This window comes from Neolamprologus multifasciatus, chromosome 19, assembly GCF_963576455.1.
Source record: "Neolamprologus multifasciatus chromosome 19, fNeoMul1.2, whole genome shotgun sequence".
Taxonomy (NCBI): Eukaryota; Metazoa; Chordata; class Actinopteri; order Cichliformes; family Cichlidae; genus Neolamprologus; species Neolamprologus multifasciatus.
This window is the reverse complement of record NC_140457.1, coordinates 5323450-5395538: the sequence shown is the minus strand read 5'-3', so window position 1 is coordinate 5395538 and position 72089 is coordinate 5323450. Positions and strand designations below refer to the sequence as shown.

The 72089-nt window shown below is 38.5% G+C and overlaps 1 long non-coding RNA gene across 1 annotated transcript; it reads left to right on the top strand.

The window, feature by feature from the left end:
* The first annotated feature begins 22353 nt into the window (after positions 1 to 22353).
* LOC146495771 (uncharacterized) lies at positions 22354 to 28982 on the top strand. Its single transcript, XR_014871049.1, has 3 exons — positions 22354 to 23685; positions 23851 to 23905; positions 23977 to 28982. It is a non-coding gene; the product is annotated as an uncharacterized LOC146495771 (long non-coding RNA).
* The last annotated feature ends 43107 nt before the right edge of the window (positions 28983 to 72089 follow it).

Here is a 72089-nt window from a genome sequence, read left to right as displayed (position 1 = left end):
AAAATTAAAGATAGTTCACCAGCTCCACAAATTCCTGAGATCAAACTGCAAAAACCAAAATAAATGATTGAAGCTGACACGGTATGTTTAGTTTGAAAACTATATTATGAAACACTGTGCCACCCTTTTACATGCAAAATGTAACATCCATCGATCCACTTTGGGTTATTTAGTTCAGGGTTGCAAGAGGTGCTGAAGCCTATCCCGGCTGTCTTAGAGTTAAGGTAGGATGCTACCTGGAGAGATCACCAGTCTGCAAAAATTAACAGCAAAAGAAACAGAGGGCGAAAAATAGTCGAGTGGATTTAACTCATGATGACCCAAATAACATCAAACGGGAGAATTTCAGAGTTAAAGACTTTTATCCTCTTTGCAGAGTGTGCAAGAGACGAAAAGTTAATTTTTGGCCTACCGTACAGGTAGAATAATCAGTGTTGACAGTCCATCCTGGTAAATTTAAATCCTCCTAACATCAGTAGCTTTCTGCAAAAAGTGACTCAACATCCTTGGCTGAGTTTGTTGTTGAATCAACACACTTCAAAAACCTTGATCAAAGAGAACAAAATGCAGAGCTTTTTTTTATGGGACGCTTCACAGTGTCCACCTGGCACCACAGAGCAACTAAAATCCGCCAAATTTCACGAGACAGAATACCAGCATGATATGGAAGTTAAAAAAGGCATGCTTTTTCAAGTGACTAAACTAGTTTCAGCTAAGCTTATATTGTCCCAACTGATTTTTTTTAATTTCTTTTTTGCGATATTAAATGTCCTTTTTTTACTGGGTAGATTTTCTGCACTAACAAGGTTATAGTAGAAGTCCAGTGAAGAGGCAGGTGGAGTAGATCAGCTCCAATATAACCACCTGATTGCCTGAGCTTATGTGTGCGAGAGAGGGAAAGAGTGAATTTACAATCTGGACATTTAATTGAAATAAATGGTGTTTCATGACAGGTTTAATGCGTATTCTGTGTGTGTGTGTATCCACAATGTGTGGGTGAAACTATTCTCCTCTTAGGCGCTAGTGTAACAGTGAAGGAGCCAGAGCATTTAGCATGTCTGTTCACTCCCCCTCCACATAGGTCTGTGACCACCTGGGTGTAGTTGGACGGTTGAAAAAAGCCATCAGTCACACTGGTGGAGATCTGTGCTTTGTATAAGACAGATTGGATTTACTGTTTTTACAGAGCTGATATTATATACATGTACAGTGATGCACTTTACACATTAAAAACAACAATTTACACAAACTTGTTGTGTAGCATTTACATGGAGCCAGTGTTCAATTGTTGTTTTTTGTAATAAGAAAACATCTTAAATAAATGCAATATCAAGTTATATCAAGTTATCAAAAAGAAATAACTCATTTTTGTCATGCGTAGTTTTATGTGAGGAATCTTGTCATCTTCCCCTCCTGTCTTCAGAAAGAAGCACTGCATGCACACGTTTTCTCAGATGCATACATTCACTCACAGACATGTCTTCCCTGTGGCCTGTTGTGTCTGAATTGATGTTCCATAGAAGATAAAAAAGGGCCCTCTGGGTAGAAACAGCTCCACTTAATTTCGCTGTTCTACCCCCTCCCCCTCAGGTGATGTGAGAGAACGTGTGTGTGTGTGTGTGTAAGTGTAAATGCATGTAGGTGTTAGAGCTATAGACGAGATCCATCAGCTGGAAACCAGCTCAGTGCTTCTTTACTGGCTAATCCACCCCATCTTCGTCTCTTATTTTCTCATTCTGTTTTCTTTCATTAAATCCTCCTTGCCACTTCATCATCTTGTCGTTCCCTCTCCCCTAAACATATCCTTCATCTTATGTATCATCCAAAAAACCCTCCCTTACCTCTAAGCTGAACCTCTGTCCCTCCAGTTATCTTCTCTTAATCCTCCTACCTTTTCATTCCCTCACCTTTTTCATTTCTCATACCATTGAATCTTTTTCTCGACCACCCTGTAGCCATTTCTTCTTCACAGCCTGATAATCTCCATCTCGGCCTGACCACCCTCTTGTCACCTTCCTCCTCACTCTGTCCCTGTCATCTCATTTTGTTCACTTGTCGTTTTCTCCTTAATTACCTTTAAGCAACTACAGCATGTTAAAAAAAGATATCTTGGCTCCTTTAAGTTTCTTGGTCTGCCTTCCCTTATCATTAATCTCCTTTTCTTCCACCACTTGACTGCACTTTGCTGCTGGCAACCGGTAAAATGTTTTCTCATCATTGGCTACAAGCTCTCACAGTCTTTCCCTCCGTCTCTCATGTATCCTCGTCTCACCTGAAGTTACCCTCAGTCCATCTATCAATCACACGTCTCCACCCAGCTTCCTTCCCAACCTAACCTCCTCCTGCTGCTAACGTGCATCTTTTATATCATCTAATATGACGGCGTGAGATCCCCCTTTGGCGCTACAGCTACATGAAGCCAGATTTCTCTTCAAATAGCTATCTTGCCAGCCTAAATCAAAAATTGGGACTAACTTAGATACAAATCAGATTTTTTAAAAAATGAGGGTTTTTGGTGATCTATGTTTGCTGGTAGATTCCTGTTCAATGTGTCCTTCTGTGTATATCAGTAATTAAACATCACTGGTAACCTTCCTCAATATGGAACAAACAGATTTATTTATCTGTCTACAGAAGGTTGTAGGTAAAGAACAATGATATGGTTCGGACTGAATGGTGGTCACCACCTTCTTGCCTCACATCAAGAAGGTCCTGGGTTTTAATCTGAACCATCTTGTTGTGACTCTTGTGTGTTCTCCCTGTGTTGGTTCTCTCCAGGCACTCCAGCCTCCTCCCACAGTCCAGAGAAATGCGTGCTAGGTTAACTGATCGTCCTAAATTGGCCATAGGTGCCTCCCAAGCAGCCAGAACTGGATAAGTGCGAGAAAATGGATGAAACGTGTAACGGAACGAAACAAAATATTTAAAGCAAAAGCACTCTCAACACTGCTTTCTTCTTCTTCTTCTTTTTTTAAACACTTTTCCCTCTTTATAGTGATTTCTGTTGTTGAAGACAGCATTTCTATCAGTCAGAATTCAACTCAGCTGTGGCTCCATTGTACATGGGGAACATGCAGTTTGCTTGTGTGAGAAAGGTTCCCGACTGAGTGCCATAATAAGAGCTGTTTGAATTCTCCAAACACTGTAGATTGCACACTTTAGTCTGGTGTCATGTTAACAAGACTAGTGTAACTTTGTTCAGATTCTCACTTCCTCGCAACCTGCAGTGAGCAGTCCAAATTTTGTATTGTATTGGTCAGATTTAAGTGCAACAAAAAGTAACAAAATGACATTAAATTCTGACAACACTTCAATCTATTGTGCTGCCGTCCTCCTGCCTGGAATGTAATCTGAGTTACTCCACTGTTAATTGAAAGTGTGCAACTAAAATAATAAGCATGTGCATAATTAATCACAAACTGTGCCAAAACATGTATGAAAGGGAGAATTGGTGCTTGTGTGTGCTCATTTCAGGGCACATTTTCAAGGACAGAGTTGGACATCAGCGCAGATTAGAAAAATGATGCCACTTTTACACTCAGTTTTTCAGATGAAATAACGTCTCTTTTCTCTCTTTCTTCATGTATTTAATTGGTGGGTTTAAGCTGCTATATTGGGACTTGAAATGTTGCAGATGAATGAATGATATGATATGTGTGCGTGCTCATTCTTTTGTAAATTATGCTGCATCTGAGAATTGAAGAGTGAAAGTGTCCAAACTGATGACTAGAACAGGTAGTACAAATTTTTGTGTTTTTTAAGGTAATGTTTCATTACACTGTAAAAAATGCTGGCATAGATGAATCCCTCTCATGGACTCTCATCATCAAATTGTTCACTTTCAGCTTTTGGCAGCACAACCATGACGGCAATAACAGCACAGCAATCATCCGACAGCTGGTGTGTCTCTGAACTTTGCTGTGCCACCGGGATGGAAATTTCACACTTTTCTTTTACAAACAAATGGGCTGAAATGTTGAGAAAACAAATTCAGAGTCAAGAAAGACAAAGTTTGACTCTCGTATGAAGAATGTTGTGTCAGTTGTAATTAACTTTATGTGATTTGAATTACAAAACAGATTTAATCCCTTTTTCACAGAGCATGTGACAGAAAAGGTTTAACTACCCCAAAAGCATTTTCAGTGGGAGAAATGTTTCGTCACTCATCCAAGTGACTTCTTCAGTCAGAGACTCGAGTGACGAAACATTTCTCCCACTGAAAACGCTATATGATATGTCCAGATGAACAGAATAAACCTTTTAGGATTTACTTACCTGGATGATTGAGCGTGCATCAAGATAAGGTTTAACTGCCATCTTGCAATAGAAAAACCATAGCTTAAATCTCCGTTAAAGAAAGATGAAAAGCCCTGCAAACGAAATAAGAACCGTGTAGTGAAACAAGCTCGAAAATAAGGAATTAATATTCTAATATCTAAGCTGGAAAGCAGTTTGTTTGCTGGACAGTGAAAACAGTCAGCAGCGCATAGTGATTCAGCAAATATGAGGTGATAAAGTTGATCCAGGTTTTGCGCATGAGTAGATGTTTGCACTCCGCCAGTGGTACACACTAAATGGTGATAATATCCACGAAGTGTGAATCAGTGTTTATTTGGCTTAAACACAACAAAACAAGCAATCTTGTGTTACTGTCATCTTTCCTTGCTGTTTCCTGACTGGCTTGAGTAAGAGCTGAGCTAGTTCTTATCTGCAATACAAGGATTGCAGCTAGTAATTCTTTTGTAACAACAATAGCTGTCAGGAAAAGCAAAACAAGCAAAACAAGAAAACTCCAAAACTTTTGGGCTCTGAATACAAACTCATCAAAAGGGCTTTTTAAGGATTCTTCATCTCCCAGCTTGCCTCCTAGCTATATGTAGAGAGTCAAGTCACTAATTTACAGGAACTAAGGGTATCAGTACAGATTCCCAGGAGAAGTTAAAATTTAGAACAACTTACTTTAAGCCAGCCTAATTGAGTTCATATTTAGGGAGGGAGAAAAAAGGTTCTTCAGCTTCTGAGGAATAGAGATGGGCTTAGCTTTTTACTTTATTATAATTTATTTAATTGCACAAAAGGGCAAAAGGATGATGACGAATTCCAAATGGGATGCAGAGTAGCTGATAACAAGTCATTGACACAACCCAGTCAACGCTATTACAACAGGCACTGCTGCAAAGACACTTACTGCATGACTTTCCTGTTTCACTTATAAGCCAGCCACACTGATAGTGTGCACAGCACGATAAACACAGAATAACTGTTCACTAGCTAGATGCACTGTTAAAAATTCAGTCTTTTCTTGCCATATCTTCTCCTTTTCTGCTTCTGGGTTTATTTATGCAATTGTTGATATGTTTCTTTATATTTCTTTATGCCATTGACAATGAGCAACTAATGTAAATGCAGTTGGTGTCACTTTTAGTGGCTTTTCAATAGATTTTGTAATAAAAGGTTTAAGCAAAAAAAATGTGCTATGTCTCCATACCTCCGTGCATTAACACAAGCATGTGTTGCAAATGCTCAAAGCACACTGGCAATTAGGTCAGTATTTCCAAATAATTTATTTTGACTTAATTAATATTCAGTGTCAGTGTTATGAATGATTTTGCAAAATGTAAAATTTAATGCTGCATAACAGAAAAACTGAATGAAATGGAGGGCGCTCATGCACTTCCTGTCGGTTACGAAATAAAGGAGTCAATTTGCATCCAGCCTTTTATAGCCAATCAATGGCTGTTCTGCTGTGTCAGTTGTAAAAATTTAGTTTTCTGTGGATTCAGCAGATTTTGCAAAGAAGAAGGGCAATATCTCAGAAAAGTCCCTTGGCAGTAGCTCTTACAGTAGCTGTGTAATATATTCATCGCCCAAACACTTCCATTAAATCGTTTGCATGTATTTGGGTCAGTATAAACATTCTAGTAGACTGAAAGCAAAAGCAGGAAAACCTGGGTCACTGATTTCATCTTCTCTATTCCAAAATAACATCCCCAGTTTTGTCCCTTGGGCACTCAGCTCTTCAAGCTTAAGGGCATGGTTTAATAAACAAAGTTACAGCTATCTTTCTGGCATATATTGGAACGTTACTTCAGCCACTTCATATTGAAATAGTTGTGGTAAATACAGCACTCTTTGTTGGAAACTACATTAGTGCAATTTAGATAAGTTCTTAAAGTTTTGAAGGTGATAATTTAGGTATAAAATATGTCTGAGGTTTGCACTAAAAAAATGGCACCCAAACACTTTCAGTAAGTGTTCATCTTCAGATATCAACATGGTGGTTCATACTGGTAGCTGTCATGTTTGTGCACACAATAAAAGATTGCATTGCTTATTCATTATGTAAGCAAATCTTACTTTGAAAGATTTTTGACCATTTGGGGCTAGCATCGTACAGTAATTTGATGTTACGTCTATATATACAAAAACCACTTGTCTACTTTAAACAGTCACTAGATAGAGCAACCTTTGAAGAATTTATTCTTCATCTCATTTAGGCTCTGGTTTGTTCTTTAGTAACTCCTGAGGGAAATATGTTCTTATTTAGTTGTATATTACTGCCATATATTCAGGAGCCAGTTTCCAGCATAATCCTGGAAATCTGCACCTGAATGAGTCAGTTTTCTAAACAAGCTAAAGCCTCCTGTGATGGTTTTCAGAGCTGTTTATTTCAAATCCTCCAGTATCAAAGGCAATTCTGTTCCCTACTAAACCTGTGATCCAGGAGCTACATTCATTATACTGCAACAATATACGTCTTATAATTGTGAAAATCTGTGAGAAAGTACTTGTAGCATGACGTCAAACTGAACATTATAACACAATTTTGAATGACTTTGATCCAGCCCACAGTTTTTTAATAATAAAAACATTTTCAAAATAAAAAAAAAGCAGTATGGATGAACTAGAGCACTAGGCTTAATCCCAATAAACCAACTAAAAAGCACAATACTAAATCAGAATTTCAGAATGGGGTTACCTCATAAGTAACAGGGTATATGGTTTAACCAACGGGATCAGGTTTTACACTCTAAAGCTAGTTTGCCTCTTCTGCACATTTTTTAAAATCACATATTTAAAGGATAATCAATAAATTAAGTTATAAAAAATGTATGTATTATTAGGTGAGTCATCATGTTTAGTGACAGACAGGTGGTTGCTAGGTTGGCTTTAGCATCTGCTACTGGACATTTTTATTATGTGTTAGCATTAGCATCATTTAGACATTTTTCTTTCATTCAGTTATCAAACAAAAATAGCTAATGCATAATTACAATCCTTCCTTTCATATAACTATAGCCCAACATTATTTTTCATAAACTAGTGTTGCAAGTACAAATATTACTTTTGTTATAACAAAAATAATAAAACCCATAAAATACTATGAAGAATAGCTTCTGTATTTTGTCCTTTCAACTATTCAAAACCAAAATATATTCTGTTTATATAAACATCAGGAACCAAATTAATATTACATGATTTTATAACTTTATTAATGTAGTTAATCAGGAGTCTCCTGTTAAAACTCTTACTGTTCATGCTGCAACTTGACTGATTTCCACACTGAACTCAGTTCTGATGTTCCTGCAGTTAAAATACAGCAGACAAGACAAAACATGGTGTCAGGGAGACATAATGTTTATTTCCAATTGTCTTTTAATATAAAAATTAACTTGTGATAAATGTGTGCCTGTAGGCAAAGGGTAAGCGTATTGATGGAGCAGGTGTACTGAAGATCTTTGAAAGTGTAGATGTGAGCTTATGTGTGTTTTGGGTCAGCTTTGATGCTGTGAGAATAGTAGACAGTAAAATATGTGTCTAAAAGCATACATTTCGATATATGCTTTGGTGCATTAGCATAGGGCTTGCTCATATAAATGTGCTGAATATTTAGCGGATCATAAATCAAAGTCAACAAGGTGGCAAACTCCCCAAGCAGAACAAAAAAGAAGAGTGTTCTGCTGGTTCCTACACAAGAGAATAATAACTCTACAAAGAGTCAGTTGTATAAATCAATCAGACTTTTTTGCATTTTGCTGACTTGAACTTTGGTTGAAAGACAACATATCACCTAATCACAGTCTGGAAAGAACAGCATTTCAAATAATTTACTGTGGCCTTATTTTGTTGATATCTTACTTTCTGTTGAACAAATCTGAAAAAAAAAGCAGCATAATGCAGAATACGAGACAGAGCTAAGCATGTTTCACACTGCAAATTATGGATTTACACTTTGTAAAGAGTTTTATACTTGTGTTGCTTAGAGTTGGATGTCTCGAGACCGTCTTGGTCTCGAGACCGGTCTCGAGACCACTTTTACGTGGTCTTGGTCTCGTCTTGGTCTCGACAGACTTTTGTCTTGGTCTCGGTCTTGGTCTCGACGGACTTTTGTCTTGGTCTCGGTCTTGGTCTCGACGGACTTTTGTCTTGGTCTCGGTCTTGGTCTCGCTGTCTCGGTCTTGCGCTCTCAAATCGACATAGTGTTCGGGAGATTTGGAGTCAACCATCAGCGGAGCGGGGGGTGTCTTACTGGGCTTAAGCCCGGGTCATTTTTTCTGAAGCATGGGGTTTTTTGGAGTGTAATTTGTTTGTTAGATGCCTGACTGACAACTGTATAAAACAAAAACAACACACGAAGCACAGAGCGCACCGTCCTAAATTCCCCCTGATTTTGGTATGATCCGAGCTTTGGCACTAGGCGACTGAGCACAGCACCCATGTGAGCGAGGGGGGAGAAGCTGCTGCCTGCGAGTTTGCTGCAGAGGAGAGCTTAAGTTTGACCAGGTACCAACGGAAATCATTCGTACTGAACTAATAATGTAAATATGACGGTGTATCACAAAAGATTGATATCAAACTGATCACTTGGTTGCGTTACTTACTCTTCAAGTGAATCAACAAATGGATAAATAAAAAGCCGAACGACAATGCTGATTTTGTTTAGAGAGTCTTAGCTTACATCTCATATTTTCAGTTGTTACCCTCCACGGCTAAACAAACTCTCTAAATCGGTTTCAGTTGTGTACTGATGAACACAACAATGGACATAAGGAGCTTCTTTCAAAGAAAAATCTCAGGTAGATGTTATTTTATATATTATGCTTTGTATGTTGTTGTTGTATGTTCAGTATATCTATGCAAAACAAGAGGAATTTCAATACACAGCAGTATATTCACAGTTGAAACCAGATATTTACATACTTTAGGGAGAAAACATAAAACCTTTTTTTTTTACTGTTAAACATCAATTTAGAGTAAACTTTTGTTTTAGATAAATAAATGTTGTAATGTCTTTTGAATTAGTTAAATGTCAGAATAAAAAGAGGGAGCTGTCTATTTTAATCACTTTCATCAAATGTAGGAGTACATATACACTAAGTTTATTGTTAATTAAGATTAATTAAGAAAACTCCAGATGATTCCATTCTGAGCTTAAGAAGCTTCTGATTGGTTAGTAGAGTCCATGTGGGTAAATTGGTGGCACAGCTGTGGATGCATATAAGGCAAAACACAGAGCCTGTTTCTTTGAAATGGGAAAGTTTCTTTGAAAAATCAAGAGCTGTCAACCAAAACACCTGGAAAAGAATTCTGGAAAAGAATTGTGGAGCTCCATAAGTGTGGCTCAATTTTGAATACAATTTGGTGCCATTTACAATTAAGAAATACAGACAGTTTCTCTCTTTACTCTTAAAGTTAACAAATATGTTTTTTATATTTATCAATCTAAAAAAAGAAACATTTAGTCTGATTTGATGTTACAATTAAAAAGTGTTTGTGTTTTTATCTGAAGAGTATGTAAATATCTGGTTTCCACTGTATATTTGTGTTTGGCTTGATTGTCAGCACAGAGAGGGAGAGAGACGACGAAAATGACGACAGAACAGAGATGAAACAAGAGCAGGTGAGACACACAAGTTAGTCAAATGGTTGTTTGCCAAAAACTCATCAGAACATGTATCTCGTACCTATTGTATCTTTTTAGATAGCGTTTGTTACTTTTAAAATTCTATATTTATTAAGTTATGCAGGCTTGTTTGCTCAACAAGGCTGAATAATTATATAAACTTTTCAGAATCTAAATAGTGTACTTTGGTAGAATTAAAAAATAAGTGTAGTGCAGGTCTAAGATGATTTTTAGTGCTGCTATCATCTAGTTCTGATTCTGGTTCTGTCTTGGTTACTGTTGTAGTCCTGTTTTAATTCTGGATCAGTTCTGGGTCTGGTTGAATTGGGGTTTAGTCCCTGTGTCTTGATACAGGCCCGACTTTGTTCTGCCTTGCTGCTTAATTAAAAAACTATATATATATATATATATACTGTATATATACATATGAAGTCATTCTTTTTTGAACAAAGCTCAAAACAGAGCCTAATAATCTTTCAGTCATTTCTACCCCCACTTAATTTCCTTTGGCTGCTCAGCTCTCACACAGTGGCTCAGCTACGCTCCAATCCCTCCATATTGTGGCCAATCACATGCGAGGATATAGGATAATATCATTATGTGAAAAACAGAGAGGGTGAGAGACGCAACAGTCAAGTGGAGCATGCGTCAGTCCTTTCAGTGAGTGAGTGAGACAGTAGACAGCGGTGAGGAGGGCTGTGCGAAAGCAAAAACACATAAATATGCCCGAGACCCGTAAACGAAGCAGCATCTGGCTGCAGTTTAAAGACTTTTTTTGTCTCGGTCTTGGTCTTGGTCTTGGTCTCGTCTCGTCTCGTCTCGTCTCGGTCTTGGTCTTGGTCTTGTCTTCGTCTCGGTCTTGGTCTTGTCTTGGTCTCGATACCCTCTGGTCTTGGTCTTGTCTTGGTCTCGATACCCTCTGGTCTTGGTCTTGTCTTGGTCTCGGATTAGGCGGTCTTGACTACAAGTCTAGTGTTGCTGCACAAAATAGTGATGTAATCAAGACCGTATCACTTTTCCCTTGTTAGATTATTAACTTGTTACTGGAAAGAAGGTGTCAAGTTAAAAAGCTTATAATTACATTAGCCCTTAGCAGATATGCTTTTTGTATTTCAGTTTCAGATTTTCTCCTTCCTCTATAGTTATTAAAGGCCTGTTTAGTAGATATAAATTCAGTTCACTTACTTTTATATTTTTTGCTGCACATCCAGAGTTTATATCAACCTACAGTATCCAACTTTACGCTCACAAATAACAAATAATGACAATAAAAGCATTTGCTTTCAGTGAAAGGAGGAAAAATATCCTCCATCCGTTAGTAAGTTAGTATTGTTTATTATTAGTATTGATTGAACACACTATGACAGCTTAGTTCAAACTTCAGAATGTGATTTTGATATTTGTATTCTCTTTCTTTGGTTCCTGAGAGATGTGCACAATTTGTCATGTGGCGTAGGTACGTGACTCACAACACTTCAAATGAATTGTATTGAATTCTATTATAGAACACCAAATTACAGCATTCACTGGTTTTAAAATCTGATCTCAAAGAAGTTCTTCATGCTTTTATTTTCTCTCTGATGTCTTATTGGTTACTTTTTTTTTTTTAATTTTAATTACATTTTAAACTAAATAATTAAAACATAATATCAAGTAAACAGATTGCTTAAGTCTGTCAAAACTTTGGGTCACAGAGATGTCCAGACTTCTCTCTCACATGCCTGAAACCCCTCACCCAGGAGATTTACAGGCGTGCTGAAGTCCAGGGTCTTGTAGCTTTTTCACACTATGCTGAAAACTGCCTTTGTGGAAGCTGGAGGTCACTGCCCAAAATCAAAAGAACAACATGGTCTGCTCAGAGTTGGCTGTGACTGGATATTCTTTTCCACAAAGAGTGGAATAGAACTGATGACAAATGGCAACCCCAATGGAGTCCAGCTCTCATAGAGAACAGGCTAGACATAACAATTATTATAATAATTATAATAATTATACCAGGACCAAATGGCCTGTGACAGTAGGACAGTCATCCCATACTTTAGTTGTACTTTATTCATGCAAATGAATCAGAATTTTAATTAAATTTAAAGAAAAAGGCCATATTCCAAATAATGTACCCAAACTGTACAAGGCTATCCAATGGAAGACTACAGTTATCTTTGCTGGAATGATTAATAAGATTTGAAATCTAAGTATAAAATTACTTACCAAAGGCAGTAAAAATTCTGCTGTGTGTGGTACAAATAACGTGTGATTTTTAAACATCACTGAAACATGAATAGAACGCTTACCAAGCACCATATGAATACAAAGTGTGGCAAACTGGCTGTGTGGGCCTGGGTATTACTGCCTAGTCAGTTTGGTTTAGTTACTCAGTTCTTTGTCTTGTCTTCCTGACTCTAATGACATTATCAATAAATGTTGTGAGACAGTTCTGCAGCACTCGGGAGGCATATGGTTTTGGTAGTGTGTCTTATATATGTGTGTATTTCTGTTATCAGTGTGAATTTTGCAATGTTAACACAGCAGCAGGCAGATAAACTTTCTGACTCTCTAGTTCATTATAGTGACAAATAGCTATATCACGGGTGTGTTTGTGTGTGTGAGAGAGACAGTCTAATATTATAATTCTGTTAAAGTAAACTCATAAACACAGAGATGCAGACAGCACAAAATCAATTGTTGCAAATGCCAGCTGTGGTGTATTTTCAGCCTCCACCAACACAGACTGATATGTTTTGTGTTCCTCCCAATATGTGGGAAATATTGGAGGTTAACTAGTCCTGGCTGATTATAAATGTGAATATAAATAATTATATTACAAAATATGTGAAATGAAAAATAATGGACTTGTGTCTGTCATATGAACATTTATGACATTGCACTAGGTGATGCACCAAGCCAGTGACGAGTGATTTACAAATGCATGTGTTTTAGGACAGACTAATAAGATCATTTTTTGAATATTACCGCTTACGAAAGCAATTAGAAGATCGCCACCATTACAGCAAGCATGTAAACACACAGTTTTTATCATTAGATCTACATGCATATCTTTGACTTTTTGTCTGTGACTGTTTACTGTTTAAGTGTGTTTAATTCAACTCATGTGACAGTTGATGACATCTTTGCTTCCAGTAGCCACTGTGATGTCCCTTTCTGTCACTGAAACATTGTGCAGTGTTTTATGAAATGCGAGTGTGTCTGTGAAAGCATGTATGCTTTGTAGAAACTTAATGAAACCTTTCAAGAAAAACATGCACTAAAAGCTGCTCATTAAATTCTCTCTCTGTCTCTTTAGCAGTAACTGGCTCTACGTTGTTTGGCTAGCTGCACTAAAACGGGGATATCTACCTGTTAGCTGTAATGTTCGGGTTTGTAAAGCATTTTATAATTGTCTACTGCAAATTTCTTTATTCTGTGCATTGATCACTTTAGTAATAGTAATGCCACTTTCTAACTTAGTTATATGCATATAGCACCACAAATGTGTCTTTATGCTCTATCACACCTGCACACCTTCACAGAGGGGCCGTTGTGTGAGGAGGCCAGACATCCAGGCGCTGCATGTGAAGGGGTTGTATCTCTTCTTATCTTGGGAAGCATATTTGTGATGTAAATCTTTAGGTAGTGGCTGAGTGCATAGCACAATCAGAGGTCCCATGTAAGGTTTTGAGGGAAGGTATAGACTCACATGATGTGTTGAGGAATTGTCTTTGTCTGTGAGCTTAGTCAAGGCATATAAGAGCAACCGTGCCCATCTTCAGAGACTGCTCTGATGTTGGACTATAGTGTTTCTCTCCATGTTGCCACGTGTCATTAAACCACTTCAAATCATGCTCACCTGGTGTTTGCAGTTTATTTTAAAACTTCCATGACTCTACTGTGGAGAAAAAAAAACAACCCAAAAGGGATGATCCAGTGTTGTGTCTACACATAGTGGACAACTTGGCAAAGATTCCGTTTTAAATCTACTTTACTTTGTGAGCAGCCAGTTAAAGATATATCATAATTGTCCTCAATCATTTTTTTTAGTTAAATCTACTAAAGTAGCCAAGTTTGACCAACAAAGAGCTATTAGCCAAAACCTTGGCTGAAATGATAATTAATAAAATAAGGTAAGACAAGAATAAATGTAAATACAAATGTTAAGTAAAAATATATTTAATTATAAGGAAAACACTTTAAAATGGCTTAATGAAACACATGAACAAAATTAGATGGCAGTAAGTGGTACAGTATAAAATCCAGACAGCAAAGTACACTTCACATTAAAGTGTTGTGAAAGTGCAGATTTGATACAAACTGCTAACAAATAACTGTCTGCTTGACAGATAGAATGCAATGCAGCCATTCCATGTGTATGTCTGTATAAGTCTGTTAGAGGAAGTGCATACAGCTGCATTTTAGAGTTTGACCTTGAAACTTCTCTTCAGTACATTCTGTTCTGATTTCACAGCTTATATCTTATCAGAAGTATCCAAGTGGCTAGTTGCAGTTATTACAGAAAACATTATATACCCAATACTCACTTGAATCACAGGACATATTTGACCATCCTGCAGGTTACAGTGCATCTTATACTGTAAACTTACTTATGGACTATTCAGGCAAAACATGGCATCTGTTATCTACTGAGAAATAATTCAGTCGCATTAAAAACACAGAAAAACAACTAAAAAAGTGATATCACATTAACCAGAACTGTTATCATCTCAGAGCAATGCTGTTCATGGCAATGCTTCTGATAGCTGTTAAGAATTTTCAGCTCATACCATTGTAACAGGTTTAAAAAAAGTCTTTGATTGAGCATTTTAATTTTAGCCCTTGGATTCCACAAACCCATATGGGACAAATGAAAGTATAATAAAGTTAGAAAAGTTAGAAACGCCATATTTCAAGCAATATCGCTCTCCCTGTCTCTTGTTTAAAAGAGAAATTGGGTCATATTAAAAAAAAGTTTTTGTGCTTCCTGGTTTTTGTATTCTTTTAAATGTGCCTTTGTGGACGGCTTCATCTTTCTGCACTCATTCATGGCCTAACAATTGCAAAATATTATAACATTTATAATTACATAATTACATACAAATATATTGTATTCACAGCAAAAAATACTACTATATAGCATATACTATATTAGTAAAAATGTTCTATTATCTGACACTGATAATTATTTTATATTCCTTTAGCGAGAGGAATGGTGTGGTGGGGTGGGCTGCCCGTTGCCTTTGGTTCTCTGGGGCTCTTTGGCTGTGGGCACTCCAGCTGGGGCCTCCCTTTTGCTTCTGCAGGGGTGAGCACACCATTGTCATCCAGATGTGTGACCTCGGTTGTTCAGTATTCTTGGAGGGCCGTGGAGGGGCCGGGTATCATGGATCGCTGTCCGCCTCTGGCTTCTGGGGGACATTCTTGTGGCTCATTATCAAGTATGCTTCATGATAAGCACACATAGATACACTCATGCTCTCTCACACAGAACACAACAAAATCATTTGTGTAGTTTTTTTTGAGTCTTTCAGGTTGTTTTTGTTTTTTGAGTGTGTTTTATTACAGACTCTGCAGTTAGTGACCCATTGTATGTTACACGTGGTCTGTCCTCTGCTTTTGTCCTTCCCCCTTTTCCCTTGCTGTCCTTCTTCTCCTTTCCTTTTTCTTTTCCTCGACCTTCTTCTCTCTTCATTGTCTTGGTAAAGCTAACATGGCCCTCAACCCTATCAGCTCAGGCATTGTATAACCACACAGATTCTAATATGAATTATAAAATAAAATACAATATTATATAACAAAGAAAAAAACAAAAACAAAAGAAAAATACTTAAAAGAGGAGCCTATAGAGGGTCTATAGTGCTACTCTTGGCAAATCATTCGGGCCATGATTCTGGTTGCTAAAACTGCCAGGACAGGTTTTAAAAAATGAAATCGAAAGAAGCAATAAAATACTCACTACGCATAAAATTATTCTTATACATAAAGTAAAACTAATTATTCTGCAGAAAAATCATCCTCATCAGTCTTATATGGAATAATATTACTGCTGAGCTCAGTTAAAGAGGGAGATTGAAATATAAATGGAAAGTGAAGGTGGTATATTAGCAAAATGGCAGGTTAAATGTTGTACATTCATTCAGTCAAGTGAAATTTCTTCACACTGCACTCTACATCATCTGCATTAAACATGTTGGCCAAGCTGGTCAGGAAGAGAAAACGTATCAGTTGCAATGTTAAATATTATCCAGCACACTAATCTCAAATCGGTCTCCCGTTGCTGGCCTCTCAGTTTGACCAGCTCAAGCACTTAATAACTGAACATACATACGCTCATGTAATTGAGACATGTTATCACAATAGCCAATTGTGGCCACAAGATAACAGGACTGGGACCACATTCACTTTGGTTTTGATGAGTATTTGTAGGTATCACTAGGCAAGCACTGCTAGCTTTGCTTGTCCAGATGGAAAGCCACTGAACTCCACGGCTTTTTTTTTTTTTAAGGCTGGTGGAATATATTTGGTCCTTTTGGACAGTGACAGAATTTTCTGTCTACTGAATGGCTGATTAATGCAAATACTAGGTTTGGTAGGTGAGTGAGAGAGACAAAGAAATGGAACAAAAGAGAGAGAGGGATGTGTGCATATTTTAATTGTCCAAACAGATTTTTAAATTCAAATTCTGATGAATTACATACCTCAGTTAAAATGGATTCTCATTAGTGTGATTAGCGAATGTGTGTTTCAGTATATTCACCTTGTTGTTTCCATCTGTATGAGCTAATCTGTCTGGGTGGTGGGGGTTAAAAATTATGTGTTTTGAGAAAACCAGTGTCTAATGGAGCAACCTCCACTTGAAGGCAAAGCTTATTTTGTAAAGAGTGGATCTTTACATGCAAGTCACTAAGCATTACGTTGCTTTTCAGTAGCACTTATTTAAATGGCTCCAGGTGTTTTGTTTGCAACCTTAAAATGTCTTGTTATATGCCAGCTAATTTGGCAGTCTTTAGATCATGCAATAATCTGACAGCTGCTAACTGAATTAAAAGGTCCTGGGGTTTAGTGTCTTGGTGCAGCTCAGTTATGTCTTTTTTCCCCCTTTGAAAGCAATTTGAAAATACAGATTTGGAAAATGAGTTCAGACCATCAACAAAGATGCTTTCATGTTCTGATGAACTACAGCAATACTAGCACTGAACAATCAGTGAAGTTAGCTACTTGCTCTGCCAGCGTGCTGGTCCAGAAATGATACATCTGTTCAGCTGAGCAAAGCCAAGAAATTGATTTTGATCAGGTATCTGACAAAATGTGCAGCCCTCAAAAGTACCGCAGCCATGCTGTGAGCTGTTGCATCTTTAATCAGTAATTGAATTAAGCTCATTACTTCCTCCAAAGTATCTCCATTATGTTCCTGCATGTAACTTCCAAGTGTAATTTTATTAAATGTAATCAGTTATATGGATATATCATCAATGTATTATTAATGTGTATGTTAGCTGATTAAATTAGAAAATCAAAACCCTTCCTCTGGACTCTCTTGAATGTTCTGTGTGTGTGTTTCTTTATGTGTATGTGCTGTCGTGATTATGGACTGAAGTTATTTCAGAAGTAAGGGGAAGGTTATTTTAACATTGCCCAAGTCTGTAGCACATTTGGATAATTTTCCATATCCTCTTAAAAATATTTACAGCCACAATTACCTGTTTTTCTATGAACTCACTGATGCTTTTGTAAATTCAATCCTGTCAGGAACATTTTCCTTGAATTTTGGGAAGATGCTTTACCTTCTTTTCTGAGCTTTTCATGACAATCGATCAAGTGATATGCTTAACTTAGTCCCACTTTGGAACCAGTCTAAAGTCTTGAGAGTAAAGTAATTATGGTAGAAAGGGCCTCAGGAGTTTTTAAAAAAGGAAGAAATATAATGCCTGTACTTACTTATAATCCAACAGCCTATTTGTTTTTGCATATTGTCTCATTAAAATTATTCCAAATTAGCTACTAGCTCTTCATGTTTGCGCTGTCTCCATGGACGTGCAGACAGCTTCCACTGGATTAATTTGATGTCGAGGGAAACTGAATCTCCTGCAAATTCTTATGTTCAATCATTGAGGAGCATACTGAATATTTTATTCTTCACTTCACGCTTTCATGTTAATTCTGCATGAAGTATGTTTTGAAGTGGCTGTCTCAACTGATGTATTTATAACTAAATACTAGGTTTAATCTGTAGCCATTTCTTTGAATTGCTACCTGCTACTTACCACATATTATGTGAGTCACCTTTGTTGTTCTTATGTTTCAGTTCTGCTTTTAAAAATACGGTTCAATATATGCACAAACCAACAGGTGAATTTACTAAGCTATTAAAACCTTGAAGATTTGTTTTTCATATTATGTCACAAGAATTTATTGCAATAAGTTTCCTCAGGTTGGACTGGAGGGGAAAAAAGAGAAAGAGCAAGCATGTTTGGAAAGATTTAATTCTAAAAGTACTAAAATGCACCATGTTCTGAGCTGCTGTAACATGAATCAGACGGCTGAATTGCCATCTCAGCATGCATTCAAGTTCTATAGTCTTGCTAATGACCTACTAATTGTATTCAGCTGTGTTGCAACAGGGACACTTGGAAAAGTTTCAAGACACCGGCTGGAGTTTGAGACCACTAATCTGAAACAACCCCTGTTGTCAAAAATCTCACTTGTTTTATACAGAATTTTACACACACTTGAACTTCATCAGTCTCTACCATTAAGAAATAGGTTCGATCAAACAATACAATCTAAACAAAGAAACAGGAATAAGATTATTCATCCAATTGTCAAACTCATTTGCACAGCTAAATGGTTTAAAAAGTTAAACAATGCATACAATACAACTCAAAAAGGTTACTTTAAAGAAAATAAACAATGCTATTCAAAAGGAAACTCTTCGTTTGGTTGTACCCAGTGACATCATGACCCTATATAAACAGGAAGTGCTGGGTCGGCCCCTCCCACACACCTGTTTTGGATATAGGACCTGAACAGAGGGACAAACAAAGGTGAGTGTGACCAAAGCAACATAAGCAAACGCGACTTGTGTTTGTAAAATAACATGGGGTAAATGACATGTGGTAAATAAGTTCAAGGCTAACCACTTTCTCACAGTCCTACACATTACCTGCTATATATTGTTCCTAGCAGTGGACTCTTTTGGACAGAGATCTCAGATGTCATTATTAGGATCTGCTTGGAGTCACTCACCTAGTTTGGGTGTTTATCTTTTTTGTATAGATAGATAGCAACATTACATTCAATGCATCTTCATTTTTAGGTCTGTAGATGTAAGGTGTTTTCTGTTGAAGAACCTTTGCTGCTTCTGGGCTACAATTCAAAGTGGAAAAAAAGTAAATGAAATGTGTTGTTTGCCATATCCCACATTCAATCACGCTGAACAGTTTGGTATATAGTGCAAGAGTTGTGTGTTTGAAAAAGAATCCCTGCAGATTCATATAAGTCTGTGAACAGCTTTGTGACAGCTATTAACCACCCAGTTATACTGTATGTGATGCTCTTCACTGATACAGGGCCAGCTAGTTTCAGGGGATAGCTGCTCTGTCAGTCTGTATCTAGGGCAGCCCATTATCAGAACACCAGAGACAGAAACAGTTGAGTTGTATTTGTCTTTCTTTTTATTCCTGATGATAACTATCTAGCTACTTACAGGAGGGAAACCACAGAGAGAGGTGCAGCTGAAATTCAAACATATTTTAAACTCTACATTTTGGATTTTTGCTGAACTAAAACATACACTGGAAAGCTCAGATACTACAGCTAAACTCTACTTGTTCATGTAGTCTTAGTAGAGCCAAAACATCTTGGAACCACCAAAGAAGAGTGTCCATAAAAATATGTATTCCATATATGGTATATATACCATATATATTCCAGTAAGATTTAGCAGTAAGATGTTACAGCACATCCTTTAACTTCTTTTGTAACAGAGCTCGAACAGCAGATCAAATTGTCACTGCAGGTCCCCAGTACCCCTCCAATTCATGCCTGTCCCAACCACAGATAGTTGCCTCTAGCTGCTGACTAGAAGTACTCTCCATGTCTTTTGGCTGTGTTTTGGGGAGTGTACTGTGCAATATTACAGGTATAACACTGCATAAAGTTAAAAAAAAAATCTGAATTAATGAATTACAAATAGACTTAAATTTTCAGCCAACTGGTAAATGGTTTAACTTTTGATCTCCTTCCAGTTGATGCTCATGGTCAGGTAATCCCACTAGAAAGGAACTGAAAAGGTACTGTTGTGGAAGTTTTCCCACTTAAATAAAGTCTGCAGACGAGCGGTGAGCGGTAGCTAACATTCTTTTATTCCCATGCACACAACATATAAACAAGCTTGTGAAGCCCCTGCATGACCACGGGGCAGGGTCAGCAGAGTCTCTCTGAGCCAAAGTCAACCTCTCAGTTAAATACCTTCTCCAGGAACAAAAGGCAGTACACAGCTGTTTCACACCTTAAGGTTCACACTCCCTTGCTACTTCCCAGAGTCCTCAAGAGACAAAAGACTGGTCCTCTGGAGTTCCTGTTTCCCCAACATCCTGACTACACCCCCTACCATTTGTCTTAAGTATGAGTGTCAGACATGTTAAAACAATGAAATAATGTGATTAATACCTTAGTGAAAGAAATTCCTCTACAGTACCCTTGTGAGAAGTGAACCACTGAGACACAGCTTGATCAGGATTACCCCTGAGCAGTTTATTCTGTTGACTAAAGACTAAAGGTGGATTTCTACTCAGTGCAAGGCCTCAGTGTGACGTCAGGCCCCACCTAATGTGTAGATTTTGTGTTAGTGTTTGCTGATTCAGGTGTCAATGCTATGCACTATAGAGGTTCCTGGACACAAGCACAGATGCAGGAATAAAAGTTTAGGCAGTTTATTGAATAACAGATGAAACTGGGATGATTATGACTTTCCTGGAAAGGGTAAGGCAAGGTAGGCAAGGTGGTCTCCAGCTGGCTTTTTTGTCCATTCCCAAAAAAGCTCAATCTTTACTGCCAAACAATGCTCTCTTCAACATCTTTCCAAAACATAGTCTCTTTCTCTCAAGGTAAGGGGCATCAGAACATAAAGATTAAAGTCCAAAAAAATAAAATGAAATCACTCTTTCATAAAACTCATAACGACGAAGAGCTGAGCTCAGATACCGCAATTCAATAATTTGCAATTCAATAATTTGGTGTCAAATGCCTGCTAATGAGCCTCAAAAGGAATTAGGCGTGCATTCAGCAATGTCATCCAGGAGTGAAACAAAAGAGTGGAAGTCAAGTGAGCTCCACAGTAAAACAAACAGTAATTAGCAATAAGTTACTTGTTTCATAGAAAAATAAATATGTTTTTAACCAGACGCAATTAAGATGCACTCAAACTTGATGTGATCCAGGTTTTGTGTCAGAATTGAGACTTCCCATGCCTGCCATTCATGGAGTGTATAAAGGACACTTCATGTCCTTTATACTTCAATTTAACCCCAGAAGCAAGCGAATACAGTTGGATTTACTTTTCTTTAATTCATGTTATGAATTGAAAATAAGTTTGTACTCAACAATGACAGAGCTCACTTTCCTGGTATTTTTTTCTGCTTAATATCCCTTCTTATCTTTGCCTTTTAAGACACTAAAAAACTCCTAGAAAATAAAGCTCTCATTTCCACAGATCACAATCTGTTTCCATCACACGAAGAGCATAGCAGAGTGTCTTACACGTTTACATTTTTTTTTACCTTTAGATGCTGCAGTGTGAAAATACTTTTGGAGTCACATAACTTGTACTTTTCAGTCATCCAGTTCAACAAGGCTGTTGTTTGATAACTATTTGTTCAAAGATTTACACAGAATAGTGAATCAGGACTGTCTGAGAACCACACTGGATAACTCTTCACACTTGTTGTCCCCATTCATTATTTTGCAGTAAATTACCAAGACCATTAATTCGACTTACAAAAGTCCTATTTTAGTGCTACAATCAGAATATTACACATTTAAAATGATGGACAGTGCCCTAGTTCTCCCTGCAGTTAGTAAAGGAACAATAAAGCATCGCATGGAGATCAAAAGCATGTTGGCCTCACATCACAGTTATGAGTATGATTCTTTGCTTCCCTTTGTATAGACTCAGCTTTATAGCTGTTGGGTCTCCAGGCATTTTATCAGCCTGTTGATTTCACTAATGAGTTTGTGAAGACTGCTTGTCTTGCATGCAGAGTTAAAAGCAAGAGAAAGGCATGTAATTTTCTTTTATATATCTTTAAAGACTTTGATAGAATTAAGCAAGTCTCTATAATTGAAGCATAGAAAAATGGTGAGAAAATAATTGAAATGCTTTAGGTTCACAGAGCAGTTTTGTACCGTTGTACCTAATAACAGCTTTAATCCCAAATTTATTTTTTGGAAATATACTGTATTATATATGTGTACGTATATGTCATCACATTAGGTACTTGCTCAGAAAAAATGCAATATTTTTGAAAATTTGGGAAAATTTTGCATAAAAATTAGATGATAAAGAATTGCAAGCAAACGGCACCAATTTTATGGCCGTTCAGTATTTGTTAATGAATTAGTTAATCTCATTGTGGCTGGATTAAGAAAAATAACGCAAATAAAGGAATCCAGTTAATAATTTTTGATATATTTTTGTCTGAACTAGTTGGACAGAGGCCCAATAAGCCATAAGCATACAAACAAAAGTAAATAAATCAATAAACACAAAGCAAATAAAAAATACTAACAGAAAGATTTACTACATTAAAAATATTACAAAATATGCACATAGTATTGGAATTACTTTTCTTAAAAGTAATGCAGTAGATTACCTAAATAGTAACAAGAGAAAGTACGCTGTTAAACTACTCGTATCATTACTTTCACCTTAGTCTTCAAATGTCAATGTTAACAATGTAAAACTTGGCTGCAGCGTCGCACAACAAAACAAATCCCTGTCTTAACGAGGACAAGTATGCAATTTGTTAACATCACTCTGGGCTCTTGGATTCTTGGCTAGCTTTGCGTTAGCATGCTGTCTGTGTAGAGAGGAAAGAGACAAAGTTGTAGTATAAAATTGCAGTATAATGCAGTTTTTTTTTCTGTCCTTTAGGTATTTTGCAGATGAACTTCACTCTCTTATCCTTTTGTGCAATTAAAATAAATGTCCATATTGCCTGCCTCCGCCACATGACATCAAATCAGATGATTATAGTGCAAAAGGAAACCTTTGTAATGCAAGTAATGGCACAATTGCAACTGTAATGCCATTACTGACTTGCATTGAAAGCATTGCATTGCTGGTTCAATGAAAATTCTAGTCTGATTTTACTAATGCTTTACTTTGGGACTGATGATCACCTGCAGACTATAATAACAAAGCACTGCTTCATATCCAGTTGTATGTGTGAATCATGTCTTTGGTGTAAAGTTTTAACCAAAAGGCATCATCTGACTTTTGTTTCCAACAAAACTTTTTCTTGAACTAAACTTTAGGTGGTGTATGACACAAAGGGAGACAAAGTAGAAGAGACAGAGATTGAAAGTGACAGTGACAGTGACAGTGAAAGGGAGGAGGAGACTGACTCAGAGATATCTTTAGTTTGGACAGAATGCACTCAGTTTCACTTGTCTCCTTCATCCTGAATCTCTTTCCCTCTGATTCCTCCTGAGAGCTGACAAGTGGAAACAAAGAAGAGACAGACAGTGACAGGAAAACAGCAGGGGTCCGGATGTGAGACCATGCAATGACTGTATGGGGATCTTCATTTGCTAAGCCCTTTTAGCATGTCATACTGTAACATGATTGACTTTTAACTATTTCAGCTATAAATGAAAGATAGTGTTGTGTATGCCTTTTTTTTGTGTATCAAAATAAAGGCAGTCACACAAACTACAAAAACTCTTTTGTACCTCAGGCCTCATGCAGGTTTTCCTGACACTTTGACCTCTTCCCAGCAGCTGCTGTGACAGGTATAGTTTATTGTTCAGAGATAACAGGTGTTGTCTCTTCTGTTCAGTCATATTTCTCTTTTTTTTCCCAGAGTCCTTGCTGTTTCACTGTGACGTGCTCCCCACAGTTGTTACATGTCTTTTGAGGGGTTGAAAGCTAGTTTGATGACAACACTCCTGTGCTCTAAGGGCTGTCATTCACAACAAATACAGAAAACTTTGCTTGACAAAACAATGTACTCTCGTTAACTTGAGTGAAAAATCCAGTGAGTGGACCTTGGGTTTAAGCAAAGGGCACCCAACATTCTCGACAAGCTCATTATACAAAGTTTTTAATCATAGATACAATGTAAATTGAGAAATATGCCCTCGATCTTTGCTTTTTTGTTCAATAGTGTATTTCAAAAATATTAAAAAATATTGTCTTCTTCACTGCTGATACCACATCAGTTCACAAGTTGATCCTATTTTCCATTTTCACCTCAGGATAGTTGAACTTGAATCCACTAAGGGCAACTGCCCACTTCTAACACTGAAGGCCAGTCTACAGTTTTCTGGCAGGGAATCGCCAATACTGACTGACATCGGATGTACTATGACCCCAAACAGTGTCTTTAAACATCCTGCAGTGCTCTGGACGTCAGGATATGATGACATAAGTGGTTAAAAGCACCGTTTTGCCAATGATTTTAGTATCGAGTATATTAAAGACTAATGCAAACTTTGAAGAACATAAACAGCTGGGTCATGACCTAGCTGATCATGAGCCAGATGTCTTTTACCAAAGGCCTGAGATTAGATAATAACTTTGCAGGTCAGCCGTGGCATGGCTATGTGCTTTGATAGGACTAAATATTCATCTAGTATATCTTGACAAAAAACTCAGGAGTTCCATGACTGTCTAAATAAACGGGATTGACAATAGGACTGCAGTCACTGAGGTCTATGTTGCACTGAAGTCAGACCAAAGCAGCCACTGAAGCTAACTGGATAGTGTGAGGATGAAAACCTGTGGTCAGTTCTTGTGTGTTCCTTCCACACAGTTTTTGTTTGATTGTCATATGAAGTTATAATGGGACAGCAGTTCTCTGCATTTTCTTTTTCTATTTGTTGATGTGAAATAAAACGAAAAGTACATTTGGTCCCATGCAGTGGCTTGCTGTGCACATTTATGTGTGTGTAACGTTGTGTGTGACAATGAATGAGGATGAGCCTTCAAGACGAGATGACTAATCTTGCATCACCAAGTGCCGTGTGTGACTAATACTTGATGTCAGCTTGTTGGCTGAGTACTTTACAAGGAGAGAAACTAAATACTTTTTCAAAGATTTTTTTTCTACATCAATTAAAAATGGTTAGTAATAAAAGTTAAAGTTGGAGATAATTTTGGAAACAGGCAATATTCTTGTCTGCCTCTTCATTTTCTCAGCATGTCATGGTGACATCACTCACTGCTTTCTCAAGTGTCACCAGCTCATCTTTATGCTGACCTAAGATAAAAGTTTCAGCTGTTTATCTTAATAGTTACATGGTCACTCTGAACATAAAGTTCAGACTTGACTGGAAACATAGTTTTGTTAATCACTGTTGTACTCCCACATGAACAAACTGTGCATGTATTTCTGAGCAAAAATCTGGATTTCATTACACAAGTCATAACCCTAATCATCAATATTGGATGTCTGCTGCTTTTCTTAAGTATTAAAAAGCTGTTTCCTCCCAAAACATTTAATTTTATTTGTCTTTAATTTATGTTGTAGTATATTGGGAAATACCTATCATTTAAACAAAGATTCTCCGTTGGCTTTAAAATAATTAAGAAGCAAAGGAAATAGTCCATTTATTTGTTTAATTTTCACCCTTGATCCCACGAGTTAACTTAGAGGTGAATGAGGGTGCATTTGGGGGAAAACCCTGAAATCTTTTATGTCATGCTACTCATTTTTGTTAAGCATAGTACACCCTGAGTTCATATTTGCATTTAAATACATTTGATTTACAGTTTTTCTTGTGTCTTTAAAATATTTTAATAATGAATTAGTCATAATTTAGCAGGGTTGTTACTACGTATACAAGCAGACCTTGGACTACCATTTTAATGAATGCGCATAAATGCATAAAATAAGTGTGATTAAATATATTCAGATCTAATGGAGCAAGTACACTTTAGTAGAAGAAAGCTACTCTTGCTGGTATAGGGTCCAGCTCCCTCGTGAACCTCTAAAATGTTTGATTTCACTTCCTAATTCATTTAATCTTAATTTTTGTACTTGAGTTTTCACACACTGGCTAGGAATAGACACCAAAAGCTACTTGGTTAAATTTAGCAAAAGGGATTACATTTACGGTCCTTCACTTTAACTTTACAAACTGAAAAGTGACACTTTCTCAGTGTGTTTAAATGCGATGCCAAGCAGTTCCTGACAAGCACCTATATGTGACAATATGGGAGTGAGGCCAACTGTGCTGTCAATATAAGTCCTGTGTAAAATGACCCTGACACCAAAGTCCTTGTATGTATATCAGTAAGCTGCCTGGACTCGTCAGACACTGGACAGAGATTGACAGCATGCCTTATTATTTGCAATATTCATAAAGTATCAGTCCACCATTGACCCAGTCATTAGTCTCATCGTTATTGGTTTTTTGAGCTCTTTTTCAGGTCACAGTATTTCTAGCACTGCTCATGAGTGCAATTCAACCAGAATAATTTTTTTTAAATATCATTTCTAGGATTAGGTCCAGAGAAAAGAATGATCCCTATTGGGATGCATTTGATTACTCAGTTTCCTGCAAAACTGAGAGAAATCAAAGAAACATGGAATTTTCACTTGAATATTTATGACATTTTATCAGAATGTTAAATCTCATGTTTTCTCATGACTTCATGCAGTGTTTTGATAGTTTGACACAATGTTTTCTTTTTTAATTGTTTGAATCACTTGAGGCCAACTGAAACAATTAATGTGTCAGTCAACACTATTCTAAAGTTTTAGGATCTTTAGCGTGCAGTCAACTGTTGTGAATTGGTGCAATATAAAACAAACTGAATTCATTAGTTATTGATTTTGTTAATATGTCCTTACTATTTCTCAGTAAGTGGAGGAACAGACACTTGGATGTACAGGCCTATGAGGAGTCAGTGGTGCTGCTGGCCTTTTGTCTTCCTGCAAGAAAAATGCATAACAGGACTCAGAGAAGACAAATATAATGACTCACAGACGGCGGTAGACGAAAGGGTTTGTGAGAGGGCACGAGAAGCAAGACAAGAGTGAAAGAATGAGGATAGAAATGCTGAAGTACAATAGATAAATTGCAAACTATGACACTGAATATTTGTCAGAATTTGGAGCATTTGTGAGTTTTTTTTATGCATTTCCACTCCAGTGAATGAGAAAATGAGCTATGCAAAATGAAATGGCAACAGACAGAAAGAAACAGAGTAGAAGATCAAAAAAGTAGATTAAATCACAATATGAATGAAGACAACAGGAAAGAGATATAAAAGGTGGGCAGAGAAGAGCGGGACAGGGGCTGAGTCAAGTACTGCAGGGGTGGAAGCTGAGAGGAGGCGAAGACATGCATTTAACTCATTGTAATGAGTTTCCTGGCAGGACGCGTGGGATATCATCTGCTGCATGTTGCAGCCCGGACGGTGACTCATTCGGAGACGGTGACAGAGAGAATATCTGTAACTCTCTTCCACCTTAAACTTTCTGCCATGAAATGATTGTCTAAGCTTCTGAAACCCAGAAAGGCTTCGCTGCTCTGTGTTGTCTCATAAATGAAAATGCATTTCACTTCACTTAAGTTTCTTTATGGCGAATTGTAAAGACTCGTTGAATTTACCACACTTTGTATTGGATAGCCATTTATAACCGCCAATTTCTGTTTGAGATAATAGTGCATGGAAAAAAAATCCATCCAATCCACTTAACTGCTTATCCAATTCAGGGTCAGTTTACTTTGCAGCACGCTAATTTACTGTTTTGCTTTGCTTTGCACAGTGCTGTTTTCAGCCTCAACATGCTGGTAAACAAGTTTGAGCATTTAGCAGCAACTTTCCCCCAGGAGTTGGCAGAGAGGAAAAACAGCTAAAAGAAATTGCACATTGAACTTAACATTTGTCTGGTGCCAAGAAACGCTGCCAGAATGACTCCAAATGCAAACCAGCAAACTCTGCAACAGTGGGGTATGTAAACAGGCAACAGTTGGATATTTATAGTTATTCGGCAAACATATGGAACAGTTAAATATTAGCACTGCTGAAAATGCTCAGAGCATTAAGGAGCAGATGTTGGAAATAAAGGGAAAGTGTAACTGTACTCACTAGTATCTAAACAATGGAGCATTGTGATATAGCCTGCTCCCCTGAAAGAACCTGTTATGCATAATTTGCTTAAAAACTTGACACACACAAGGCACTGGGTAAGTGAGCAGTGATGAAATTTGCAGGTGGGGTAAAGGACAGCTGATAGCATTTTCAGATGCCGACATTATTTTATTTTGAGGGGGTTACATTGTGCCCTGTAACTGTCAAAAATGCTGTTATGTTCCCCCTAGTGATGGGGAATAAAACAGCAAAGTATTAAAGGTATAAAAGACATAAGCAGATTGGTTACTGAGTTTTCATAAATTACCTACATGAGACGTTTGCTCAAAAGCCACAAACTGTTATCCTTATAACACAACTTAAAGTCTACCAGTGCCCACATACTGTAAACGTACTGGTGGACAAAACATTGCACTGTATAGATGCAGACTGTAATCTAAAGTTATACCAAAAAGCTAAGGATAAAGGCCCCATCATTATGTGAATTGTGGGTTCAGCCAGCTTTCAGTGCAGAGAGAACTGAAAGCCAATTTAATCCAAGGCTGGTTAAGTGGGAGCAGCTAAAATTGGGGCTATGTGATTTAACAGCCTTTGTTCTCTGGTCTCTGCTCCTCTGCCCAGTGGACATGAATGGAATGAAGGAATGGAAGAAAGGCAGGATTCAGGCCTCCCAGCTAGAACAAGTCATGTGTCAGCAATCTTGCTTGTATCTCTCCAATTACCAGCCTCTGAGTGCACCAGGGGGAACTGCACCCCCCCCCCCCCAATCCCCTGCGCACACACACACACACACACACACACACGAGGCACCTAAACAGCTCTTATTCGCTATTCTACTGACTCTAGGTGAGCAGGTGTAGTAGAGAAGAACATGGTGAAATTATCAAAGTTCTTTGTGTGTAGTCATGTTGCACCTTTATTACAGCTTTGCTCTGATATGGCCTGTGTTTGTTTAAACAACACATCAAATACCTTATCAAATAGCTTAACCTATAGCTATGTTTCAAAGATAGACTCCATCCTCCAGTTTGACAGACTTGCCTCTTAGGGCACCGCTGCCGATCAGCAAGCAAAAAAGCATTTGTGGTTAATGTTAATAGGCTGATTAATTTTTAAATGCCTACCTTTTTGAGCAAAAGTACGAGAGGGTTTTGTTTCAGATTAGCTGCTATACTGACCTTCTTTGTGTGCTTAAGTGCTTCTCCACTTTTGGGTTGTTGTTTTTTTCACATTAAGTGAAAGTGAATTGCAGCTCCTCACCAACTTGTGTCTGATTTTAGCTGAGACATGTGGGAACTCTTTATTTCTATTGCTTTTTCATATAGATACCAGTATACGCAGTGGCCCAGTGCTACTTTTGCTTGTCACTTTTTCTTTCTTTAAAGCTTAAAGTAATATTTCACTTTGCTCTTGTCAGAATGCTTTCCACTCCCAGTCGGAGAATTGAAACCTCCCTAAAGAAGGTCTAGAAGGAAATCGCAGCAATGCTGGCAGATGCTTTCAGTAAAACAAAATTGAAGAGGGGCCGGTAAAGAAATGCCGTACCTTTGCATACACCAGTTGAATTTTCACACTGTTCAGACAATAGACCAGTGTACATCTTTAACTCCCCTTCTATGTTTGAGTAAATATATTGTCAAGTTCAATCATATATTTAAAAAAGATAATCCACATTTCTATATGAGGGAAAACATGATGAGAGAGGATAGAGATAGAGATAAAAGAAAAACACAGATTCTCATGGAGAAGAGGACTCATTGTAAAGTCAAAGTCCTTTATTTGCTTCCACTGCAGCATCCAAACAAAATCTCGCTTTAACATCCGTTCTGATCTCTTGCATTGGCATCACTGGGTGCTGAGGACTTCAAGGTGTCTTGGATTCCTCTTTTCACATCAAGTTTGAGAGATGTGACACTTCATCGATCCACTGTTCATGATAACAAATTATGGGTCTATTTTTAATTAGATTTCCAATCTAAAACAGTGTGGTCAAATATAATGTTTTTAATCACACACAAACACTAAAGGCCAGAAAGTTTGGCCACCCAGCCGAAGTAGCTCATGAGCACAAATGTATTCGCACCAAGCAGACCTCAAAGTTAAGATGGACAGAAATGAGTATCTTTATAGCCTGTTACAAAATGGTTAATCCATGCATAACATTAAGGATTTTTAACAGTCTGTCTGGGTTGACTGGCAAGTGGATGCCATTACATCTTGGCTTTGTTTTTAAGCTTTGTAATTTGCTCATTTCCATCTTCACTGTTTCGAACAAATCAGACTACAATCCAATGCAGAAGACACCAACAAGATTGTAGAACAAAGAGAGACACAAAGCTAAAATAAAATATAAAGGCAGTGATGAACAGTCAGACTTAAGTGCTATAAACGCTAATTCTGTAAATATTTCTAATCCCTGTGGTGTCGACTTTAACCTGAGCACATGAGAGGAGAGTGAAAACCTACTGTATCTTCCACTCGAGCCTTAACTCAAAAACATGTGGAACAGCCATGTTAATCCATAAAAGAACTCAATTTAATGCTTCTACTGTTATCTCAGACCCGCAGGGGCGTTTTGTGATGGTCTCAGGGCTCCTGTACCATAAGCCTGTGGTTCTGATAAATATTTATGCCCTGAACTGGGTTTATTGGCAAAATAATATCATTAATTCCAGATATGAACTCAAAACAGCTGATTTTTGGTTGAGACTTGAACTGTGTGATGAACGTAACACTTGACCGTTCCAGCTCTAAACTTACAAATCTCTCCAAAAAAGCCAAGATATTATCTGTTTTTTATGGCCCAAACAGGATGTGTTGACCCCTGGCGATTTTTATTTTCACAAAGTAAGTCATTTTCTTTTTTCTCTAATGTACATCATTCATATAGTAGAATAGACTATTTCTTCATTGATCAGAATGTCCTCCCCTTAGTCAAGAATACTGAATATTTAACCATTGTAGAGTCAGATCATGCCCCTGTGCTTTCAGACCTCGCCTTTCTTCTCTACCAATCAGAACGCCCGCCCTGGAAATTAGACGGGACTCTCCTGGCAGAGGAGGGTTTCTGTGAAATTATATATAGATAGATAGATATGACCACATTGTTTTAGATACTGGGACAGAAAGAAGGTACTAAATGTACAGCTCTTTGTTTTGTGTTTTTTGTTGTTGTAAAATTTATGCGACATGTCCAGTACATACTGTGAGAGGAGCCAGAGGAAAGTGATTAAGTGTTGCATGAGATGATCTGACCTTTTATAAGAAAAGAAAAAAGCAGCCAACAAGAGCTTAGCATATTAGGTAATCCCTGTGACACCTCAAGGTGACAACCTAATGAAGTCGGCTAGCAGAATGCCAAGAGGGTGCAAAGCTTTTATTTATTTAAACTCCGATTTCAGCCTTTGTCAAAAAATTATGATGTTTTAAGCTCCTTTAAAAGATTATTCTGAGGCTGTTGGCAACATTCTTGAAGAATAGTTGTATTTTTCACAAATCTTGCTATTAGAGCATCATCTTTTATTGAAGCCTTGCTGTACTGCTAGCGTCAGTTCACTGCTCTCAGGTAAATTAGTCAGAGTTGATGAGTAGATCCTCATAACATGTTGACATTAAGCCTGAATCATTTGTCCTAGAAAGCACTCTGAGACAACGTTAAATGTCAAAGGTTTCAAATATACAGAGCAAACGCAGGTAGTTTCTCTTTTCAGCAGACCCCACAGTATGTCGACATTCCCACCCTCCTCACACTCGTGAGGAACTGCTGTCAGATACGTGGGTATCACAGTGAGTGGGGGTTTATGTCTGGGTCAGAGTGTGCTTCATAGCTTCTTTTTTTTTTTTCCCCAGCAAATTGTTAACAGTGTAGAAAAGTTTGCAGTGAAAATGTCAGGCTTTGCAGAAGTGAACTGAGCAACGTGTTCAGTAAGATAAATGTCATATCTAATGCAGTTATAAATCGAAGATGTATTCTGGAACAGCAAAATATTTACTTAATATATGTACGAATGTACTATGTAAAGGTTTGGACAAACATACTTACTCAAGCGTTTTAGCAGTAAAATGTGTCAGAATTGGCACTGCATATTTGTGTCTTGTGTATTTGACTTACATGCACTTTTGTTTAGCAAATTTAAAAAATGCCCTAATACAGAGTACGTAATTTAACATATTAGTAATAATTGTATTTTAAAGGGAAGATGCCGTTTAACATAGTTCCTATACAGAATTAAGACTCATGTGCTGCACATTCAAATCTACAATGACAGATCTTACTATCCAGTATCAACTGAATAAACTTAAATGAATAAATACAATTAAATCTTGACCAAAGTCATCAAACCGTCTGCAGATTTCAGTAAATAATAATCATGTGATGCTGTGACATCCATACTGCCTCATTGATGGAAGTTGTTGTGGGTGAGCCATTCATTATTATTGAACAGTTCTCGTTTCTCAATCACATTACAGTTATAGTTTTTTTTGCACTTACCAGTTAATCAGCAGACATTGATAGAGAGAAACGAAATCCAAATGTAGGAATTTTTAAAAATTTGTTTTGATAAAAAAGAATTTGGGTTGTTTTCCCTGTAATGCTAGACGTCCTTTGTAAGTTATTTAAGCAGTACTATATACCACATAAGAAAGCTCCTGATGCTTTGAGGAAACTGACACTGGTTGTCCCACTTTATTTATTTATTCTGTTTCAGTATTCAGTAGATATGTTAATTACATAAGAAAACAGTCGTATTACTAAAAAATACTGACATTGACTTATCTACTAATTTCATGTCCTTTTTATATATGTGCTGTGGAATAAACACGCACACACACACCTTTAATCCTGTGAATATGTGTCAGTGTTCTTATTTCCATGCTGAGCTGTCACCCAACCACCAGTTAGAGTCCCGAGCATTTAATCATCTCTGTCACAATGCTTGCTCTCATTGTTCCTGCTTCTTTTCCTGACAGTTCATGAGACCTTGAAAGACAAAGTAATGCTGTCTGGAATGATACATTACCTCAGATTTTTGTCTGAGGGGAAGAATTATATTCTAATTTTCAGTCTAATGAATGGATCCAACAGATGCTGTAAAGCCTTTTAGGACAGCACTGCATGTTGGTAGACTGCCGTGTTGCTTAATAATCTACTGGTTAGATTTTTAGAGGACAAACATTATCTTGAAGGGGCTTAATATTTGAAAGCTCTTAGGCTTCTTATGTTCTTATTCTCTTATGTTTTGTTCTTGCAGATTATTAATTAAAAAACATTTAGATACCAGCGTCTATTTTTGAAGCAAAAAATGTGTAGGGAGAGTGTAGCATCAGTAGCTTGAGTTTTTGCACCAAGAAGCATGACTATTTAAAAAACCCAAAACATAATGTATAATTACACGGAAAATATTATTTTCTATATGGTAATGTGTAGTTACTGTAGTATGGCTGGGTGGAGTAGCATAGTAAAAACAATGATATGTGGATTAGAACTGTCATACAAACATCAGAACAGAAATATTTTAGAAATGTATCAAAAACTTCTTTGAAACTAAAAATTACTGAATACACAGAACTGATTTCACCCAAACTGGAGCTGGCACAATGGAAATTAATCAACCATAATATTCAACCACTAAAACAATGTTTTGTTTTACTAAAACAATTTTTGTTTTAGTGTTGTGAGATTATTATACTATCTTATGCCACCTTCTAATCAAAGAATTGTTGAATCATTATACGGCTATAGGCCACATTATGCCTTGGATTAAAGATTGTGAAATCATTACACTGTTTTATGATGCATTGTACTGCTGATTTATAAGAAATACTATTTTCAGAGAATCATGGCCTTATTTGTGTGCTTAGAAAGGAAGAAATGCAAGTAAATTACTATAATTTGGCATCTTAATAAAAAGTAATCACATGCTTTACTATAGTAAATGTGAAAATTTACAGATAATAACAATAATTCTATTTTGGCAGAACAACACAACTTTTATGAAATTGTCCATTACTGAGCAGGAAAGAGAATCCTGCCTCTGAAATCAAAGATTTAGTTTTGAATCATTACCATTAAATAACAAGTAATAGTATTTTAAATTAATTGTATTAATTGAAAGAATGTCATTACAAACCTGTTATTACTGTAAATTGCTGTCAGAAGTTGCTTGGCACTCATAGTAGAGTCTCATATGTCTTTTATTTTTACGTAGATTGCTAAATAGAATTCTTGAAACAGGTAAACATAAAAAAAATAGAATAAAAATAATCTCTGAAGTTTCTGACACACACAAAAAAGGCAGCAGTCAGTTTTCAGACACTGCTTAATGCTCCTTTGTGTTTTGATTGTGGAATTCATAGCTATGCAGTGTAATCACAGAGGGATGCTTCACTCATTTGTACCACTTTGAAACTTCTTCATAATTACAAAAAGCAAAGATAAAGAGCAGTGCTCTGTGTCAGATGTGTCTGCAACAGAAACAAAACAGCAGTTTCTCTTTTTGACTCAGAAATACAACAAAGAAGAAACACGATTTACGTCTCTCAGTCTGGGGCTTCAGCTGGAAAAAGGCTGAATCGATCATTTAGTTATGCTTACTTTTGCGTGTCTTTCTGCAAGCAAGGCAACATTTAACACTGTGCTGGAGCTCATTAATTCCAAATTATGATTTGGTAAGAGATACACTATATGTGTAATGATAACTTGTACTCTTGTTATTACTGTATAAATATCAATATAAAGAAAAGGACCTACAAATTTATTCAACATTTACCTCCCTAAATCAAGGATTGTAATTGTATAGTGTAAATTACTAGTTTGATTCTTATTTAGAACATGACGTTATTTTTTTTATTATTATTGTTGTGTTTTTATATAGAAAGACAAGCTGGGTTAAACAGGCTGAAAACTGTATTGACTTATTTCATGCTGAAGTCAAGAGTCTGGCCTTTTTAACGCATCTTGTTTTTAACTAGATTATTGATGTATGCATCACTTAGGGTTATGTTTTCAGCCATGGCTTTACAATCTTGACCTTTGGCATATAATGCGTCAACCCCTCATTATTTTAGTTTATTAAACATGACATTGAGTGAAACGTGTTTCATGAGGTCACACTGATCTTTGACCATCAAATTCTGATCCATTTATCCCTGATTCCAAATAGATGTTTATCCCTGATGTAATTGAATTTCCTCTAGCCTTGTATATCACATTCATAAAAATGCCATCATCTCACAGATGTTGATACTTCAGAGTGCTACCATGACAACAAGAATAATCAGAACTGCACAGTATGATTACGAAGGGAGAACTAATTAAAGCCCCGGGTGTGAAGCAGGGAACACCCACAGACACTCGGGGACGCTGAAACACATGTTGTGACACACCAGCTGTATGTATGCATGGATGAATACAGTTATATATTGTAGAAGACACCAATTCAGATACAGACCTGAGACCTAGTGACACATACTCAGTGGGGTATGCAGATGCACAGAAACTACAAACCACAAAGAACAGACTTGGTCAGAGCAGAATAAGGATTAAAACAGTCACTGCAAAAGCTTAAGCACCTCTGCTAACACAATTCCTTATAAATATATAATTTAAGGTCTTCTGCACAACAACAGAACAATTCTGTTATTTCAATGCACATTTCTTCTTTTTTGTAAACCCTTTTCATAAAATTACTTTACACTGTAAAAAATTGGGTTCCATATAATGAAAATTGATATGATCGTAACTTTAAACTGATTTTTTTTTTTTTTTTTGCTGTGAGATTCTGTGGCTTAAACTCCAGCTGCACCTTGGTTGAAGTAATTTATTTAAGGTGTTTACTTTCATTTCCATTCTTATCCTACATGTAGAACGTGTATATGTTTATGTTTATTTGGTTCATACCCTCCCCTGTTAGATATGAGCTCATACGTCTTTGGAAAGAGTCAAGAGTAACAATAAAAACCTTGATTGTAATTTAACGAGGAGAACAAACAGCACACCCTGGTATTAACGCTTTTGACATTTCTTCCTTCCTTTCTTTTACTCTTCCTTTGTCGCTGTCCTTCCCTGTCACTCGTTCCCATTTCTGGTCCTTGTTAAGATTCCTAGTAGGTGCCAGGATGCGTCAGGGAATGACAAGTCACTAAACGAACAGACAGATTGTTAATTTCCCTCCCCTGGGCACAGACTGAACGGGGTTGAAATCCAACTCTGTTTGCAGAAGGAGCAAAATACTGCCACTTATGTTGGCATCTCGACCACAATATTCCTCTCTCGCTTCCTTTTTCCATCTTCCTGTCACTCAGTCACTTTCAGCTATCAGAGCACAATAATAAAATCTATGCAGTCATGTTTTCAGCTCTCTTTACTGTTTAACTTTTCTTTCTTGGCACTTTCTCTGTCTGTCCTCTTGCATTTATCTTGGTCATTTAGTCTGTCTAGGCTCTGTTTTACTGCACAGAGAAGTATGTGGACTCTATATGTGGCAATGAATCTTATTTCACATGGTCCCAAAAGTAAAGAAAGAAAGAAGGAAACAAGGAAGGTTGCTCATCAATTTTTAATAGTGCACTTGAAGACAATAAAGCTGTTGGTGATATATACAGCTTTACAAAAGCACTCTTTTTTCTGCTGCCACTTATGAAACATTTTACTTCTGAATCTCTGTTGCTCAAAAATCGCTTTCTTTGTGATCAGTGTAACAACTGCTATCACACTTAGCCCATTTTATTCTCTATTTTATAGTTTCCATTACTGCTCAAACTCATCAGCTAAAAGGTCTTCACAGTGAATAATTTTTTTTACAGTTTTCCTGACTCCAGATAACAAAATGGAATCTGTACTTATTATTATATAAAGTTAAGTTTAAGTTCATACTGTCAGTTATTACCAAAATATTTTGCAGATTAAAAGGTTAATAATTTGTTTGAGGTAATTTGTTGCAGGTAAATGTGCTTGATTATTGTAAAATAAAGGCTTAGTCACAATTATTAAACATACAAATTTAGCGACCATCTATGAGATGCTCTCGATCAGCTGACCCCGGTTGCATCTTCTGAAAAGCAAAGCTCCTTTTCAGATAACAATTACTCCCAAATGCTGTGCATGTAGTGTGTATACTTAATGTTGAAAAAACATTGTAACAGTATTGCTTGAAGCTGGTATCATGTTGAATGACTGATTCAAGGCAGAATAAATCCAGCTAGGCCAGCTTTTTTCCAAATTTCTGTTTAAATTCAGTTTTTTATGTAAAATTTAACCTTAGCTTCCTGTTTGTTACAGACAGAAGTGGCACCTGGTGTAGTTTTCTGCTGGTGTAGCCCATCACCTGCTTCCACTTGACATGCTTTGTGTTCAGAGATGCTTTTCTGCATTGCTTGGTTGTATAGCATGGTTGAGTTACTGTTGACCTGCATGTTTCATCCAGGGAACTGCTGCTTGTTGGATGTTTGTTTTTTGTTATGTTTTTATTTTTATTTTTTAGGGGGCGGGGGGGTTACTTGGACTTGTTTGTCTTTTCTTATCTCTGACCATAAACTCATGAAGGAAAATCCTAGTAGATATGCAGTTTCTGAATTATTCATATCTGTCCACCTGGCACCAACAACCATGTTCAACGTCACTTAATAATGGATTGCATTTATATAGCGTTTTTCTAGACACCCAAAGCGCTTTACAATTCCACTATTCATTCACTCTCACATTCACACACTGGTGGAGGCAAACCACAGTTGTAGCCACAGCTGCCCTGGGGCAGACTGACAGAAGCGAGGCTGCCATATTGCGCCATCGGCCCCTCTGGCCAACACTAGTTGGTGGTAGGTTGAAGTGTCTTGCCCAAGGACACAACGGCCAAGACAGGGATCGAACCGGCAACCTTCCAGTTACAAGATGAGCTTCCCAACCCCCTGAACCACGGTCGTCATTTACTCACCGTCGTTATTCTGATGCCATTTTGAACTTCAGGTTTTCTTATCCATGTTCCTACAATGGGAGTGGTTGATTAGATATTTGTATTAACAGGCAGTTGAACATGTTAACTTAATAAATTGACCAGTGAATCAGTGAATAAATGAATACAAAATGTAACCAAACCTCCATCATCCTTGCAGTCAGACAGCATTATTTTCTTCACTCGTCAGTAATTCTATTCTTTTCTAGTGTGGGCTGGACGGGATGGAGGTGGAGTGTAGCCTATCTGTGATATTTCACGTAGTTGGTCTTGACAGTGACAGTCCAATCCCACTCCATGCTACTCACTTCATTTCTTCTTGTTCCTTTTTTCTATTTGTCTTTCAGTTTCAGGGGAGAAAAGTATCTACAGCAGGTCTGGTGAATGAGACAATACTCTAGTTCAGCTGTGCAGATTAAATCACGCCTTGGCTTTCCACAAACACACTCCTCACAATGCAGCATCTCTTTTAGGGCAAAGAAAGGAATGAGTGTGTATGGGAGAAAGAGGCACTATCAGATCTCCTTGGCCTTCCTGCTGGCTCGGTTTCAGTGCTCTCCAGATTAACTGCTGCTCCCTGACCTTTAAAGCATCCCTTATTGAGCTCAGTGTAGCTTACAGGGCCGTGCTCAGTCTTATAGCCTTATTTTATCAGCACAGCACCACAGGGCAGTGAGTTGTCACTTCAAATCATCCTGTTTTCTGTAACAAGCAAATTTCCTGTGACCTATGCTCCATTAATGTTCAGTCTTAACTGGACAAATGTGGTTACAGCACAGACACTTAATTTGTTGTTTTACTATTGCCAGAGCTGGAGCTGGTGACTAAAACTGGAAGAAATATACTTAATTATAAGGAACAGAAAATATTTGCTTTTAAACTGAATTTAAATTTACATGTCCTTGGGGCACCTGAATTTTATTTTTTATATATTTTTTAAACTATAAGTAGCACTGTCTCAGACAAAACACAATTGGATTTGCAAATAGCTCCATCCTGTATTCATTCATACGGTTTACACTTTCTTCCCTACTCTTTTGGAAACGGGGTTGTAGACATTTGGTGTAAGTATCTGTTGCTGCAGACTCAAAGCTAGGCAGGAGGACTCGGAGTGCAGCTGGCTCACTATAAAGTGGGAACCTTGAAGAGTTGCCATGCTGACTTCACAGCATACTGAACAGCTTATGAGTGGACTGTGGACAAACAGTTGACACAGTGTTACTGTTGCATCTGCTCTCCCTCTCCACCCTTCTGTCAGTCTTTGTTGTTGTGCCGACAGGCTGTCTGTCCTGTGTAAGCAGAGACCATATCAACTCAAGTTCAATACCAACAGCAAATGCTGGAACGCAGCTTAGTTATCCAAATGCCACATGGTTGTAATTAAACTAGTTTGCATGTATATCTTTCACACATGAAGGCACGGCAATGTTTAAGTTGTCTTTATTTCTTGATGTTCTTACTCCATATTAAAGAAGGAAAAATGATAGCTGAGCCCCCGTCACTTTGCACAAACACAGGTGACGTTCAGTTTTATATCCTATATGTTTTACTTTCAGACACTATGGCCTCACATTTCTTATTCAGAATGCAGAAAATAACTCACAGATACACATTGCTTCGTTGAGAGACCCGATCTATCACTGCAGACAAAAGCAGCCCAGGGTAAACGTATCAAATTTTGGTAAACAGTCAAATTAGCATTCCTTTAGTGGCCTCTTTTCCACACTATACTGCTAGTAATTTCCATCTTGAGACCAGATAGAAAAAGAAATAAAAACACCATCTGTTGATTAAGACTCCGGCCTTGTTAAATTAAGGCGTAATACAACCAAAAAGCTGGCAGTGGTTTTGTTTTTCTGGCATTTTAGTTTTAGAAGAAGATTACAAAATAACCAAAAAATGTTCTTCGATATTTTATTCTTAGTTCCTGTGTTTTTTTAGTTTTTTTAGTTTTTTTTTTTTTTTTGGGGGGGGAAGGGTCTCGGAATCAACATTTCTTTTGCCCATGTGTGTATTTTACAAGACAGTTTAAAAGCAAATTGAATAAGTATGATATGCTGACAGCCCGTTCTATTACAGCTTGGTGAAAATGGTGGTAACAGTGTAGTAATAAAGTGGAAATGACCCGTAACAATATCAAAATATCAAATTAATTGCACATAGTTACCAAAGTCATATCCAAATAACAACAAAGTAATAGCTTGTGCTAACACTGGGTGTACCTGAGTAATATTATAGAGTAAGAACTTCTAGAAACCCCCCGAAGAAACATAATGTCACAGTCCTGGGTCATTTGACCCAGTGTTTAGAGTTTTCACATATTTTGAAATTAATTGTTTATGTTTAAGTTCATTAGCTAAACTAAGCTCATTTCTATTTGGGCTAGGTTGCTCTGTTATACTTCATTGTTTATTACCCATATGGAAAAGATGTATATAAATCTTATAAAGTTTGTATCTGTCTTGTGTGAAAGTGTGAAAACAGATATAAGGTCCCTTGAAAAATTATATAATGCACTATACAGTGTGCACTAGTGCACTATACAGGTCATCGAATGTTTAAGATGGGCTTTACATCCGCCAACAACTGCTCACACTGTCAAGGCAATACACCAGACAGTTACATCCACGCTCTTTGGTTCTGTCCACCAGTGCAGAAGTTTTGGCACGAGATATGTGAGGACTTATCAAAGTGTCTGAAATGTAAAATTCCAACCTCCCCTTTAGTATGCTTGTTGGGGAATTTGGATGATGTCACTACAGAAATTAATACAGTCCACATGGTTTTTATTGCCCTATGCATCGCCAAGAAAACGGTCCTCATGAACTGGAAAAATAAAAATAATCTTAATTCTAGCCAATACAGAAACTATCTAATAGATCACATTAGTCTCGATATAGCCTCTGCCACCACATTAGATCAATCCCTCTGGGCTCCTTTGATCGGCTCCATCACCTAGCGGGGGTGGGGGGTCGTGGTTTGGTCCCGCCTTGGCTATTGTGGTTGATGTGGAGGTTGGGATGGGCTTAGGGCACCTGGAGGACCCCTAGAGACGTTATCCCTGGAGGGCTTAACCCGGGGGTTGTGTTCATAACCTGGTTAGTGGCTCTGGTCGCTCTCAGAGGTTGTTCTCCTCGTGGCCGCGTGCAGCGGGGCTGGAGGATGGTCTGTGCTGGCGGACGTAGGTTACTGGCCTGGTGGCCTGGCTGCCCCTGAGTGGATCCGGGGCGGGCGTGGGGGTTTGGGGTTCGGGGGTGCTTCGCCTCCGTGCTGGGGCTCTGGCTGGGCCTTGGGGGCTTCGGTCCTCGTCGGTGTGTCGCCGAGGTTGTGGGCGGGTGGGTGCACGGGGGCTCAGCCCTGGCGCAGGGGGCCTCTTGTGCATCGGCCTAACCGGGGGGCTCTTGAACTGGCAGGGAGGTTGTTCCATCTTTGCAGGAGTCCACTCTGCAGGTGGGGGAGAGACATAGGAGAGGTGGAGAATAAACTTAACCTGGGTGTCTGTGTCTTGTGTAGTCTGGGAGATGATTGAATGTTGGGGTGGGTACAGTTTCCTCTGCGGTGGGGTAGAGTGGGCTGCCCCGGGTCCTGTGGGGCTTGGCGGTGTTGCTGCCGTAGGCCCCGGTCTGGATGGGCCTGGGCTCCCTTGCCTTGGTGGATACCAGAGGACGGGGGTGCATATTGGGGTCAGCGGGGGAGCTGGCCCTAGGGAGGGACACCCTCCCCTCCCTTCTTTTCCTCCCCATCCCCGTCTGCCTCCCTCTTCACGCTCCACCACACCCACCCACACAGGTAGGGCTTTGGGGTGCGGGTGTGTCACCAGGGTGCAGGGGAGACATTCCCCCCCCCTCTGTCCTCTTCTGGCCACCTGTGCCTCAATTTTATCTCACAACTTAGACATCCACATTACTTACACTCTCATAACACACACATATATATATATATAGGGCCTTGAGGGTGGGCACGTTAACGGCGTCCAGTAGACGGTCTGTGTATTCAAACCTGCCTCTGGCGCCGGTGCCCACCTCTCAATTTTAAATCCATGTAGACATTGAGGGTTCTCGGGAGGGGCCGTGCTAACACCTGCTGCTCTCTGGCAGCAGCACCATGCTCTCCCTTGTTTTAAATACACTTTAGAGCAACACGCAGCAACACTACACTTGAGCGGGAGGAGGGAGGTATGGGGTCTTAACACACCCCTGTTCTCTGCTAGCCATCGGGGCGGGGGGGCTGGGAAGAGATGCTGGCTGTCCGATTGGCCTCCCTGCTGCTGCGGAGCCTGGGGCGGTCTGCTTGCCTCCACCCCGGAGGGAAGGGTAACATCTCTTGGGTCTGGGTGCCGTTTCCATCTCTGGGGGTGAGGATACCTGGACCCGGGATATAGAGTATGTTTGGGGAGTGTGATTGTGTGTACATGTCCATTTACGTTTATTCCTGCGTTGGGTGAGTGCTGAGTGTTTGTATATGTGTGCATGAGGGTGGGAATGCATGTCTGTGTCTGTGTGTGCCTGTTTGTCTGTGTCTATATGTCAGGTCGGGTCTTAGACTTCACCTCTCTGGGAACTCCAAGGCCCTCCAAAGTGTGGAGGCCTATCTCCCCTCACCACACTCCCTGCCGGTGACTGATGCCCTCAGGGGTCGGTGCGTTGGTGGTTCTTGGTGTCCGGGGCTGGGCGCTCAGGTATGTACCAGCTCACTCCCGGTGACTACTTGGCGGGGCCTGGCGCCTGCTGCTCGGTCAGGCCTCTTCCGGGGCGCGGGGGGCCCTCGGGCCTCCGGCCTCTGTGCCTGCGGCTCGGTTCACTCTGGCACAGCTGGCTGCCGGCAGAGCCGGCGGGCACGCCGGTGCAGCCCCCTCTAGCTTCTGCCCGGTGGCTACTGGGTGACCCCTCATCTGGGGATCCTCAGCCCTTCCCATGAAGGTGGCACGGATGCCCCTCCGGTGGTCCTCCTTGGGCTCTTGCACTCTGGGGCCTCTGGATGTCTGGGGCCTGGATCTCCTCCATGCCTGCTTCATGCCCTGGGGGACGGGGCTATGGCTCTCTACATCCTCTAGCAGACCATTACATGGGGAAACCATTTGAATACAAGCGCGCCGATCCACACAGGTGTGCACATGGGTGTTCACTATTCGTAGACTTAAATCACACCTTTCTTGGCTGCTACTTCAAAGCACATTGTGCGCTGTCTGTCCTGCGTGCTGCACAACAACATTCAATATTTAGTATTTACTGCTGTTTTCACTTAGCTAGATTAATGCGATGGTGTTGTGTATAGTATGTTGCATTGTTTTGTTTTTTTTTTTGCTTGTTTTCTATTCTTTTTCTCTCAACAGGTGATCCCGGAGATATTTTTTCTTCCCCCCTTTCTCACTGTCCCTCTCCCCTTCTGTTTTTCTTTTCCTTCCTCTTTCTTTCTCCCTCTCCTATCCCTCACTCATGTCTGTCCCGTCTGTAACAACTGAAAATAAAATAAATAATAAAAACAAAGGTCGATCAAATGGACCAATACGGCAATGCCATGATGATCCATTTGGCAAAATAAATCCATTGGGTATCCTTGTTGGTCTTCAGACAACAATTCTGACGGCTAAAGAACCAAATGGGACAGGCGAGAAAAAAAAAAAAAAAAAAAAAAAAAAAAAAAAAAAAAAAAAAGAAAAATTATATAATGAAACTTGTATGTTTTGGATACTTACTAAAACAATATATGAAAGTAATGAGAAAGTGGCCACTTTCATGAGTAAATCATATAAGTTTTTACTATTTCTTTTCCATATGGGTAGATTAGTGTCTTCACCCCCTGTGTTTAAAATTTCCCATCCTTCATATGTTTCATGTCTGCGTGTTCTATGTCTTAAGGCTTGCTTGCCATGTCTGCGTCCCGTTATGTTTCCTGTTTTATTTTGAAGAGGTCTAATCTGGTCCCATGTTCATTGTGTTTAGTTTCACTTCCTTGTGCCATCATTATGTTCATTCCAGTCAGTGTTTCCACTTCCCCCGATCACCTCCTGTGTGTATTTAAGTCCTCTGTCTTCCTTCAGTGTCAGTTCGTCTGTTGAGTTCTCATCATGTTTCAATGCCTCCATGTTTCCAGGTTTTTCCATGTTCAGGTTTTGTCCTTTGTCTTTTGTGCTTAGCATTATTTTTCCCCAGTTTAGTTCCTGCTAGGTTTTCTCAGTGTGCATGCATCTGCCTTTTGTTTTGTACCTTTTCCCAGCCACAAATAAATGGCTCACCTTTTTAAAATTATAGTTTCACTCCAAGTGTCTGCATTTGGGTCCTCCTCCCTCCACACGGTCTGCCGGTGCAAACTGTGACACTTAATTTATATTTCAGCATCAATTTTGAAGTTAAACTGCATTTGGGTCTTAGCCAAAAAAAAGGAGTAAAGGGCAGAGTCAAAGACAAACCCTGAGATACAAAAAATTGCACATGAAAGTCCCCAATGACTACAAATCAACTATTAACTAATAACCTAAAAGGGTCACAACTAAACCCATCATGTCTGGGCTTAGTCGTGACCTTTTTAGGGCATCACTGTACAAAGAGATCAGAGGTGGTCAAACTGGTCACCCAGAATGCTTCTGAAAGCAAAGGTACCTTTGAATTGAGATTATATAAAATAAAATGTAGTGTAAATTGATTCAAATGACTGCCACTAAGACTTCTTAATGAATGAAATGACAAAAGCTTTCGCATTAGCGATAAATGTATTTCCACTTGTGCAAATAATTTGTATTTTTGTGAGAAACTGAAGTGTTTTGAAGGTGTTTAAGGTCTGCAAAAAAGGGTTTGCATACATGCATAATAAGGCAATTAAACACATAAGACATAGGGCAGTGAAGCAAATGTCTTTTTAGACCCAACATAAGTCTGGATAGTACCTCCTTATTAAATTTGCATGAAATAAAAATGATTTTAGTGCCATAAATATGTAAAACATAAGTTCAAAGTAAAACACTGATGTTCATAAATCCGTGAAATTTTCATTAGCAGAGAATCTATTTGACAGACAGGTGTAGAGAAGCAGGAGACGAGATATGGAAGGGGAGACAGCCGGTGAGGGAGCGAGTTTGTGAAAATGATAAAGAAAAGAAAGAGAAAAGCGGGTATAGGTAATATTAGAGGAAGAGGGAGATGGATAAAGTGAGGGAGATCAGCCTATCAGATCAATATCTGCTTTAGCACTCAGCTTCAAAGGCCACTAAGCTAAGCTGTGCTAGAGCAGCTTAATATAAAGTTCATGTGCGTGTCAGCAGGTGTGTCGAACGGATTCATACGTGTGTTTTTTACGTGCAGTTTTCAGTGTGTGTGTGTGAGGAAGGTTGAGCTGGGGTTTAATGAGCATCCAGGCATTTGAATCAGGCTGTTTGCTCCATAAAGCCTGCCACTGCCAAGAGCTTCCTTTGTGTGCATGGGTTTTGGTCTAAGTGCCTGTGTGGGCGTGCGTGTGTGTTTTGCTGGTATTACTTGCAAAACAAACGGAAAACCCTGAAAAACATTTGCACACACGGTGATGTTGCAGTGCAGTCGAGGTTATTGTACTGAAATAAATCTGCTGTTGTATAATTTGAAGAGATCACTTTCAACAGGCTGTTGTGTGAAGTGCAGAGCTTCAGAAGGGGTTCAACCTCTTCAGTTCTGAATGGCAGCAGAGTTGCCTGTAAATCCCTGTCATGGAGCCGTTGCTAAGAAACTATGCTTTCAAGGCTGCTGATCTTTAGATGGTTGTTGTAAACACTTTGCAATACTGATGGCATTAAGAGTTAACAAACCAATAATCTGTGACACTTTCAGAGAAAGCATGCAACTTCCTTACCCTTTGATTTATCACAATAGACCCTATGACTCAAGCTGCATTTAGATCAAAGATGCTTCACATACTAGACTTCTGGTAAAGATGAATTTTTGTGACATTTTAAGATTGTTTCTGTGGTTTCACCAACTAAAAAGTCACATACTAAAAAGTTGTTGGACCCTCTTTGATGACAGCATTGTGTTGTGGAAAATCTTAAATAAATCTGCAACTTCTAGGTGACCGTGTCTTTTGAAGGGAGGCTTATTAAAATAAAAATAAAAACACTGCAGTGGAGAAAACGTTCAGATCAAACACCAAACAGTATCCTGAGGAAGGACACCGCCCTGAATTATTTTATACCTTCTCAAACAAAGAACATTCCACAACTCTTACGTGTTGGCCGTCATCTAAGGACTTACATCCCTGATAAGCAGAAGGAGTCTCACTATCTGTTGAACGTCTCCCATTACAATGGCCTCACTGTGTGTGTAGAGCACAAGGCTCATTTGTAGTGCACATGCATACAACTAAGTGAGAAAATGACATTACTATTACTAATGTGATATGATTAAAATATGTGATTAATGCACAAGAAAAGAAATCTGCCACCACAACTGACATTGACATCAGTGTGAAAAGCTTAAGGAGTGTTAGAGCAGTGCTTCCGTCCAGAGTTGCATTATTTTTTTTCACCATGATCTTGTATTTATAATGGGAGAGACAGACCACATTTGTGGGTATCTTAAATCCTGCTCCACTACACCTGTCTGTCAAACAAATTATCTCAAAAGCACAAGGAGAAAAAGCAGAATGAGTGTACCGGTAGGACTTTGGATTGAAACATTATTACCACTTGTGTTAAAAAATATGTATTCATAGCATAATGTGCGTGATTTATCCTAGAAGCTTGTCCACATTAAATAATTGTTAAAGAGTGATCTCTAAGAACCTCTGATGCAGTTGTTGTCTATGGTACTGATGTACAAAAGTTGGAATGACGTTATTGATATTATTGATTATTGTTATTTTATTACATGTGCACATGCCGAGATAGTAAAAGGGAAAGAATATCAGATGCTGTGTTTACTCTGGTGCAACATGGTGGTAAGGGCCCCGAAAAATATTTGCCTCAGGGCTTCTCACAGAGTTGGCACACCTTTGTCCCCAAACTAGTAAAATTACTTTTGCGCAATCATGTGGCTTTTAGTCATGTGCAGAGCACTCATTGGTATTCTGAAATTTCAACCCTGGAGTGTTTTTTTTTTTTTACTTTACACGATGAGAGAAAGAGAAGAGGATTCACGTTTAGAAATCTGCAAAAGATTGAAAGTGCTTTTAATTTTAGGATACGAAAATCCTCTGATAATGCAGAGATCTGTGAGAACATATTGTGATCATGAAGGCACTGTTAAAAACATAATCTGTGAATTTAGAACAGAAAAAAATCCAAATATTGTTTGACCAGTTTTTGAAATATATTACCAATTATGATAAGGGGATAATGACCCTTAAAAACTGAAATTTTACACATACACAAAAAAAAAAAGATCTGTGATGCAGTAATTAAAGTATATATCACACACTTACTTTCAATCAGACTGCTGCAGAACATAAACACAGACCTTAGTGTAGACTGTTTCCAACTTTTGCTAAGGAGTATGGTGAGTGATAACTCATGAAAGAATACGATGAAAGTTACGTTGAAACCAAGCACACCATTGTTTTTCTTGTGACATTACCAATAAGTTTGAGGTGTCACATGGCCCTCTTCCTATTGAAAAAACAAAAGTTGTATCCAAGATGGCCGACTTCTAAATGGCCACCATGGTCACCACCCATCTTGAGGAGTTTGTCCCCTCATATATACTAATGTGCCACAAACAGGACTTTAATATCACCAACCGTTCCCATTTTATTACGGTGTATCCATATAAATGGGCCACCCTGTACTTTTTTTATTTTATCTTTTTAAATAGATACAGCCTTTGTTGTGCCTTCATCCCTAACACCTTCTTATCTCTTTCTAATGTTGGTGGGAGTTTTAAAATCCTCCCCCCACCGCCACCACTACTGCCACCACCACTGCCACCACCACCACACCCCCTCTTTCGCTACCTACCTTACACCCTCTCTTCCACATGCATAAACATCTAAACTTGATGATAATTTAATGATTGTCAGTCAAACAGACAGCCTCTGTGCTTGGTTTGCAGATAGACCAGTGTTTCTTCCTCCTTTGGGGGGCAGAATAATGGAATAACATCCTTCACTTTAATGCTACTTTGATAGTTGAGCTGTAAGCCGAGTTTTGTTTTTAATAGAAATATATCATTAAATGTCCTCTAGAGGATTTTTGTACTGCCTGTAGCATCTTTTTTTTTTTTTTTACAGTCCTTTCAAAGTTGGATAGAGAGCATTGAAATACAACTTCTTTATGCAGTCCACATATATTGTGCTTTTATACAAGTTGAAGTAACTAATGTCTTTCATTACTGACATTGCTAAGGTTTCCAGATAAAACTGTTTTCTACTTTCTTCCAGTGAGCAGCTGTTATTTGGTGCCTTGGGCAATGGAACCACAATACTTAATCTTAAGGGAAGCTTACTAATTTTTCCTCCCCGACTTCCCAGCTGTTTGGGGGATTTACATCCAGCACTATTCGTAAGCCCAGTGGGACCTGGCAATGACAAAGTCTCCATAAAACTGACAGTGGCAGTGGTGGATTGCACCCAGTCCACCACTGGAGTGTTGAGAATGTTGAGATAGTGTTGACATTATTGTAAGTTTATTTGCAATGTTACACTTCTTTTTGTGGGGTGGCTGGTAGTTGAGCAAGCCACCTACTAATTGAAAGGTTGGTGGTTCAATCCCTGGTTGCTCCAGTCTGCACGCCTGTCCTCGGGCAATATACTGAACCCCAAGCTGTTCTCGGATGCATACATGGGAGTGTGAAAGTTAGATAGAAAGCACTACAGAAAAAGTACTTGCTGACATGTTGAGACATGTTGTAAAAAGTGCTTTGAATGCTCGAGTAGAGTATAAATAGATTAGAGTATAATATAAGTATATTCAAGCATAGCTTTAAATATATAATACTAAAAGGGCTTGGACTGTGTAAGTAGACATTGTTCTACCGCATGAACTTGGGACTCACTTCTGATTCAAAAGAATAAATTTAACTCCCACCTATACATAACATATGGTGCTAACGCAGGAAAAGGATTATTGAATTAGCTCAAGATAATGAGCTCAAATAATCTCAACTAAATTTATAAACTCTTGAAAAATTAATTTAGCAACTGTTTCCCAGCAAAGCAAACAGCTGGGCATCCCCACCCATACCGTATTTTCCTTTGGAATATAAAAAACAAAATCAATTATTCAAATTATCAAATATTTTGTTGTTTTTTATCCTATAAGCATGAAAGCATCCCTCATCATTCTCTCTTGTCTTTTATACTTTTTGTTTATTCATATTGCTTACTTTCTAGCTGTGTATCATGACGCAAGTATTTATGCTTGCATACCAAAGCAGAAATATGTGGCATGGCAGCTGTGGGCATAAATTATGCAGGCATGTATCTAATACTTTATGTAGGCTACTCTTTTGTATCCTGAACCATCAAACAGGTAAAAAGAGAAGAAAAACTGCAGCAAAACAGAGAAAAAGTTATATCCACAAGTGCAAAGTTTCCATGCATTATTCTGCATTGATAAATTTAAGAGTATGAGATATATTTTTATCTATGAAAAATCTTTTCGTTCTTATATCTCTTTGCTTCACTGGAACGTTTTGTCAAGATATTTTCTCACTGAATTACGTTTCAGCCATAAAACAAGCTTGATTTCCCCACAGAGATACAATGCATGCTGCATTTTGGCACTGGCCTGTGATGAACTGCATGTATTATTCAAAAATCTACTCTTATGTATAAATATAAGTATTTCCATTTCAGTTGGATAAACGTTTTTTTATTATCACACAAAGTTCTTGGTGGGAAAGGAAAGTGTGCTGGAATATGTTGGCACTATATGAACCATAACAGGCAGAATATACAGAGCTGTGTTGACACAAGCCCCACATACTTTATATCTGATTTCAAGGTCTGCTTTTCTTGTGGTCATGAATGTAATGAATAATTATTATTTTTTTATAAGCCAATTTTAATGCAAAATGCTTCACAAATTAGGCAAAAACCACTTGTAGTGTATATACAAATCCACACTGAGAAGCATACATTCAAGCTAACCTCCAAAAATGCTTTTTGAGCACATATTTAAAGCTAGCTACTCGTTAAGCCAACCTGATGCACTGAACCTGGCTTTCCACTAGGCACAAATCTGGTTAGTTTCAGGTTTGGATTAAAATAACTAAGGTTGCAATTATGGTTACAATAGAGAAACAGTATTAAGGATTTCTAAAACTTGACGTCATATTTTAACATTTACCAGTGATTTGAAAGGGGCAGGGCCACAGCAGTGCCCTGTATTATGTTCCATTGCTTTGTCAACATGTCCATCCCAACCAAGTACCTTTCACAAAGGATGTACTGTGGATTGCAGTAGTGGGCACTTATCTGGAATGTGGTCACAATGGCAGCAGTAAGTACCCCAGTGTTCAAATCCCTGTATCCATTTTACTGGAAAATTCCAACATATTCTCTGGCCAAAAGAGATGTATAATGCTCCAGGATATTTTGAGTCTGACTTGTGGTCTTCTTCCAATTGGACATACCCAGATCCACCAGAATCCTGGTGGCATCCTTGTTGGATGCCCAAACCACTGCAATTGGTTCCTTTCAACATGAAGGATCAGTGGTTCTACTCTCTAATCAACCCCACTAGCCTAACCCTAACCTAAATGTAAGACCCCAACATTAAAACCACATTTTGAATCTCAAAAAATGGCTTCAAACTCGTGGGGATGGTGGTTTTGTCCCCTATAAAGGTTGTTGGTCCCCTACAAGTATAGTACACACACCCTGTTATTGAGTGTAGGCTCACATATGATTTCCACGTTCTTTTTTTTTTTTTTTTTATAGCTAACTTATGGATAAAGATAAGACCATGGTAAGACGTTTTGCTTGCTTGTTGGCTCAGCATATCAGATTTACTCTTTAGACAGCAGTTGAAGGTGAGATAAAGATGGCACAAACCTTTCTAAGTTGCTCACCTGGACTTTACTTGACACCAAAACATGGGACACCAGATTTTCTCAGGCTTACAGCATCCACATTAGTACCCTTCCCTAGAATACCCAGCTGAGACATCTGATACATGAGGTCATAAAACATCTCACTAGGTTTTTATAAATTTCAGTTTTGCACCTCCTTCTTTTCCAGTTATTTTATTGGAGAGAAGTGCTTTATGTGCCATTGTGCACTGTATGATTAAAATGGAGATTCAGTATTACTGTTTTGTTCCTATGACAACATTACAGTCTAGTCATATTCTGTCCCAGTAGGATTTCTTTGCACAAAGAGTTTACTAGCAATAATCCAGTAGTCTGCATTACATAAATCTGGGATGTCTACGGTCCAAATCTTGACAAATGGAGTTTTGTTGCATGTCATATGCCCCTTGGTAATCCCATTTCCTGTGTCTGGTCTCCAGTGCTCCAATACCCATGTTATTAAATGGGTAACAAATACAACAATAGACACAGGGGGGAAAGACAACTCTGACATTGTCCTTTGTTCACATCATGCATCATGATAACAGCTAAAAATGCAGCATATGATGTTCTTAGCATTATCTGAAATAACAGACAGAGTGTAAAGGGCACACTGATATTAAGTGTTTACTGAATGTGTAAATTACTGTTTTTAGGAGGGTTTGCAGTACATTGCAAGGTGTCCTAAAGAAAAATCCTCTCAAACCCCACCAAAATTATTTTTCTCTAGAGAATCATTACTTACATCATCAATCATGTGCCTGCAGTTCAGGTCAAAGAGAAGAGGACCACACTTGAACATAAGCTAACTACTGTTTATATATGCTCCTGAAATAGTGGCAATGGCATCTCCTGAACCAAATCTCATCTGTTTTCTCTCAGTCTTTCACTCTCATTTGCTTTTCACTCCAAAGCCATAAATCTGGACGACTCCACTATGTGCTACAAGCAAATCAAAGGAAAGCCCAGCCTGACCAGCTTTAGCCCATTCAAGCAAACATTTTTCTGTTTAATAATCAAACTCAATCACTACCTTGTGTAAAATTTAATTTTCATGAAAAACTGTTTTGCCAGAATGCAGCCCTATCCTCCAGCAGTTCCAGTGAGTAACAAGCATTTTACCCTCTTGGACACATTGCCAACAGCATCCTCCTCACGAGGGCATGGACTTTTTCAGTCTCAGTCTTTTGCTAAAGTGCTTGTACGTGTGACTAAAATGAGAGATAATGAGCAAATGTCTAAATATGTGTGTGTGTGGTAGAGATAACAACAGGTGAGTAGCTGTATGAGGTTACCTTCAGGCAAGTAAACAGAACTGAGGAACTTAATTTAATTAAATTAAATTAAAAGGTGTTTCTGATTTTTCTTATTCCATTTAACTAGGCATACTAATGGGCCTTACTCGCTTAAAATAATATTAATAATTACTATTTCTCACAATATAGAGAAAAACTAATATTAAATTTGGTTTAGGTCAGGTCATCTGTAGTTGTTTGTTTCTGAGAGCAAATAAAACTTTACTAAGAGTAAAGTCATTTTAACTCTGGTGTGTATTTTCTAGTCCAACCTAGAACCAGTTTCTTTGAGCTTAGCACAGCAATACACAAGTTGTTGTTTTTGTTTATTGTGCTGCGTCATGATGGTGGACCATCCAGGTCACAGGTTTACCACATTTAGATTTGATGGCAGAAGCTCATTGATGTGCACATCAAAGGATAAGCTGTTAGCTTTTGTGACACTGATATTTTGATAAAGACTAACTGGACCATAAAATGCCAAATTTCAGGGGGATACAGTGGGGCAAAAAAGTATTTAGTCAGCCACCGATTGTGCAAGTTCCCCCACTTAAAATGATGACAGAGGTCAGTAATTTGCACCAGAGGTACACTTCAACTGTGAGAGACAGAATGTGGAAAAAAAAATCCATGAATTCACATGGTAGGATTTGTAAAGAATTTATTCGTAAATCAGGGTGGAAAATAAGTATTTGGTCACCTCAAACAAGGAAAATCCCTGGCTCTCACAGACCTGTAACATCTTCTGTAAGAAGCTTTTCTGTCCCCCACTCGTTACCTGTATGAATGGCACCTGTTTGACCTCATCATCTGTATAAAAGACACCTGTCCACAGCCTCAACCAGTCAGACTCCAAACTCCGCCATGGCCAAGACCAAAGAGCTTTTGAAGGACACCAGGAAAAGAATTGTAGACCTGCACCAGACTGGGAAGAGTGAATCTACAATAGGCAAGCAGCTTGGTGTGAAAAAATCAACTGTGGGAGCAATCATTAGAAAATGGAAGACATACAAGACCACTGATAATCTCCCTCGATCTGGGGCTCCACGCAAGATCTCATCCCGTGGGGTCAAAATGATCATGAGAACGGTGAGCAAAGATCCCAGAACCACACGGGGGGACCTGGTGAATGACCTGCAGAGAGCTGGGACCAAAGTAACAAAGGTCACCATCAGTAACACACTACAACGGCAGGGAATCAAATCCCGCAGTGCCAGACGTGTTCCGCTGCTGAAGCCAGTGCATGTCCAGGCCCGTCTGAAGTTTGCCAGAGAGCACATGGATGATACAGCAGAGGATTGGGAGAATGTCATGTGGTCAGATGAAACCAAAGTAGAACTTTTTGGTATAAACTCAACTCGTCGTGTTTGGAGGAAGAAGAATACTGAGTTGCATCCCAAGAACACCATACCTACTGTGAAGCATGGGGGTGGAAACATCATGCTATGGGGCTGTTTTTCTGCCAAGGGGACAGGACGACTGATCCGTGTTAAGGACAGAATGAATGGGGCCAAGTATCGTGAGATTTTGAGCCAAAACCTCCTTCCATCAGTGAGAACTTTGAAGATGAAACGAGGCTGGGTCTTCCAACATGACAATGATCCAAAACACACTGCCCGGGCAACAAAGGAGTGGCTCCGTAAGAAGCATTTGAAAGTCCTGGAGTGGCCTAGCCAGTCTCCAGACCTCAACCCCATAGAAAATCTGTGGCGGGAGTTGAAAGTCCGTGTTGCTCGGCGACAGCCCCAAAACATCACTGCTCTTCAAAAGATCTGCATGGAGGAATGGGCCAAAATACCAGCTACTGTGTGTGCAAACCTGGTAAAGACCTATAGTAAACGTTTGACCTCTGTTATTGCCAACAAAGGTTATGTTACAAAGTATTAAGTTGTATTTTTGTTATTGACCAAATACTTATTTTCCACCCTGATTTACAAATAAATTCTTTACAAATCCTACCATGTGAATTCATGGATTTTTTTTTCACATTCTGTCTCTCACAGTTGAAGTGTACCTCTGGTGCAAATTACTGACCTCTGTCATCATTTTAAGTGGGGCAACTTGCACAATCGGTGGCTGACTAAATACTTTTTTGCCCCACTGTACCTTCTACGGAATATGGTCTAAATGGACAGACTATGTTAAGCATATGAGGTGTGATTTTGTATATGATGTTACAACCCTGAGTATTATGTAAACCTACCTGCCCTGCTGCCTCCTAACCCTAGTTTTTTTTCTTCTTTTATTTTCTCTTCTTTTTCTGTCTTCTTTATTTTTCAATTATAAGTTAAAATATGACAGCAAAGAAAGTGTAAAAAGGCAAACTACTGTTATGTTCAACAGCTGTCCCAATAAAAGAGATAATAATAAAAAAAAAAAATGCCAAATTTTCCTAGTAGATAATTATGTTTATAGGAAACACTTGTTTCAATTGTTAAGGGAAATTCTGAAAGTTACAGTAGCTTGATGTTGCTGATAGTTGATCTTATGTTCTCCCATTTGCATTTGCCAAGATTTAAATTTCATCTCTACAGATCATAAATATTTATATTAATATGAATATTTTAATGCCTTCCGGGAGCTCTTTCTTTCAGAAATGAAGAATCTGTGCTTTACTCTGAGTTATAAAACACCTCTACAACACAATTTAGACAAAAGTGAACATGTTTTGTAAATTATCAACCTGAAAGTCAATTAAAAGACAATTATTACCATATCAGTCGTGAGTAAATAAGATCAGACAATTATGACAATTGTGTTGTCAGTTAATTTGGATTGAACTTGACTATAGTTTAATATCACGCAGAAGAAGCAATTTTAAAAAGGGACAACAAAAAATATTTTAAAAACTTAACAATTGTACTTGTTTTTGTTTGTTTTTGTTTTTTTTAAATTCTTGAACTTTTTCTTTATCTAATGAAAAGTGGAGCCGAGTGGTGGTGGTTTCTCTGAAATTACTGCAGAAAACAATTATTTTTTAAAAAAGGATTTGGGCTTTAGAAAAATGTTTTGAAGGCTCCATCATATAATTAAATCTCAGCTGTAATATCAAGTTAATCTGTCATGATGAATGGGTTTAAATGTCATGTCAATTCAGTGCAATTTATGAAAGGGGAACATATTTTTCCCTTAATTTGTGTTCACATCAAGTAATCTATTTGAGGTCATGCTCATTTAAGCATCCTCTGCTGCACGTGCCTCTGTTTTCTGTATTTATTGCCACGAGCACAAATCACACACATACAGACAAATTCCCATTTAATTCATTTTGTTCTAAATGTCAGGTTTTGCACAAGGATCTCATTGGCTGCCTGAAAGGTTGAAAAAAGAATTTTATCCAACAAAACACTTTAATGCAATGACACAGACACACACACACACTAATGCACATTTGTTAGATTTAATAACTTCTGTGCACTACTCAGATCTTTTCATTTTTTTCATCACATTATTATGTTTAGGATTTTACTCTAATTTGATACATTTGATATTTTCCCACATAAACGTGCTGATGACAAAGTGGAAACATGCACCCTTATTTTCTTGTTTTTTGCTTCAGTTTTTAAACGTAAATTCTTCTTTATGCATTTTTTTTTATTCTTGTCTGTTTTTAGATTTAGCTTGTGGTGCACTCTGGGTTTAGGTTGTTTGCCTCTCTGATTATTAGCGTATGATCTTTAGCCTGGTAACATTTTTGCTGCTGGCATCTTGCTTTGGTTCCTCTCCTCTTTGGTAAACTGTCACATTGAGAGCTAGACTGGAACCACTAAGTTTACTGGGCATACTTTAGAAATGCTCACAGCTGTGTAAACAAGGCCTCACGATTCAAACTGCACATCAGGGGGAAAAGCCATGCCATGTAGTTACTCTGCGTTCTGTAGACCTTGATGATAAAACTGTGGTAGAGCACAGATTAGGGCAGTGGTATAAAATGTTTTTTAAAGCTTTAAGCTTTTCAAGAACTGGAGATAAGTGTGGTATCTACAGGGTGCTTCTAGAAGGTGACTATATGGCCAAAGTGAGTAACAGTGTGTGACAGTCTTTATATGAGATGTAGCCAAAAACCTAGAAGCTTAGAAGTCCCCGCAGCATCTCAGCAGCACTCCATTTATAAAGATTTATAGTTGGGCATAAAGGAATACTGTTATGAAAAGGCAAGACATCCCACTTGGAGTTTACCACACATTTCATAAAAGACTCTAAGAGTGTGTAGGAAAGATTCTGTGGTCAGGTGACAAAAAATAAATTACTCTGACTGGCCGTCAGTTACCATGTCTCATTATCTGCCAAAATGACAGTGACCATGAAGCGTGTTGGGGGAAGGTTCATGATGCGATTGTGCAGCTCAGCAGCAGGACATACGGACAAACGCTGCCAAATACTTACATTTTTTCAGAAGCTGCCAACATTGCACCTCCTTTGAGATCAGTTCCTTAAAGCACTGACTGCGGCAGTATTGGCAGCTAATCATCCATGCTAGAGCCTGGATTAGAAAGCGGGATGGTAGCCAAAGTCAAAGGCATGCGATCGATGAGGCCATGATTTGTGTCCTTTTGGGGACCATCCTCCTGGTCTGATTAGTTTTGTTTTCACTTGCTTTTTATTTTGGATTTTACTGCAAAAGTAAGGATTTGAAGAATTAAAAGTTATGTTTAAGGGGGTCCAGCATGTTTAAATTTGATGCCAAGTGGTCATGACCTGGTGACACCAGGACATTGTGTTTCTCAGATGCCAGCAGCTATTATAAAATAGCAGTATTTGGTGCTCTGGGAATAAAAACAGGCTTGGGAGATTAAAAAAACGAATGGAGCCAAATACACAGAGGTCCTTGAATCAAACCTACTCCAGTGTTCACAGTAGGGACCTGAGGCTGCAGTGATGGTTCACCTTTCAGCTTGACAATGACCCAAAGCATACAGCTCAGACAATGCTGTAGTAGCCTGGGGACAATTCTGACTGCCCTTGCGTTTTTCAGCCAACGCCAAGATTTCAACCGCTTAAAGACCAAAAGATGACAGCTCACAGATGCTTTTCATCCAATTTGAAAGGTTCTGTCAGAGAGAATGGGATTAACTCCCTGAATCCAGGTGTGAGAAGCTTCAGAAGCTTGTAAATACTTACCCAAGAAAACCGGAGGCTTCCAAAGAGGCTTCAGCAAAGTCTTGTTTTTTTTTGTTTTTTTTAAAGGATCCTTTTAGAGAATTTATGAAATTTTATGCAAAATTTTATGCATTTGCAGGAAAAGGCTCTCATGATTTTCAAAAGACCAGAGAAACATTGATTTTCCAATCTCACGTTGGTATAATGACACGAACAAAACATTCTGCCCTTTTTGCGCATATATATATATATATATATATATATATATATATATATATACCTTTTTAGCCACACTTGTTGTCCTTATCTTTTTACTCTTTTTTTCCTCTCTGTTCTCATTTCCATAGCCTTTTCTCCTCACAGGTATCTTGCTAGAGTAGAACAGCAAATTAATTTTCTGAGAATACATTAACGCCTTGTATCCACCGGCATTGCCGTGGATATGCACACATTGTGTGCCTGTGCCTGTCTGTGTGCGCGTGCGTGTGTGTGTGTGAGAAAGAGAGAGCGAGAGGCTGAGACATGGAGAAAAAATGGGATTGCAAGGTGATAACAAGTGTGAATGTATCACCACAGGGGGTGATTATAATTAGACCTCAATGTGGTTAAAGCTGTATAATTGCACACAGGCACACAAGCATAAAACAGTGTTGCGTTGAGTTTTGCCCCATTTTTTTCTGACTCAGCTTATTCTCCACCTCACCTCACCCCCTTTTTTTTTTTTTTCTTTTTTTGAAATCCCAGCATGCATTAAACCTGACCTAGTATTTTTTTTGGCATCTACCTGAGAAAAATCCACTGAACTTTTGCAGAAAAAAATATGTAACAGCAGAAAAAAAACCCCACCAAAAGGTAACCTGCAGTTCTGCGAACTGATCCAATACTTTATCTTTCTGACCTTAAATAAGAGAATTTAGAAATTAAACTTACTTGCTTTATTGCATATATGATCAAAGTGTTTACATGCTGTACTCTGTTTTAATAATCAAGAAAGCAGCAAAGCAGGAAAAGACATCTTGAAGCAAAAAAGTAAAACAAGCAAATGACTCAGGTATTACTTCAACCAAATATGTAGCATTTCTTTTCTTTATTTCAAATTTGGCATCAACTTTGCTAGACTTGGCTGTTATTTATCGGAGGCTTTATGCTTGAAGGAATTTAATTGTTGACACTGAACCTGCAGAATGCACATAGGAATTGGTAATCGTTCTGAACTTTTGAGCTGTTTTGTTTTATTTTTACATCATCTTAGATTGGTGATCATAACTTCTGCGCTGGAAATCACTGATGAAACACTGGAGAAAAAAAAGGCACAAATGGCTTATTTTAACCTCATCAAATAAAGGTTTTTGCCTAAAGAGATGTAACAGAACCTAATCAAGTTATACAGAACATGATCATATTTTGTTTGATTGGATTTAACGTTCCCTAAAGAATCATTAGTTGCTTCTAATGTAATTGATGCCCCCACTTCCTCCTTGGAAGTATTACAATAGTTACTAGAGTGCTTGGTGTAGGCAGATTTTCCCCCAACGGCTTTCTAGGTTAAAGAATGTGAATGCTGCAGCAGAGGCTGCCTCACCCACCCTGAGAAGAGGGACTTAGGTTACAGAATTAGAAGAGATGGGAGTGATAAATGGAGGGTGGTAAAGAGAGGGACAGTGTTAGCAAGAGTGCTTGGGAGAAAAGAAAAAAACCTGAGAGACTGAACGACACAGAGTGAGTTGGAAAGATGTAGTGAAACAGAAGGGATGTGTGATAGATGGCAAGGTGTGATGAAAGAGAGGAGGGAACCAGGGAGGAAAAAAACAGATTGATCATCATGACATTACCCTCTGCGAATATGTGTGTGTTTGTGTATGCATCTATGTGTGCATGTCGACTTTTCCTCATCTTTTCACACTTGTGTTTTTATTTAGCTCTTATGGAGCTATTTATGGAGATTATGAGTATTAACATGGCACACGCATAAACACATGGATAATTTAATGTATTTTGACACGTGCACAGAGTCACATGTACACATGGTTCTAAATTGTCTTCAGGCAAAAATGACAAAGCATATGTCTTTGAATGCAAGAGAGTGGGAAAAAAAAGAAGCCGTGCTCATTCAGCTGTTTTACCTTGTGTTTGCCCAACCTCCTTTATTTTGCGTGCACTTGTTTGGAATGATCGAAGTAAAAATATTTATATTGCAGCATGAAAATAGTGGCGAGCTGTGTCTCAATAAATTCTATCATCTTGCATTCAGCCTCCCTCACCCAACCACCACCACAGCAGTAAAACCATAGCAGTTTCATGTCTTAGCTTTAAACATGCTACACTTGTGTTTGAGAACTACGTTTTACTTTAACCAAATATGTGAAATTGTAATAATTTAGATTTAACAGAGTAAATTAGCCACAAATGAACAATAAACAAAAGATTTACCTGTATTTCCTTTGGGGTTTTTTTCTCAATTCAAAGATCACTGTAGGAGCATCGCTCTAATATCTGCTAATATCTGGGTAGGAACCCCTTTAGTCACTGAATAGTAGGGATGGGTATCGTTTAGGTTTTATCCGATACCGGTGCCAAACCGGTACTTTTAAAACGGTGCCGGTGCTTAAACGGTGCTCAAACCGGTGCTCAAACCGGTGCTTAAAGAATGGAGAACACAAAATTGGTCCAAAAACCTCATGTTCAGCTGTTTTTTTGTAAAAAGATAACAATGTTAGCCTTTTCTGCAGCTATGGGGCATATATGGTATCATTCTTGGCTGGAAGCAGTGCTTAAACAATGGAAAAAACAAACTTTGTCCAAAAACCTCTCATGTTTAACTGTTTTCCACTTTTTCTTTGGTCATTTTAGCCTTTTTGGCCAGGGTGAAGGGAGTATCTGCCATCAAACAAGAAGACAGCCGCATGTAGCTATGATGATGTTTGCTAGTTCACCTTACATACATTAATGTAATAACGTGGTTAGCCTACTCAACGTATATTACACACGAACAACATTAAGCTACTCACGCAGAGAAGAACGGCTGCTGCTGCCATCATCATCATCATTTCTGCTTCACTGGCAGGGCTACGGCTACACACGCAGTAGATGTGCACGGTGTGAGGTCTCGCAGCAAGCTATTAAATACGGCGCATTTCTCGGCTTTAAAAAAAACCCCGCTATGCGTCGCCAGGTGTTTCATCGGATTTCAGGTGTTACCTCCTTTCCACAGTATCAGCTTAAAGCACTTGTTGCAGGCTGCTGAGTTTGCATCTTTTGCTGTGAAGTACAGCCAGACTTTGACCGCTTCGCCTTGGGCGTTTTTAATCTGTAGCTCTGCTCTAAAAGAACGTATGTACCTGGACCCGCCTACTATCCTCAGAAACGTAAAATGATTGGCTACAATTCAAAGTGTATCACAGCTCATTAAAAAAAAAAGCACCGAAATAAAGCACCGAAATGTGCGCTGCTTTTCGGTCTGGTTACTACCGTTTATGTCAGAACCGGTGCCATCATGGCACCGGACACCGGTACCCATCCCTACTGAATAGTCTCGATTCCTCAGTGTCCTGGATTAGATTTAAGATTCTGGTCCATGTTAGTCTGATTGCATCGTGTACTTTTGAAGATTTGTCACATGCATTATGAAAATCTCCTGCTCATATAAAGTTCACAGAGCTCATTCTAATGGAAGTAAAACCAGCTCAAAAAAAAAAAAAAACCCCTGGAAAAGTGTTTGAATTGATCCAATATTGATTTTGCAGATTTAATTTAGTTCCTGTTTTACACACCCTGACCTTAAATCAGTGTTTCCCAACCACACGTAGCTGTGCTGTGAGAAATTATCAGCTGTGCCATGGAAGATTATCTGGTTCAACCTGATTAGTACTCTAAGCGATTGGAGTAACGGGCAGATCAATCACATTCTTTTCCACTAGAGGGCAGTACAACTACCTGCTCTAATTACATGGGTTACCAGCTGCCAGTAAAACAGAAGAAGACAAGAAGAAATTACTTAATAGTCATGCTGCGAGATGACGCAGCGCGTAATGGCAACAGATAAATATTTGAAAAGTAGTCAATCCGATCTGGGTCCTGGAGAAAATTCCGACCCAGATGAAGGCCGTAGCATGATTAGTGATCAGAAGAAAGCAAAAAAGGTATACTGGGGACAAACCGAGCCAATTCCGCTTTACCTGGTGCACGGTGGAAAATTATCAATATGCTTTTTGTGACATTTTAGTTTGGTGGTTTGCCGTGGGATTTTTCTAATGTGAAATATCTGCTGGGGCTCCAACAGGTTGGGAAACGCTTTAAATAACTACAGAAACTTGGGAATTAGACTTGGGTCCTTAAATATATTCTATTCTATATTCTATTTACACATGACCTAATTAATTAAGCATTATTTATGTAAAATAAATACCTACAACAGTTAAAGACTGTTTTTGGCACTTAACAATAGATCTACATTAACCAAATTTGTATAATTTGTTCTCTACTGGGACCAAATATGGCTGACAGAAACGTGTTTATTGCCTACTACAAACCAAAATGGTTTTATTTAAGATATTTTTGCTTCACTTTGCTTTCCACATGCACACTCTCAGCTAAATGACTGCCCACCAACTCAGATTAGACGTTGAGAAAAGTGGGATATTGCTATTCCTTGACAAATGTCTTCTTCAAGACTTCTCAGGCAACACCATAGGAATATCTCCCCATACTAGCAAGGATGCCTGGTGTTATTCTTGCATTATAATTGTCTGTTGATCTTTGCATAACTCATATATTGCCTATATCCTCTGTCAAACACAACATCTCCTTTCAGCCTGGTCTTCTTTTATAGCTGATATCTCGTGCTGCAGTTTAAAATAGTCACTTTTCTCTCATGTCACTTTTACTCTGTCTTTACCTTCAGGAAGCAGCTCGCATCAAATTCACAAACCCCTTTTCTGTTGTACAAATTGCTAAGTGAGGTGCATCCCTGCATAGCTCCAAGACATGTGCTTAGCTCTTCTCTTCTAGCAGCCATAGGCCATAACTCTGGTCTCGGCTGTACTCCTTTCCCTTCAGACACCTCAGTGGTGAAATGACATTCCCACCTCACACAGATGCAACAACCTATGTGGGAAAAACCCATTTCTTCTAGGATCACTTCATATCTTTTCTCTGAGCCACCCTGAAAGTCTCTTGACCCTGATCATTTCTCTGTCATAAGGGTGAGAAAAAAATCCCCTCCACCCGCCTGTCATTTTGTTTCAGAGTAGGTGGTGCGTTTTTTAACCACTGTCTCTTCAATCACAGACCTCCACTAGGGAACTGAGTAAAGGATATCCATTTAATAGCAGTAGTATGAAAGCATTTTATTTAATATCAGCCCATTGGAAGCACTTCACTTAGAAACATGTTACTAAGTGATGTGATTACTGTGTCATTAACAAGTCATACAATGATATAGTTTTATTGGTAGATGCTCAGTCTGAAGACTGAAGCTGTATAAAGAGAAACAGAACATCATGTTCAAAGAGGGTGTTAGATTTACGGATGTTACTAAAAAGTCTTCTGCTTCACAAGCATACAGACTTTCTGTTTACCTCCAGCACACAGAGAGATCAACACTATATATTATGTAAATAAATTATTTTGAAAATAAGTCAGATAATTTTAGTGTGGTGACGCTCCCCATGTTTAGTGGCTCAGTTATTTGAAACTAAGCCACTGAATGTGATGATAATGACACAAAAACTGGAAAACATTTTTGATCACAAGCACACTCAATTTACATTATTTTAGAAAGTCCACCCATCTGTCAATTTGTCTCCTGCTGGTCCAGCTGGAGACAAATTTTTAGAGCAGACACTTTTGGGGAATCCAGCTGGATGTGTGAGCAACAAACTGCAGGCTAGGTAATACAACATCACTGATGGCATTGATCATGTTTTGGTATTGTCCTGATGGAGGTTTTGAATGTTTCTCATCTAAAGGGTATCCTCAAATGTATCTGAGATTTCTTGGCTAGTAAACCTTTTAAATTGCTATGCATATAGACAAAGTCATAAAAGACTCATCAGTCCGATGTGCAATTAAACTAATGAGCTAGTCCCAGCTAAGCCAAATATCAGTTTGTAAAGCTAAATGCTGAAAAGGTACAGCAAGCAGACAATATGCTTTTGGACAGGTGGGACACTCATACTTTGGCGCTGACACAATGGGAAAATGATTCCCATATAGTATTACACCATTCTGCATAACTGCTGGACATCAGGAACAATTTACTGTGGTACTGTGATAGATGCACTTTTATTTTTATTGACTGTGGGTTGTGGGTTGACCAGACAGAGCTTCATATTACTACAAGACATGGGGATAATTGGAAGGCTACCATGTAAGAAATGCATAATATAATATAATAATATAGCTCCTGAACAATATGAACTACTTCTTCAGCTCTTTGTTTCCCTGTTCCCACTGAAAAAAGTTGGGAGGAAGTTGAAAAGAGGCAGCCAAATGTGAACATGATCGAGAAAGACCAACATCTCCTTTGAGCCAAAACTCATTTAAAAGGGACTGAGGCAAAGTGGAAAATTGTTCTGTGATCAGTTGAAATTTGAAATTGTTTTTGATCCACATCCTCTGGACCAAAGAGGAGAGGGATCATCTGTGTTGTTATCACTGCTTAGTTCAAAACCCCAAATCTCTGATGGTATGGTGATGCTTTGTTGCAGCGTTAATTTTGACAGCAAATTTTTATTTATTATGGTTGGAGTTAATCAATGAAATATCATTAAATTATAGTAGACTAAATCTAAAGTTGATTTAGTTGACTAAAACATAAAGTGAACAAGTCGACTCTTCCTCCCAATTTTCATGAGAAACAGGGAGAATTGGAGTTAGCTCTAAGCCCAGAGTGAGATCACTGATTGGATCACTTCCAAACTGTGCCGCCTTTCTCCACAACTTAGTTTTGATTGGATATCGTTTCTCCAGAATTTTTCATACGATTTGTATTTGTTAAAAGAAGTATCAATACATTTCATTAGACTTGTTGTCCTCATGCATTACTTTTAATTTAGATATTATGCCATTTCCATCAGAATAAAAGGGTTGTTGAATTATTGGTCAGTGACATTTACACATTATTAGTGCATATGGATGTGCCAGTTTGCACATCTGGAAAGGCACCATTAGCATTGAAAGGTCAACATCAACATAGATGATGTGTGTTCGGCAAGACAATGTTAAACTGCACAGTGCAGGTATCAGAGTAACATGGATTGAGTCCAGATGCTAAACTAGTCTGCCTGCAGTCCAGAACATTCATCAACTGGAGCCATTTGGTTCATAATGATACTAAAAATATGACAAAGAAGATTCAGGACTGTTGAGCAGGTAGAATCAAAACTTGCCTAGGGAGACAAAAATGGGACAACAGTCCTCTCCCAAAAGTCCAGCAATTGGTCTTTAGGTAGAGGAGTGTTGTTTTTTCTTTTCTTTTTTTTTATGTGTTGCTGTCATCAAATTCAAAATGAGCAGGTATTCATCTTAAATAAAAATATGAATATGAATAAAAATATATATATATATATATTTTTTTTTTTCTATATTCTTCATGGTTTTAACAGGAATTCATGGTTTTCTAAATTGAATGAGAGTGGAGAGTCCACTCGCATTTAATTATTACAAGAAGGAGTTCCTAATCAAGTGTCAGTATGGAATTAATTGAGATTAAGAATCTGTTTTGTTTTGTTTTGTTTGTAATAATTTAGCTTGTATCAGCCTCAGCTGCATGTAATTTGTCACCTATCGTGTGTAAAGAAAAAATGTGAACCCTTGACCGCCACAATTGGGCAATCCAAGGGGACTGTCCTGTGTGCACTTTGGTCCAGCTTTGGACTAAGTAATCACCTTTATCCCGTAAGGGAATATTTCTATTCTGATGGAAGTGGTCTCTTTCTCTGGGCAACACCCCCATATATAGCCAGTGAGTAAGAAAATTATGCAAATATAATGCGATGTCCTTTGTAGTTCAGAGCTTTCAACCCATTTGATCAAATCTGCTGCACAACATGGTTTGCTACCAACATTAAACCACCAAATGGGAAATATATTTTGAAATAATGGTGTTCCATCCCTCCACTAAAAATTCAGAAACTTGCAGAATCAACCTAACACCTTACCAATACAATTTCTGCAGTTTTTTTTCTTTTAATTTCTCACCTGTCATCTATCACTGGTCTCTCTCAACTGTGAAATGTTATTCCCCACTGACATTTCTTTCATTATAAAATCCAAAAGCAGCACAAAGGTCTGGCATTTTCTACAATTTTAACCGGCCAGAAACCTGCTGCTCTATGCCAACAACAGAGATGTGTCTCACAATCCAGGATGTGGCATCTGCATGAATATAACAGTGGTTTTCAGTTTCTGAACAGACTGTTACCCAGTATCTAATAGGCCACTGACACTGTTTACAGTAAGTATTGCACACGCACAGATATATAGTCCAAAAAGCCATGTTTTTATATTTGTGACTGTGCCATTTGCACAGTGTTGTATTAGCAAGAATACTCTTAGCCCAGGGGTAGGCAACCTTTCTGATGATGAGTGCCATGTGAAATTTCCTCAGAAGTCAGTGTGCCATATGATTGCATTAGCAATACATTTAATAACGCTCTATATTAACAGTTACACACTATATAGAACAACTTTATAGAATTATATTTGTTCGCAGATGTTGGCAGTTGTCAGCGAATAGTTATCAGCTATTTTGAAACCAAAAAAAATACACTTTTTATTCATAACAAGAACTCCATAACAGCAAATGAACTGTACAACAGCAAATGCAAATGCTATTTATGGTCTCCTCACAACAATGATAAGAAAAATAAACTGGGCCAATATAGCACGTTTGTTAATATCGAGATACACATGTTAATTTGATCTCTGGTCTCCCACTCAGAGACACAGGTCTACACACGGTGTCCAGCATTTAGACGGCGACCTGAGGACACTCTTCATGTAAGAGAAAATCTGCTCACACAGACATGTAGAGCCAAATGTAACTGTAAATAAGGCCTCTGCAATGTTCTGAAGACAATTAACCTTGTCAGGTAGTGATGTCCAGCAGGTGAAAATGCAAGCTCCATGAACACGCAGAGCTCTGGATTCCAGCTGCGTTCGAAGTTCTGCAAACTTTGACCCCACAGAGTCGAGGTTTTTAGTTCAATCAGCTGCATTTCGATGTCGCATTAACTGGCATTAACTCAGCCAGTTAATGCGAGTCAAACCCAGCTGCTCATTAAAGCTTTCTGGTTTGATCAGAAAAGAAAACATTGGTCCAAACACCTGAAAACACATTGTGAATTCTGTCTCGAGTCTACGGATGTATCCGTGTATTTCCATGGTGCTGATGCTGCGCTGAGCGGACAGCTCCTGAAGCATTTGAAGTGTTGGAATGTGGAAATTTCAACATCGCTTGAAAAAACTGCAAGCTAGCAACGTCCCTCTCACTAGTAGGCTAAGTTATTTTTAGCCAATTACAAGTTGAATCTGGTAGTTGTTAGCTAAGATACCGTCATTAAGAAGTGGCACCACTAATGTGTGTATGCGAGCTAATTTGCAATGTGCACCGCATTTATTTTTTAATGCTCCTTCTCAGATTAACTCACTGCGTGTCGTGCCCAGGGCTGGACTGGGACAAAAAGTTGGCCCGGCATTTTGACTAGAGACCGGCCCACCAGGTATTAAAGCCATAAAGCCTTTGAATGAAAACAAACGCTGTTGTGAGAGTGATGTACACTGTCTTGTTGGTATATGTATGATTTCTATACATTTTACGTCAGATAAAAACTGGTGTATTTTACATTTTATATTTTGGGGCGATCGTGGCTCAAGAGTTGGCAGTTCGTCTTGTAATCGGAAGGTTGCCGGTTCGAGCCCCGGCTCCGACAGTCTCGGTCGTTGTGTCCTTGGGCAAGACACTTCACCCTTTGCCTACTGTGGTGGTCAGAGGGCCCGGTGGCGCCAGTGTCTGACAGCCTCGCCTCTGTCAGTGCGCCCCAGGGCAGCTGTGGCTACAATGTGGCTTGCCATCACCAGTGTGTGAATGGGTGGATAACTGAATGTAGTGTAAAGTGCTTTGGGGTCCATAGGGACTAAGTAAAGTGCTATACAAATAAAGGCCATTTATACATTTGATTCTGAACACTGCTAAGCAAGAGAGTGTGTTATCAAATTCTTATTCTGAGCTGCTCAGGGTAAATGGATATTTGAGAAGCAACCAAATGTGAAGAAGAAAGAGCAATAATGTCGGTAGTGAATGAGCAGTAAGAGATGAAGGAATGACAAGTATGACAGAGTGAGAATGGAGAGATCAAAATGGGAGGAGAGAGAGATGAGACTGTGCTGGCTCATGAAGTAAAGCGATGATGAAAGAGAGTGAGACAAACTGGCAGACAGACGGAGTAAAAAGAAGGAAAAATACCTTCCCTGACGAATAGGGGGCAGTATCACTCTGTAGACAGAGAGGGCGGCAGAGGGAGAAAGGGAAAGCTAAAGTGAGGTATTGAAGAGGCAAAGGCAAATAAGCAAAGGTGATGAAAGGGAGGGGTAAGTGATGGGAGGAAGCTAGCTAGAGGTGTGGATGGTGTAAAGATGGAGGATGGGAGACAGAAAGGAGAAGAAGGATAGTTGAGCACAAGATGGAAGAGACAGAAAAAGAAGGGAAGGGAGGGGGGAGAGACAGTGAAGTGGTACAGCAGGAGCAGAAGAGGAGTGCATTACAGGACCAGCATGGGAACAAAAAACACTGCTTATCTATAACTATTTTGATACAGGCTACTGCTGTTTGGATGAGTGTTTGCATGTGTGTTATCATTGATTTTTTTGTGGGTGTGCGTGTGATGTCCTTGGTATGTATGACTTTTTTTCTCAGTCTTTATCCTTGTATCTGTGCATATGCTTTTGTGAATCAGCGTGTGTGCCTGCCTTTGCATTTGTGTGTGCATGCACATATTGGCAGGGGTTTAAGGAAACGTTTTCACTGCATCTGTCCTTGATATGCCCAGCTGAATACAGAGAGCTTTTTACACTACAGAACCAAGGCTCTCTTGGAGGCTTTGCAGCATTTAAAGTCTCCCTGGGCAGCGGCCATACTTGTGTGCAAAAAAAAATATTGGTTTACAAGGTGAAATTGGATTAGCACTTCATTCCATGTTTTATCTGGCTGCACATTTTAATGTCAGTAGGACCCATGCCATTTGATGAGGTCTTTTCTTGCCACTTTACTTTTTCTCTGAGACTCTAACTTTCAGTGGCAATCCTATGATTTTAGCCATCAATATTCTTTAACATTTCCTGGACCTAGCAGGGCCTTTCTTGAGTAAACTGCACTCAAATAACACTGCTGCAACAAACAGGACAAAGGAAATTATATAATAGGCCACAACCGATTGTGTCCTTAGTGAATGCATCTGCCAGCAGTATCCCAAGAAAGAAGAGGAGCAAGAATCATCATGGAAGGCCCTTGCACGGCATGTACCACCAGGAGAATGAAGAAGTGGCTGCACAAAGCTAGACTGAAAGGCACTAATCATGGCAGCACAGAAACAAGCTCTAACAACAAGATCAATAGGGGCTGGGGTCTACCACACCAGGCAAGACCCCAGGTGCAGGCTGTGCAAAGATGCCCCTGCAGGGCACAAGATGCTAGCAGGCAGGATATACATAGTAAACTTTATTTATTAAGCGCTTTTCACAGACAGACAATCACAAAGCGCTGTACACAAATATTAAAATATTAAAATAAACAATAAAATCAATAGACATTATATACAATGTAAAAGATTAAATGTAAATAATGTAAAAAATATAAAATATGTAGATCAACAAAAGGCTTGTTTGAAACTTAACTGTTTTTTAAAAGACTCCACAGAGTCAAGCAAACGTAATTGTAGTGGTAAACTGTTCCACAGCCTTGGTGCAACAGACTGAAAGGCTCTGTCCCCTTTTGTCTTCAGTCATGTACGGGGAACAACTAAGAGACTGTGTCTGTGAGCGGAGATGACGAGCAGCAGTGTATTTTATAAGAAGCTTGGATAAATAATCTGGAGCCTGGCCATTTAGTGCTACATGGAAAACCATAACCAAGTGGTTGTATAGTATATGGGAACACCTGTGCTGAGTATGGCCTGGAAATCCTACCATCAAAAAGCTAAGATCCTGTGTGATCAGAACTTTGTTTGGCAGCTTTCTTGCAATTTCTTTAGGCAGTCTTCAGGAATAGTTCTCTGGGCTTTTTGAACAACATTCAAAGCTCTTCTTTGGATGTTGTCGACCTTTTGTTTCAGTCTCAGTCAAATCATCCCACAATGTTTTAATAATGTTGAGGCTCAGGACATGACTAAACTGAGGCTTTTTTTTCTGTCCAGGTATTTCTGTCCAATACCTGGACAGAAATGTCTTTTATCCTGTCTTCCTTCTCTCACCCCAACCGGTTGCAGCAGATGGCCCCGCCCCTCCCTGAGCCTGGTTCTGCCAGAGGTTTCTTCCTGTTAAAAGGGAGTTTTTCCTTCCCACTGTCGCCAAAGTGCTTGCTCATAGGGGGTCATATGATTGTTGGGTTTTTCTCTGTATCTATGAAGCGCCTTGAGGCGACTTTTGTTGTGATTTGGCGCTATATAAATAAAATTGAATTGAAATTGAATTGAATTGTATGCTTTTACAATATTGGCATTCCTCCATTCCTGAAGTCTGCATCCCAAAGACTTTGTTTCCCTGGATTGCATACTTCACCCATCCTGTCCTGTGCAGGTCAGGACAGGCAGACCATGTTGCTGCTTGTTTGTGGTCTAAGAATCTCAAAATTGTGTTCACTCAGTTTTGCTCTTCAGTAGCTAGAAAGGATACTCGATTGGATTCACATCAGTGATAAAAACGGATAAAAAAATCATCCCTTTTTGTTGCATTGAAAAACTCTTTGGGTTGCTTTTGGAGTGAGTGACATAAAAAAGACATAACTAGCTTTTACAAAGTCTAAATACTATAATAGCCTAAGGAGCGCCAAACTGGAACCATTTTTTTTTTTTTTTTTTTGCTGGTAATCTTGTCTGCAGCAGCTTCACCTCACAACTTACAGGACAAATGGTTCTGATCCTTAAGCATCACTGCCAGATACCACAAGGCACCTTCAGGGGTCTTGTAGAGTGTTGGTGGTTGCTGTTTTGGCACAGGACCGATAGCATATTTGCCAAATGTGGACTTTTTAGTCCGCATTAGTAGCAATTTTACTTGTCACTGATTACCAGTACAAGGGAAATTAAGCAAATTGAATCACTCAGTAATGTTAAAGACATTTTTAAACTAAAATTGTAAGAACTGAATGTTAGCACCATACCACAGAAATGTAAAAGAGTGAATATGTTTGAATGGTTAAAAAAAGGCCATTATTAGGTAGACATGATTTAAACAAAGGGGGGATGAATCTGGACTTGATACAAAAGATGGTGAAAAAGACAACGTGCTTTTATCAGCCTCTCTCTGGGTTTCTATTAATTGAGAACATGTATAATATATCTCTGCATACATCATTGTTCCAGTGCAACAGTGCCTTTTCTATTTCTCCTGAAACTGCACCACATTTGTGTGCTCTGAGAAGGAATTTACTGGACAGAACACACATATATGCACACATAAAAATATGAACCCCAGCGTACTAGCATGTAGAACACAAACATGAGACCGATGACATCCCTGTTCTTTGACCTGTCAAAGGAAAAAATATTAGGCCAAGCGTGTGTGTGTGTGCGTGCACATGCTAACACCTAATTTGTGCTATGACCATCTGCAGAGACACCTGCTCTTATGTTCTTATTGTCATTTTGTCATTTTTCTCTTCACATCTTTTGTCATCATATGCCATCCTTTATTTACTGTTTCTCCACTGTGTGTGTGTGTGTGAGCAACAAGCCCCCAGAACATTGTTAGGCTGATCTAATACAGAGCAACACAGATGTCAGAACAGCTGTCTTAAATTGCAATGCTGTAAAAAAAAAAAAAAAAAAAAAAAAAAAAAAAAACAACAACAAAAAACAAAAAATTCAGAGAAAGACACAATTTTATTTGTTTTTCTTTTTCACAATTTGTTTTAGGATTTCTTTCATTCTGGGTACATGTTACAACAATAACAATATTAATTTTGTTTTCAAAATCATTTAAGGACATTCGTGTGGTTTTGTGTGTTCTAACTTGTAAGCATCAGTGTTGGTCAAGTTACTTGGAAAAAAGTAATCAGTAACTAATTACTGATTACTTCCCCCAAAAAGTAATCCCGTTACTTTACTGATTACTTATTTTAAAACGTAATTAATTACTTAGTTACTTTTTAAAAACACAATTTACAACCTGAATAGGTGATAAAGCGATAGATCTTTCAGCCCAATTCTACTTTTTCTACATAATCCATCATACAAAATGTAATCAAATGGTAAAAGTCTCTTTTTATAATGTGTTTTATTAGTTTTAATCTTTTAACTTTATGCATCAAGCAAAATTTTAATTAAGTGCAACATTCTCTGA